Source organism: Pseudonaja textilis, chromosome 3, assembly GCF_049901715.1.
Source record: "Pseudonaja textilis isolate UNSWEBS1 chromosome 3, rPseTex1.2, whole genome shotgun sequence".
Classification (NCBI taxonomy): Eukaryota; Metazoa; Chordata; class Lepidosauria; order Squamata; family Elapidae; genus Pseudonaja; species Pseudonaja textilis.
In genome coordinates, this window is record NC_141992.1 from 70,337,996 (window position 1) to 70,410,084 (window position 72,089).

Here is a 72,089-nt window from a genome sequence, read left to right on the forward strand (position 1 = left end):
AAGAAAATAAAACAAACAAAAACTATATAAATATTCAGATCTGCTCATATCATCATCATCATCATCATCGTCATTGTCATTGTCATCGTTGTGGTCATTGTCATTATCTTTCTAATGTTATTACTGCAGGTGCAGGGTCCACTTTTTGGATTGATGAATGCCATCTTCCATAATCAAACACAGCATCTAGATCACATCTGCATTTTGACAGAAGTGGCTGTAGATCCATGGGTTGCGACAAAAAGCTGCCTGATTGACTTGTCTCCTGGGACTCATGTGAATTTGGTCTGTGTTCAACTCAGCACTGCCCTGTAGTGGCACCACTAGGAGGAGAAGACCTCACCAAGAGATCTGCTCATTCCATGAAGAAAAATTACAGAATTAGTTGTTCTCCTATCTAGAAAAGAGTCATCTTCAAGAATACTTGATAGAGGCTGATAAAACTACAGTATTACTTGTTTGAACTCACAGCACAACCAGATCTGTAGTCTGTTGGAAATCTGGTTCTCATAGAAACAGATGCTGCTTTTCCTTTCAGTATGGAATATGTGTAGACTCATATTATCAACTCAACTAAATACTGGAGAAATTCCAGCAACAAGGAACCTTGAAATCAGATGACTTTCCACCTGGCTCTGATTTACTTGATAAACTGTGGGTTATGTTTTTACCTCAACAGTTCATGCCACAGGCTGCTAGAAAGGAAGTGTCTTACATTGCGGAACGATCATTCTTCTCAAAACTTAGTAACAACTGAACAGATTCCAAAACATTAACAAGTATGAATTTGCTTTAGGCCAAGGATTAAGTGGAATATGCTTTCAGACAAAAAGGATTGAACCTGTGAAAATAGCTGCCCTTGCAAATAACTATGTAACTTGCTTAGGAGAGAAATTGTGGTCTAAAATCCAATATAATGTTCCTTTCGAAAAAGTGCTGTATTTTAAAGTGCCATAGCAAATAGAAGGGGATGCTAGGTTTATTAGAGTGTTGCATTAGGCTATTTTATTTCATTAATGGTGAAAAAAATGGACTTGGCCAGGTTTGCCCTATTGTTTGGGGGGCGGGAATTAAGGTGTCCCATATGTTAAAATAATTTACTGTATTATTTTATACACTTTTTATATGTATCAGAGCCAGTCTGGCATAGTGGTTAAGGCATCAGAGTGGAAACTGGGAGACCAGGAGTTCTAATTCTATCTTAGGCACAAAGGAAGCAGTGGTAAACCACTTCAGAAAAACCCTGCCAAGAAAACTGCAGGGACTTTTAGAATATAATATAATAGAATAGAATAGAATAGAATAGAATAGAATAGAATAGAATAGAATTGTTTATTGGCCAAGTGTGATTGGACACACAAGGAATTTGTCTTGGTGCATATTTCAGCGTACATAAAAGAAAAGATAGTTCATCAAGAGTTAAAAATCATAAGATATTTCTCTAAGAACTGGACACGATTCTCTCTTGCAGTGGAAGCCCCTTAAAAATAAGAGGAAAGGATTTACTACAAACCTTAAAGAATGCTTAGTGTGATGTGATTTAAAGATAAATATTGTGAATCTAATCTAACTATATAACTTTGAGTTTATGGAGTGGATCTTAAATGTCCCTGCTTATTACTTGGGCAGCACATGACTGAAATTCTCTGATGTCCAATACAACTGTAACTGAAATAGTTTAAAAACACAATAAGCCACAAACTGATCAGAAATAGTAATACTTTTATTTGTGGAAATAACTATAACTATGGAATTTAGTCTGGTTATATGGCCTGGGCGCCTCCTTGTGGCAACCACTGGATAGAATACACAGTCTTAGGTCTGGGTTTTTTGAATTACACCTGAACTAAGATTCCCACCCTCCTTCTGTTGGGCTAACCACCCTGTAGGGAGTTCTTTCTGTTCATTTCCAAGAAAACAAAGACTGAAATGTGTTGGACCTCCTGGAATCCAAGACTACAGCAGAGATGGAAAAAAGCATGAATGACTTGTCTCCTAGGTATGAAACTACTTTCTAGTCAACTTATCTGCATTAGTGGTGTACAATTCCCATCTAAGTGGAGTTCTAGTGTACATAAATTTTACCTCTATCCTGAGGAACTGGATGCTGAATGAGTCATGGCTCTTGTATCAAAAAGATAGAACTGGTCTAAAGAAGATGAGGAAGCACTAATGAGACACGCAAATCAACTCTGGCATGAAGGGATGCTTAAAACAGCTTTTCCAATGGATGTGTTCCCTAGACTCTCTACAGAAGCCATCAAGAAATGTATTTAATATTTCAAATGGGCTCCTTCAGTACAAGCTTTGCAAATCTCAGAACTGCCTTCCAATGGACTCTGACTACCCATACCTGGCCCACACATATATCTGGAGGAATACTGTATTACATCATTCTATTAAACATCTTCAAAAGCCCATATTGGGAACAAAAACTCTGTATCAGAAATATCTTGTCAAACGATTTCCCCATAAATGGGGAAACTGACCATTATGTGACATCATACTGTCTGATTAGACCTTGGTCTAATAAACTAATTTAAAAGGCAAATTATGCAACCATACAGCATCTGAATAAACTCCAGTAAAACGTTGCCTGCAGTATATTATCCATTCTAATGCAGAAATTGAAAAATTCATTTTGGATTTCTGCATGTCTTGGACTTGGGAACATCGCACACTGTTCAAATTGACACTGCTTGGTGTGTCTGTTTTAGCATTCCAAAACACTCAGACCTATTCTACTTTTTATGTTTTGTGTTACTTCCCAACAGTTAATAGTTTAAGTTTATATTGCAAGATTTATGGCAAGCTATGTGTTATAAAATTCATGTACTAAAGGGTGAGAAATTGAGAAGGAGAGAGGAAAAGGGAGTGAGAGGGAGATTTTTCTCTGGAAAGAAAGGAATTGGTGGACTTTGGGATCTTCCACCTACCACTTGCTTTGTTTTGATCAGTTACTAACACTCAATACAGCCCCCAAACAGATAAATCATACAGAAATTCACGTGAAGAAAGACAGTTCACTTCTGATCTTATGCTGTGGAAAAATAGGAACCACGAAGCAATCTCTAAAGTATAGAGAAGAGAACAGCAAGTATAGACTAAATTTGCGAGTTTTTAATGTGGGATCTTGAAAATCTTCATTTCTTTTCCCAAAACAACTCTATTCCTCATTACAGTAGAAAGTAAGCTATATCCTACTAAAGTCATCTGGTTAAGGAATACCTTTCTCTATGTGACCTAGTGAGTTGGCAAAACATCACGGTTCAAAATGTAGCGTTCCTGAACTGAAAAGCATTGGAGAAAATATGCTTCAGATTGCCTGAAATGCTTATAAATCTGTTTCTCAACTATCAAAGGTTGAACTAAAAAATTAGGCCACTAGATGGCATGAGGGTCTCATGATTTAATATTAAGAAAAAAAATTGCCTAACTTCCCCTGATTTTGTTCAATGCACTGGTGCTTTGAAAAGTGATAGCAAGTTGGATATTGCAAAATATCCTTGTCAACCAGTTCCCTGAGAGGTATATTTGTGAAAAGGCTAGACAGCCATCTGCATGGGATACTTTAATTAGGATTCTCACACTGAGCAAGGGATTTGACTCGATAGCTGCAACGAACACTTTCAACTCTATAATTCTGTGACATTCCTCTTTCACATAGCCAGCCAAATACTGCACATGACTGTGTTACAACATCAAACTCAGTTCATAGTGAAGGTAGCTGAATTGTTTATATTTAATTTTTAAAGAAACTGGTGTTATATTTTGTAAGCTGCCCAGACTCCACTGGAATAGACAGGTATATTAAATTTAAACTATTACGGCTACTAATAATAATGTGTGTTATACATTTTCCTTGGATGTAAATATGGCTACATATTTTAAAACCCTCAGCCTTTCTCAATATGAGTGACATTTAACATTAACCCAGTCAAATATTTTATCAACTCTGCCACTTCAAGGAAGATTTCAGTGTATCCCTTTTGCCTGACATCCATGATGCCATAAGATGAGCGAGTCTGTTTAAACAGACCTTATATTATCCTGCATATTTTGTTTAAATGTCAGATTGAAATCTTTGGTAGCTGCAAGGTAATCATTCTTAGTTAATTGACTATGGAGTCTTGTAAAAAGTTTGAGAAACTATTGTTTATTCAATGTGTTTGGAATCTAGAGCTAAAACTAAAACAGGTTGTCCTTTATCTTCTCAAAGAACCCAAGATTTCAAAAAAGCCATTTAGGCCATCACATCCAAGCAGATGCAGGAATTTAAATTAAGGCAACTCAACAAATAATAGTCTTCCTTCACTAAAATGTTTTTAATGAAAGTGAGCATATACTTGCCCACATTCTGGAAAATTCATCCCACCCCTCACCTGATTTTAAAAATTCAACTGTTGGATTAATTTTAGGTATGCTAGAATGCCCCCAATCCCATGTTTTATTTATTTGCTTTAGTTATATACTGAAAAATTCCTTATGGGTTCATAGCAGTGCCTTTTAGCACTTCAATTGTCACTCGGTTTTGGGTACATGCAGAATTTATAAGCATTCTCTGTATCATTACAATTACATATTTTGAATAAATAAGGTTGTCCCAAAGGTGCTTTTTTCAAGAGGTAATTGGACTTTCTGGAAGAAACCCTAACCTTAATGAAGAGTCATCAATGGGCACACTTTGAGTCTGATGTCCCAACTTGGACTTGTAAGCAGGTGCAGACGTCTGAGGCCTAGGAGGCCTTGGATGAGGGGCCTGTGTATGATGCAGGGATGGGGCATGGACTATCAGAGAGTGGAATGCTGCATTCGGAGATTGTGGAGGCTGGCAGCAGTGATGCAGAGGACTCCGAGGAGCCTGTGTACAATGTGTGTGCACACAGGGATGCTCAAAGGAAAGAGCAACTGCAGTAGCATGGGCAATTTAGGAGTAAGGCTGCAAGGTAAGAGCCTCTCCCTTAAGAGATAAAAGCCAGCCTGAGGGACCGGGATTCTTTGCAGGAAAAAAAGAAGTTCTTGCACTTCAAGCCTTGTGGATGTTCGGACTATCCTGGTTTGTGTTTGGAGACATTTTGTTTTGAATAGTTCTTGGCAACTTAATCTAGTGTTCTTGGCAGCCTTGTATAACCTTGGCAAGGATCGTTCTTATCAGAGACAATTAGTTTTCATAGCCTTTTAACTGTGAATGAACGGAATTCGGAGAGAAGCATTAAAAGGTTTTGCTTTTACCTCTGTTGGGTGTTTGTTTCCTTGGAACAAGGTTTGGGTCGGAACTGCACCTGAAGGCAGGACAAGAAGCCACGAGTGGAAGTTTATCAAGGAGAAAGCCAACCCAGAACTAATGAGAAATTTCCTGATAGTTTAATCAGTGAAATGACTTGCCTTTAGACATTGTAGGTGCTCCAACACTGGAGGATTTTAAGAAGAGATTGGACAACCATATGCCTGAAATGGTATAGGGCTTCCTGCTTGAGCAAGGCTTTTGACTAGAAGAATAACTCTGCCATTCTTTTACTCGGTTGTTTTGCAATGATCTACCTAATTGTCATGACCTCCAACCTTCATTAGTTTTTAGTAGTAAAGTTCAGTTATTCAGATGTAAAGCAGAAAAAGTGTTTTGGATCTGATGATCACATTCAATTCATTTCACCTGTTGATCCCTCTTAAAGAAGCTTTTTCTAGAGTTGCACAATAGCTTCATTGTCTCATGGAGTTTGAGATAAGGAAGTCCAATATCCTTTCTCCACTTCTTGAAGACAACGTTTGCCTCATCAATTCTCTAAGACTTCCCAACATGAATGCATCAGCATTTGGCCAGTAAATCACCAAGTTCTTTCAGCATCCTAAGATGCAACTCCTCTGGCCTGGAAGGTGCAAATTAATTCAAAATAAACAGATATAGCTTAGAAACATTTCGGTCAGTCCCAAGCTTAAACCTTCTTTCCTTATCCTGCATTTTACAGTTCTCCACAAGACACCTATCTTCTTGTTGAGAGAAATTGAGCCAAACAGGAGCAGCTTTGCTTTTCTTCCTTCTATTAGCTATTTGTCATTTTCCTATTTGTCATTTCCAGTTGGTTCTTTTCTGCTTTCATTTTGAACATATTTAAAGATGCCTTTTGTTGTTGTTCTTAGCAACCATCATCAATATCAGCTTTTGCTATTCTGACATTATCTCCACAGTTATGGACTAGTTAACAGTGTTTTCTCTTAGTGTCTTTGCTTCTTCCACTTCCCGTATGTGTTCTGTTTTGTTTTCAAATCTTCACTGAAATCCTCACTAACTTTCTGTGTTTCTGTTGCTTCCAGTTTTTGGACTCAGGCATTCCAAATGAACCACAGCTGGAGCTCTCTGCCAACCTCTGAAGGAGAAAGTTGCTAGCAACACAAAATGGGAACTTATAATTTTAACAAGGATTGGATACTACTAAATGCTGTCACAGTGTAAAATCTACTTTTTAAAAAAGTGTCTTGTTTGATGGATGGATATTAGCATACAACTGAAATATTTTTGTTTTGTCATGTATTTTTTTCCAAATTGATGCTGTCTACAAGCTTACAGGACCCAGCCATTTTGATTCCTGGCCACACCCACGCCCAAGTGGCAGTTGGAACAGAGTTCTTTTCAGGTGGGGAGGGGGAGTAGAACGTCTAACTCCTTAGCATCACAGCGTGTTAATAATAATATAAGAAATACTAATGATCTGATAGTCATTTCAAAAAATCCTTTCTTAGTGAGCACCTAGAAGCCAAGAGGAACATATGTGCCAAATTTCAAATTTGTAGGCTTTATGGTTCTGGAGATTTTGTGATGATGCATTAGTGGTATTTCACACACACACACACACACACACAGACACACACACACGATTTTTCAAATTTATTTTTAGACTTTTTTTATCCCAACTTTATTACTTTATAAGTAACTCAAGGTGGAGAACATATATAGTTCTCCTTCCTCTCCTTATTTTCCCCACAACAAGAACCCTGTGAGGTGAGTTGGGCTGAGAGAGCTGAGAGAAATTTAAAGTTTGAATGTTAGCCATGTGATTCAAGATATATTTGTATAGTATATTAAGAAAAAAATGAATTTCAATGTATTGATTCCAACTATCCAGTGTAAATTATAACTTTGGGGAAAGATATGTTTTCTATATTCCATGTGTGTGTGTCTTTTGTTCCTTGTGTAGATCAAGGTGTAGCTTTTACAATGTCTGCTTTCCTAGCCAGTAGCCTTGGTAGGATGTTTTCTGTCTCTGAATAGAGGCTCTTATGACTGGACTGTAAATGAATACAAATTGTGTCTTTAATAGCCAAGAGAGAGATGGGGAGGGAGGGGAAAGAGGAAGGAAGGAAGGAAGGAAGGAAGGAGATTCTCTTTAAAAATGGAAGTAATACAGTATACAACATCCCTAATCTCTGTCATTAATTAAATAAAAGAAAGTGAATTGTCTTACTCTTTCCCCTTCTTCCCTGAAGGGAGTCTTATTATATTTGAAGCCGCTTTGGGAGCAAAACTTTGCTTGACTTGGAATGAATCATAGCTATTCTCTGTGCTATTAAAGATAAAAAGCAAGCAACTGCTCTATCCTTCTTATTTCTTTTCAACATGTTGGATGTCAGTTTTCTTCTGGAACTAGTGGGCTGCAGCTGAGAGTACCAGATTACATTCAATTCAAATGTACCGGTTTAGTCTTTGAATGCACTATATAGCTGGATACAGGTTCCTCTTGATGTTGGGAAAAAAAAAGAATTGACTTGTTTTCTCTCTCTTTTTTTATGGTAACTGGGGAAAAAATAAAGTCAAACAGAGAATATTTTTCTACCTCATGATCACATTTCACTTGCCTTTTGTTATGCTGTTTGGTGGGAGATGAAGAAACTTGTGGCCTATTTCTAAATTACAGAGAAAGAATGCTTTGAAAGTTACAGCACTGGGTAAAAGAAAAAAAAGCAGGAAAAAAGAATTAGAGACCTTCAGCTGATGGGAAACAGGGCATGTCATCAATTGAACATGAGCCTTAGGTAAGGGAGAAGATACACACTTTCATTAAAAGATCTGTGTTCCAGGAGGAACTGAACTTTTCAGGTTGAAACTGAAGATGCTCAGTATACTTTTGCTGTTATAGTTGGGGTCAACGTGCGTTACCATGGCATAACTCCAGGCAGTCTGAAAATTGCCTAAAAATATACCTGGTTTAATTAGATCTATCCTTTCTATGACTGGATTCCTCTGAGGAGAATAGCAAGGCATGGAAGATGTTACAATGATCAAATGACATACGCATTTGCAATTTTAACAAGAAGCTGTGTTTGAGAAGCTGGTACTCCAGAAATATTGAAATAGGGATATTTCTGGTGTTCTCTGCTGTTCAATTTAATCAAAGCCTGGTATCGAGTATCCAATGAGCCACAGGACTCTAAGAAGTAATTCTTCTCTCTTCTTTTGTAAATTCAATTAAAAGAAAATAAAACCTTTAACTGTGAACAAATAAAATAGCTTTACTACTTGCATTAGAGAAATGCAAGAGAGATAGATGAGCAGTATCACACAGGTACAAGGATAAATTTAACAGCGCTGAGCTCTTGAATGCATTGGGATGAATCCTCATTTTCTGGTAAAGATGATTTATTGAAAACCTAGCAGTCTGTATTTACTGCCCATTTTAAATGTACAGTAAATATCTAACCATAACCATAAGGGCATGCGGTGGCCTAGCGGTTAAGATCCAGCTTGAGACCCAAATACTGCATGATGGACTGATGGACTGTTCTTACCCCAGTTCCTACCAACCTAGTAGTTTGAAAGCATGCAAATGTGAGTAGATAAATAGGTACAACTTTCAACCTAGTAGTTTGAAAGCTTGCAAATGTGAGTAGATAAATAGGTACAACTTTGATGGAAAGGTAACATTGTTCTGGGCGCCTCAGTGTTTAGTCATGCTGGCCACATGACTATAGAAGCATCTTCAGATAACGCTGGCTCCCTCAGCTAGGAAACAGAGATCAACACCACTCCCTAGAGTCAGACACTACTGGACAGCGAAAACCTTTACTTTTACCACACAAGTTCTCCTCTTCTTTCTTTGCAAGAGCATTAGCAAAAGTCTCATGAAGCCATTTTTTAAACTCTATTCTACCTTATATCTTTCTTCTGGGCTGATCCAATCTGCTTCTCTTCCTGGCTCTTCAAACCTGGTTCCTTTCTTGCTGATTCACTGGGCAACTTCCCCACATGAGAAATTGCCAGTATTTCTCTCCTGTTTTTGGGGGGTGGTAGGGTGGGGTGGGGTGGGCAAAGCTCTATAAACCTAGTCTCCCCAATTTCTCTTTCTTTCTTATGGCTTCAGGAAGTGGGACCTCTGGTTCAGAGGTAGTATTCAGCAGGTTCTGACCAGTTCTGGAGAACCGGTAGCAGAAATTTTGAGTAGTTCAGAGAATCAGAAAATACCACCTCTGATTGGAGATTTTACAGCATCCTTCCCCTGGCACACCTACCAAGCCATGCCCACAGAACCAGTAGTAAAAAAAATCTGAATCCCACCACTGCATCTGGTTGGTCAAATGAGTAAAGCTTCCTTGCTTTCTGCCTTTTACCTCTTGGCTTAGCATAAGTAGCCTTTATTTCTTTAAAACTTCATCTCTTATTTTCTTATTTCTCAATCCACCTCTCTCTAGGCCAGGGGTATCCAACCTTTCACCTACCCTGGGCCACATTAGAAGATGAAAATTTGGTTTGGGCCGCACATAAAATAAAATAACAATAACGATACCTGATCATCCAAAAAACCCATGGAAAACATAGTTAACATTAAATTTATTTGGAAATGAAGTTAGTGAGATGTTTTTATTATTTATTATTTATTAAAAATTATTTATTTTTTATCACGGTTTTTTTATCACGATTTTTTTATCACGTTTTTTTTATCACGGTTTATTTTCCGGCCAAATATTGTGGGGGGAGAAAGCTCGCCTGCCTCGCGCCTACCTCTCCTCCTGCAAATGGCCCAGCTGGATGAGGCAGAACTGGAAGGCAGAAGCAGCAGCGGCGGTGGGGGCAGAAGCAGCGGCGGCAGTAGGGGCAGAAGCGGTGGTGGGGGCAACGGCGGCGGGGGCAGAAGCAGCAGCGGTGGCGGGGAAGAAGTGGTGGTGGTGGTGGCAGAAGCGGTGGTGGTGGCAACGGTGGTGGTGGCAGAAGCAGCAGCGGTGGCAGGGAAAGAAGCGGCGGCGGTGGGGGCAGAAGCGGTGGCGGCAGCGGGGCAGAAGTGGCAGCGGGGCAGAAGCAGCAGCGGGGCGGGGGCAGAAGCAGCAGCGGTGGCGGGGCAGAAGTGGCAGCGGGGGCAGAAGCGGAGGTGTGGGCAGCGGTGGCAGGGGCAAAAGCGGTTGGGGTGGGCACTGGGCCGCATTACGAGGTGACCTGGGCTGCATGTGGCCCACGGGCTGCGGGTTGGACAAGCCTGCTCTAGGCTAACCCTTTTCTTCTTTTTCCTAGTTTTGTTCTAGGCTAAACTTACTCTTTTTCTTCTCTTTCTCCCTGTTATGGCTCTCTATCACCACAGCACCGCAATTTTTAATACATTTTATAACTCTCCCAAGTGTTGTTTCTGGCTCCCTGCTCCTTGAAACCACATATATTATTTCCACAAGTCCCTACTTCTAATTTCTTTCACTGGCCCCAAGCCATTTAGCTGCAGTCATTTTATCCCCCTCTTAATCGTCTCCTAATTACTTTTTCTCTCAAGGTTCTTATTCCTCTGATTCTGACTTATTTCAGTTTCCTGACTTATTTTGGCCAACTTCTACCAGCTTGCACCAAACTTTTACTCCAGTAATTAATTATCTAACTTATGGCAAGCAACTGGGTTGCATATATCATCATGTTCTCAGTATAATTATTACACAAAATTGGAGGAAGAATATTTCTGCAGCATTTCCTTTTTGATTTGTATTCTCAGTTCATTAAAACCCTCTCTGAGGTTGCAGTCCCACATCTGCTTATGGACAAAATCTTCTTCAAGTCAAACCCGCCTCCTAGTGACTTCCTGGCAACATGGACAAGTAGTTTAGTGCTGTATTTGTTGAAAAAAAAATCCTTATATTCCTAGATTATAGACTGGTATTGTCTGAAGGTTACCCATCAATACACTGTTGAGGCCTGACCTGCTTACCTTCTGAACAAGATAAGTTGGATGCTACAGATTTTCTATCTGTATGTTTATATGTGGTTAAATGCAATGGAACTATTTCATAAATAGTTATGAAATAGGTTCATTGGCTATATAATCACAACTGGTCATTGGAAGACAATCTAGATTAATCCAGTTTTAAATGTGGCAGCACTGATATTAAGGTGTGGTACTCTTTGCCCCAATCAGCCCCTAAACAGCCATTTTGTAAGGCTTAGTCTCCATTCTCCATTCCTCATTCCGTAAGGCTAAGTCTCCATAAGTTGCTCTCCCCCATAGAAAAGGCTGATGGGAACATGACTAATAATTTTCATTGTTGAGGTGTTTGCTTTCATCTGGTATAGGCTTGGCATGATACATGATTTCTTCATAGAACTCTTCAACACATTATGGACTTCTGCTATGATGTATAGTACTTCAAATGTTAACTTACTTCAAAACTTAAAGTTTTGACAATCTGTTTTAATAATTGAACTGGCTTCTCACTAATAAATAATGGTAGTATTACTTTATTTTGACTTTTATGTTTTCTGGGGATAAGAAAGAATAAGAAAGGCCATGCAAATTTATTTAATATGACATGCATTTATTGAGACCTTCATCTAATGATTAGCACATTTGATATTTTTAATTTATTTTCAGTTAGCATAAAATATGCACATTACATAGGGCTTCCACATCCCTAAAATTATTTAGTTCATCTATGGGTCAAAGTATTTGTCTGAAAGAGGTTATCTGGGAAAGGTCTTTCCTATCTTCAGTCAGATCTTGCCGACAAGATCTTTTGGGTCTTCTTGCATCATCTTGGGTCTTCTTGGATTAAATCAAGTCCATTGAAGTTTCTGCCACAAAAACACAATCAATATTAATAAATAATAGAATTCAAAGCAAATACATTGGAAGAAAATTTTGTAGGTCTTTTGATTATATAATAAAGTATCATTCTCCATTTGAGTTAGGAATGAACATCAAAACAATGGTTGAACTGGTGTGGGATTACAAAAAGCTAGGCATTTCATTTTTATGATTTTATCCATAAATACAATTTTCAAACAATCACATTATTATTTTAAGGCTGTTTTTTTAAAAAACCAGATACATATGGCGTCTGTCCACAAATACCAAATCCCCTGAAGTAAAACAATTCATCCAAATATTTCAAGCTCCTAATTGCTAAATTAAGGAGCAGAGCATTTCAGGGAAATAGTTGATTTTTCTGATTTGAACTAGAATGTAACAGAAAAAAAAATCCTGGTCAGAAAAGGGATAAATCTTGGTTTGAAGAAAATAAAATCATAGCGTATAAGGGACCTTGGATGTCTTCTAATCAAACCCCCAGGACCCTGCTCATCTTTCTTGGAAACTTCTAGCAACGGTGCACCAACAACTCCAGGAAGTAAGCTGTTCCATTGATTAATTATTCTTACTGTCATGAAGTTTCTCCTTAGTTCCAGGTTGAATCTCTCTTTAACAACCTTCCACCTATTGCTTCTTGTCCCACCCCCAGGACTTTGGAAAATAATTTCACCCCTACCTTTCTGTGGTAGTCTCTCAGGTACTAGAAGACAACTAATATGGCACCCCTAATTTTTCTCTTCAGTAACCCCAGGATGTGCAGAATGATCCGTTTAAGAAAATGTGTTTATGAGCTAGATGCTGGCATGGTATTTCATTCCTCTCTTCCTCTTCCTGTGACCAAAAGTTGTGATTACTAGTAAACTGGTATGGGGGCATATGGTCAGAGGTTATTCAATCATAGTATGCATTCTGTAGATGGATACAACTGCTAGAATTAATTAGGAACTTCTGAAGGATGCACTATTTCCAACTATGGATGTCTACCATCACAATCTTAATTTATTTTCATGTTTGGGGGAAGAAACTATTGAATGACAAAGATTATGTGCCAGTTCTTTCTTGAGTTCTCTAACTAGATTTTTGTATGTATTCTTATGAAACCAGGAGGCAGAAATAGAACAGTTTCTTTCGATTCAGTATTATGTGGACATTTTAAAATTGAAAGCACACTTATTTTAACCAATACATGCTGCTTCAAACATTTATAATTAAATTTCTATCTCTAAAATGTTCATGCTTTACAAACCTGAAATTCATACCTGAATCCTGCTGAAGTTCGGGAATTAAAAATCAGTATTGTTCTCTGCCAGCTTGATATGGGATCAGGTCTTCATGTTTCATTTCTCCATTGTAGTCTCCGCAAAGTCCACAGGTTTTGCCTTGTGTTTTTGCAGAAGTTTTTATCTACATGAAACAAATGAGATGTTGCCATAGAAGCTCAACTTATTTTTTTTCCAATACCATTTTTTAAAAAGTAAAAACAAGGAATTCTTGCACAAAAACAGCAGTCTGACTTACTCTCAGTACTTCACCATCATATTCCACGCTTTCCAAGCCAAATTCAGGAGCCTTGATAATAACATTATTGGTTGTTCTCAAAATTTCAACGTTTTCTATGAAGAAAAAGAATAGCTTTAAAAGGCTGGCTATTTACTGCAAGAGTTTTCAAACATGCATACAAACCCCTGGAGATAGCCATTGCATAATTCGAAATGATTCTTGCTTCAGGATGTGATTCTTCCCATGCAATCATATTTTCTATTAGATCTTTCAAATTCTGGGATGCCAATTTGCCCCAAGTACAAATATACACATCCAATTTATGAGTGGGATATTCAGCCAACCCAAAGAGGTTGCCCCATTATTGATAAATGTTCCCTTCTTTTCAAATGCATTGTACTACATTCTTATGGTACGTAGAAATTACTAAGTAATTCAACTTTATTTTTAAAAATAATTATTGAAAAAAATAAAGTAACCAAACCAGACAACATGGAGTATTTGAACTGATTTCTGTTAAAGATATAAAATATGGTATCAGGCGCAGTACCTCTGTTGTATTCATACCCTTCTCTATTTGTTGGTATTGGTAATTTATTATGTAATACAGTCAGCTCCCCTAAGGAATCTTGGATTGTGATTTCTCTGCCATTGGGGAAAAAAAAACCCAGAAAAATGCATTTTACTAGAAAGTTAAACAAAGGGAAAAAGCATAATAAGTAACAGAAAAGAGTCAGCCTTTCTCTGAAGAAATGCTTTTGCTATACACCCTATGGCTTGAATAGATGAAATTTGGTTCAAAGTACTAAAGTTGCAGTGGACTTGTAGATCTGGTAACATGGAAGCAGATGCAATTTTTTCTTCTTTTTATGACCTTCTAATCGCTTTTATCGGATGGGGTTGGGGTAACTGAATGGAGCTGAGTGTTTACTGGCTGGATGCCCTTCCTGATGCCTAGGTGGAATTTGCAGCAGATATTTTTTCTTACCATCCTGATAGAGGAACATCTGTTGCTGCCTAGGATTGAAAAGATGCCATGTTCTTATATAATTCAGATTGGCCTGAAAATATTTCCCACTGATGATCTAGCTAGAGGAATAAAAGGCTGTTTCATTGTCACCAACAACCAACACTGTGGGGAGTGGGGGCTGGTGCTTTCTGAGCTTTCGTTCTGACCCAAACCCTTGTCCAATAAAACGAACCAAAGGGAACAGAAACCTTTTAATGATTCTTACGAATCCCCAGTTAAAAGGCTGCTGCAAACTAATTAACTTTGATAAGCATGAGCTTCACCAAAACTGTGCGAGGTTGCCAAAAATAACAGATAAACTTACCTAGAAATATTTTACAACACAAGAGTTTTCAAATACCAACTAAGATACTGCAATGTCCACGAGGCTGGAGTTTCAAAATGTCTTTGCTTCCTACAAAGAATGTTCGCTTCACAGCTGCCTTTTATCTTCTTGAAGGAGGGGTCATTACCTTGCAGCCTTACTCCCGAGTCGCCTGTGCTGCTGCAGCTGCTATTTCCTGTGAGCAAGCCTGCATGCATGTGCACTTGGCACAGGATCCTTGGGAACCTCGTCATAGCTGCTGCCAGCCCCCACAATCTCTGAAGGCAGCAGTCCACTCCCCAATGGTCCTGGCCCCTCATCTGAGTCCTCGCACTCCTCAGCTGTCCGCACCTGCTGCCAGCTAACCACAACAGCTTGGTTGTTTTCTTGTAGATATTATGGGACTAAACCAGGTGACATCATCAGTGCACAAATATTCTCTTTCATTGGAACTCACACTAAGTTACTTCAAATTATCTAAACAGGGATCTCCAACCTTAGCAACTTTAAGACTTGTGGGCTTCAATTCCCAGAATTCCTCAGCCAGCTTTTTACTATTTACTTTTTACTATTCATACATTTTACTCTTCACCATGACCCCCTCAAAGACCCAGAGATTCCTCATCACAGGTTTAAGGCTTGCTAAGATTTCTATGAATGGGCTGAGTTTTGAATGATCATGTTGAAATTCATTCTTGTAAATCCCTGTAGTTGAGATGTTCAAACTTAATGGGATTCTAAGGTCTTCACTGTTCATAAAACCTGGCCCTCTTTGCATGATTTTACAAAATTGAAAAAATAAAAAGCCAAATTATAAGAAACCTCTCATCAAGAATGACAGAATAATTTCCAAGAAAAAAATAAGCCATTTAAAAAAGAATATTGAAAAAGAAGCTATTGGAAAGAAACTTGAAATAACTCTCCATTTGTTTAAACTTACGCTAAATTAATGGATATGTGAATTTCTTTTGGGAAACCAGGTTTGGGATTGTGGATCCATATTTGGAATTGTGACTTATAACTGCCAGATGTGGTGCAATCCTTAACTACCAGAAGGTCGCATTCTCTGTTGGCAATACTCGTGTTGAATGTCTTGTTGTCAAAGGTTGTAATCCTTTCATCCCATACTTCACACACAGCTGATAAGAAAATAAATAGTAGGGTCAGAGTTAAACTTCAGTCCTACCTATTAGAAAGTGAAAAACCTAAACAAACCCTCAACATTTGCCAAATAATTAATTACATTAAGCATGGCAACAGATATTTATAAGGTTATCCTGCTACATAAACAAGTAAGATAACAATTTCAAACCATATTGCAAATGAAGTTAGCTAATATATTTATCTTGGAATAAGGCTTACTTAAGAATTCCTAATTGATTTGAATGGGACTAGATGTTAAGAAGCAAAACACAAAACAATGGATTGGATCATTACTGATTATATTATTATAATAACTATTATATTATTAAATCATATTTAATCATTGTTATGATTAAAGTGGATACATTGAAATCAACCAGACTTAAATAATATAATAATTACCTTAAGTCTCACTAAAACTGAATGAATTGAAACAGCAATAAGCCTAGATTCAGTTCTACTGTATGCTAACCCAAAAATTGCCACAAAAAGATAAACATGACTAATACTAGTCAGCCTATTAGGTACTGGCTTGGTGTAAAAGCAGCATTAATTTACCTTCAACTTCTTTGGACAGCCATAAACCCACATTCAATTTGCTTAATTTTGGATTCTGAAAATGCGGAGTTGGGATGCCAGTGGGAAAAAATTCAGGATAGAAATCTTCCTTGTAAAAGGTTACCTGGAAAGAAAATAATGAAGACACAAAGATCAATGCTGCTACAAATGCATTTTGATTTAACATTTCACTAAGAGAAATGTTTATCACCTAAAACCATTATTTTATTTATTGAACCATAAACAATGGATTGAAACAAAAGAAAAGAAAGGGAAACATATTTTCTTCCATTCACCCAGCTCGATTTGGTCACAATAATTTTGTATGGATTGTAAAGGGCTTAAGAATGCATGCATAAAACAGTCCCTAATATGCAGATATAAAAACCAGATTATGGAGAATTGATCTGTAACCATCATGAATGCGTAAGAATTACCAAGCACCTGTTTCCCAATTACTTGACTGCAGAGACACTGCAGTGGTTGTAAGTGGAAAGGACTGGTCTTCACATTTTTTTCAGGGCCATCATGGATTCCGTTGCTAAATGAATAGTCATTAGTCAAGGACTATGTTATCTGTGCATGTCCACAATGCATCTGTAACTCAGTATTGTTCTGAGTTCTTCTTGTATTTTTTTGCTACAACACCTGAGAGAAAATTTGGTCTTTCCATTGAGATGTCTCCATTGAAAGAGTGTGTGTTTCTTATCAGGCTTTCCCCCTTGCTGACTTGGGTTATGTACCAAAAAACCTCAGCCTCATCTATCCTGTTCATGCACTATGTAGGAAGCAAAGGAGGTAGGGTTTCATATGTGTAAGCTGAGTGACTGTAAGCAGCGATCCACTTTCTAACACATTTTTCATAGCATAAATATTCTCAGTAGTAATAAGGATGCCTATTTTTTTTAGAAAGTCTACCTCAAACTGTGAAGACTCAGGTATTTATTTCTCTGATCCAGTTTTCTCACTCCATAAAAATGTTTCCAAGTCAAGTAATAGTATTAGGATTTCCAAGAATAATTAAAAAATGTTTAATGGATAAACCTGCTCAGATAGATGACCAACAGCAGAGAAAATCTTCTTCACAGGTTAAAATGAATGAGAAATGGCCTATATTTAGGTCTCTTAGTCTAGAAAATCATACACACAAAATAATTAAGGACAGGAACTGATACCATCTACATCTTGAACTTTAAATTATCTCAGTATCATGTCCTTTGAAATATCAGCCTCTGGCTGATATCCATTTTACTATACCATTCCATTAATTATCCACATCCAAAAGTGGAACTGTATTAGTAAGCTGAGAAAATGGAAAATGATCACCTACATCAGGAATTTTAATGATGGCAACATGAGCTTCTGGAGATTTTTCAATAATTCTGACTATAATCTCATGTGCAGAATTCCTCTCATACATTGTGGAAAAGCCTAAATGATATGCAATTCCAAGAAGTAAATACAACCTAGGGAAAAAGCAAGTTATAGGTGTGAATTATTTCAGAGAAAGGCAACAATCTTCCCACCCTTGGGACCTCCCTCCCCCCAATAATTCAGCAGTGTTCTCTCCCTCCCAAAATTAAGGGTGGGGTTAGGAAGCCTTAATTCCCTTTCCATCACCCCAAATGGCCAGAAATTGCTGCTTGGGTGTATTTGTGTGTATGTGTGTATGTCTGTGTGCATGTGTGTGTATTATGGGGATAAAGGATAGAGATTGTGTAGGCATTTTTTGCCCACCTCTAACCATGAAATCCTTCCCACATTTCAATCACATTTCTTCCCATAAAGGCACTCGTCAGCTTACAACAGTTCATTGTTTGAAGTTTCAAAAGCCCTGGAAAAAGTGACTTAGAATCAGTTTTCACAGTTATGATTGTTGTAGCATCTCCATGGTCACATGATCAAAATTCAGATATTTAGAACTGACTCATATTTATGATGGTTGCTGTGTCCCAGGGTCATAGGATCACCTTTTTGTGACCTTCTGACAAGCAAAATCAATGGTGAAGCCAGGTTCACTAAACAACGATGTTACTAACTTAGCAGCTGTGGCAAGACAGGTTGTAAAATGGGGCAAAATTCACTGAACAGTAGAAATTTGGGGCTCTGTTGTGTTTGTAAGGCGAGGACATCCTGTATTTCCTGCTAGGAAATTTGGCTCACATCTATTGAAAGAAACACTTTAAAAACCTCCAATTGGAAGAATGAGAAGTTATAGAGATCTTACTTGAAAGAATATCTGGATCGGAGGGAAGGAAGCCCGGTCCATTTCATTTTCAGTTGGATAGCTTTATAAATTGCAACTTTGCCCATGGACACCTTGAGTTCTACTTTGTAATCCTTGCATTCATTTCCCCAGCCCAAAGAATACTAAAAGAGGAAGTAAACACACAAATGTGATAGGAATTAAAAGAAAAACGGCATGTAGGGATGATTATGGGGTTGCATCCCTTCATTAATGGACTTGGTGTCATGATTTTGGGTCACCTAAAGCTGTTATCCATGCCAAACTGTTCCAAAGGATTTGGACAAATATTTTCTGCTCCATCATAATTCAAGCCCTCTGAGTGCTACCAAAATGGATAGGGGTATGGTGAATGATTAAATCAAAAGAATATTGGCAGTTTTCGCACTTTGATTCTAAAATTTCCTCCTGCTAAAGATTTGATTACAATTCCCCCCCTGGCTCCCCCCCTTTTTGTTACTCTAGAACCGTGATGGTGAACCGAGGGCATACGTGCCAGAGTTGGCATGCAGAGCCTTCTCTGTGGGCACATGCACCATTACCAGTTGCTCTTCTGGTTTCTGGCCAACTGGTTTTCATGGTCATCAGAGCACCAAAAATGAACCAAAAAATGGCCTGAAACTGGCCCCCCCAAACGGCCTGAAAACAGCCTGAAAAATGACCTGAAAATGCCCCCCAAAACCTGAAAACAGCCCCCCAAATGCCCCCCAAACAGGCATGCATGTACCAGCCAGCTGGTCTTCAGGTTTCTGGCACTCTGACATGCACACATGCACATGCATGCATGCATGTTCTGGTTTGGGCACTTGGTCCCAAAAAGGTTCACCATCACTGCTCTAGAATATTAATCAGGGACTGGAGTCCTTTCAAGAGCCCGTGAGAATCCTATTTGAAAATACTATTGATTTAAAAATGACTTTGATTTAATATAAAAATCTGCATTAACTTTAGGCTACAAATGTAGCCCAAAGTTTTGGAATACATTGGTTTCTGTAATGGAACCTAATCATTTAGGTTAAAAAAAGGCAAAAGAGAAATAGTAAAATAATCACTAGAAAGACTTATGATTAATAATGGAGATTCTCAGTGATCCAGGTCATGGTTGTTCCAAAGGTGCTTTTTCAAGAGGCAACTGGACTTTCTGGGTTTATCTTTGAAGATGTTAATTTCTCACGTGAGAAGTGAAACGTCTTCAAAGAAAAACCAGAAAGTCCAGTTGCTTCTTGAAAAAGCACCTTTGGGATTAATAGTGGAACAATTCAAATTCTTCAGTATTCTAATAGGCACCCATTTACCAATGAACATTGAAAATTGGAGCTCATTCTCCTAGATGTACAGTTTGACTGACCAGCTAAGATATTATGCAAAACTCTGAAATTCCCAGGCTGCTGTAAAGGCCTGAGGTTGAGGAAGACATAGATCACAGAGGTGAGAGGGTTTCTATAAAATATGTTGTTGTATAAGACAATGCAATTTAGTTACAAAGCAACTTTCACATTGGAAATAAAAAAAAAAATACCTGGGATTTGAAAGGTATCATAAGGCCATCAAAGCATGTTCTCCATTTAGTTTGGTTGAGTTCACCTGCAACTACTTTGAAATGGGTTTTGTAGTGGTCACACTTTTCATACAAGGAAAACCTGTAGCCCTGTTCTTTGCTGTCGCTCCTAACTGCTTCAAGCACAGCAGTGAGATATGGCAGGAGATCAGGAGTTTTTGCCTAAGGAGACAAACAAAAAGATGTGATGTTAATCCATGTTTCGATTAGGTAAGTTTCCAAAATTATTTCTTTGGTGAATTGTGTAAACAGCAGAAGAGGAAGAGGGATTTCGAGCCTTCTTTAGTTTTTATTAAAAAGGGCTTCTATAACAGTTCATGTGATATTCCAACCAGGAGATGATACTGGAGTAGGAGCTTGGATAAATGGTTACTAATAGTAGCAAAAGAAGGGACCTTGGTTCTTCATCTACCTATATAATTTCACTCATTGGTATCTTAATTCAATTATGTTTTTTAAAGAACTCTGCACATTTACAGTTTCCCCTGGCTAATTTTCGATTTATATCTTTACACTGTAACCTAACACAGAAAGTTTTGGAATACATTGGCTTCCGTAATAGAACCAAATCATCTAGTCAAAACATTTTAAAAAAGCAAACAGAAAGCAAAAGAGAAATATTTTAAACTGAGCTAAAAATTAAATAGCTATTATTTGTATATACACAAGCAAAACTTTCAAGCTATGTTTGTTCTTACAATTGGATGGATCTGGACATGCCTGGTTATGTAGGTATGTATGTATGTACATATGCACGTGTGTGTGTGTTTGTGTATGTTTCTCTGTATTATATATTTTTTTTCAGGGATGATTTTACACACACACATACACACACACACACACACACACACACACACACCTGTGACCCATTGCTGAGGGGAAGGGGGGACCAAATAATCTGTGGATTGTGAGGGAGGAATTTAACAACAGCCGCCCAATCTCACCAGCAGGTATCTGAGTCACTCCCTCATTTGTCCCTCACTGGGCACTGCCATTAAGAGCTTTAAAATTTCAGCCTTGGTTCCAAAGCAGTCAATGGCTATTTGTTGATCAGGCCTTGCTGCCTGCTGATTGGATGAAGGAGCCAGAGGAGAAGGGAAAGAGGATGGAGATGTGTCCTTCCCATCTTTTCTTGCACCATGCAATCTGCATGTTTTTGGGACATATACCTGGAAGGTGGGGTGGTGCTGAAGAGGCCACAATTCCCCCAAATTTTATTCTCATGGCATGCATCCCAGCATGGTGTAAGTTAGTTTATTTGAGTTATCTTGGTTCTATAGTTGTTGCCCTATACTTTCCACTTTTGTCTAATTGGAAATTACAAAGGAAACAGGGATTAGAGTTTTAGTAGTTTATATGTGCCTATCTATTCTCTTTCTCTCTCTCTGCGTGTGTCTGTCTCTTTCTCTCTCTCCTATCTCTCAATCATCTATCTATCATCTATTTGTTTATCATCTATCTCTCAATCTATCATTTCTTTGTCTATCATCTTTCTCTCACTCATCTATCTATCCCAGGCTAGAAACCAGGAGAGTGTGAGTTCTAGCCCTATTTTAGTCACAAAAGATGACTGGGTGACTTTGGGCAGTTATTTTCTCTTAGACCACAAAATTAGGTGTGGATGACAATCCAGTTGGCAAATTCCTTTGGTAGCCAGTAGATCAACATTCAGTCTATCTGAAAAGTGGACCCCACACCTAGAGAAAGTGTTGAAGTGTTAAAGTACTTTCCTAAACCAAAATTGGTTTTGTGCAGCCCTCTACCAGAAGAAAGCCTGAAGCAAGATGTAGGTTGGCTATTTGAGCCAATATTTTAAAAAACATTGGATGAACAAGAGGCTGAAATACTGATTCAATTCAGTTCAATCCATTTCATTAAAAAAAAAATCAGAAACTTGTAAAAAGGAACCAACAATCATAATTGTTGCTATGTTGCCTTTCCTTCCAAAGTAATAGCCAGTTTATTAGGGAGTTTCATGCCAGAGAGAACATCTTAACTTTGGTCAGCCAGTCTTAATTAACCTCTCTAACCTAATGAGTTATCAGCATAATGGCCTAATAATCCTTATTCAACTGGTACCTTATTCCTTATCCTTTTTCTGAAAATACACATACCATTTGATAAATGGATTCAAACAACGATTCTTTTTAGAAGCATACCAACTTATTTACTTTCCTATTAATTCTTTAAAAACATACCTCTTTCCTCCAGCTGGACTCATTTCTGCTCCTTTTATCAGAATAAGACAATGGACTGCTTGACTGCACCATGTAATACAATATTTAAACAGAATTAGAGGTACTGAGTGACAGAGGACAAAGGTATAAGAATGAAAGGGAGTGATGAAGGTCTATCAAAACACAAGAGTAAATATTTTTCTGTTTCAATGTCCTAAACAGTAATTGTTGAAAACCGTTTTCAATTATGTTAGAAGGTTGTAATATCTATGCAAACAGCAGCAGTCTACATTTGTATGTTTTGGGGGAGGGGATAGCAACAAAAAGTTAAAGCAGTCATATCTACATGCAATAGCAGATATTGTGTTGATGTAACAATTAGTTTGTCTTTTCCAAAGTACCATCTAAAATAGTATAGGCTTAATCTTAGGGATTGAATTCCGAGATTCCAGTCTTGTACTTTTTGGAAGTTCCCTCAAGAAGCTAAAAGAAAGAACTGTACTTTCAAAAGCTAGGGATATTTTAAGATACAATTCTGAAAGTCCTATGAAGCTATACTAGACTGATTTTATTTACCTCAGAGGAGCATGCATGGTGGCGTGGTGGCACAGTTGTTAGAATGCAGTATTGCAGGTCTAACTCACTGCTCACTAGAGGAATTCAATTTTAAGTGGCTGAAGATTGACTCAGCCTTCCATCCTTCCCAGGTTGGTAAAATGAGGACCCAGATTGTTGGGGGCAATATGCTGACTCTGTAAAACTGCTTAGAGAAGTCTGTAAATACTCTGAAGCAGTATATAAGTGCCATTGCTATTGCTATGCACAGTTTGAGGTATTACTATTCTGTGGACTGATTGTATCAGCCAGGATACTCGGTACTGCTTGTCTCACACAAATCAGGTGAGAAACCTACAGAGACTCTAAAGTGGAAGACTTGGTGTAATATATGAAGTAGGATAAAACAGTTGTATTTTTGGAGTAGAGATTAAAATCTATAAACAAATGCATATATTCACTACAGGCCAACTTACACAAGGAAGCCTGGCTGGTGTATTCATTGGCTGAAACTACAATGAGATGGCGCCTGACCACTCAATCACCATTTCAGTTAGATTTGGTGGTGGGTTTTTTTTTTTATGGATTGGATTGAAGGGAGGTCATAACTTATTCCAGCATTTAGAAACAGGTCTCTCTTTGCTTCCAAGCAGCACTTCTCTGGAAGCTCCTCTGCAGCCGCTTCAGAGCACTGCCCAGCCTTGCAGTTTGATTGACTGGCTTATTTATTTATTTAGACAACTTATATGCTTGCTTAAATATAAAAGCAGTTATATGAAATACCTTGCTAGTAAGTCATAAGAAACAGTCTCTGCTGGTTAATTTATGAGTGTGAACTGGGAAATATTGTCTTCATTCTCTAGCTGACAGATCAGCTTGAGTTAAATCATTTTCATATCAACTTTCGCATTCCACCATCATGTCTTATTTGGATTTCTTTTCTCCAAAGGAGTGTGGAAGTATCAAGCATTGGAATCTATCCACGTTAATATAAAGAAAGGTCAGTTGAAAATCATAATAATATTGAAACTCACTTGTTCAAACTGTCTTTCCCTGAAGTGAAGCTTTGCCAGGTCTTGGCCTTGCAGTTCCTGCAAAATGTCAAAGAAGAAAAAGCAAAGCAAAGGTTGCCCAAATGCACATGGCTGCATGCATGCATTTACGTTGGAAGCACTGAAGTCCTTCTGGGTTGAAAGGATTAGTGGGTGACATCACTATTGCCCAGGGACACCAGTTGGGGGCTCCTTTCATGCACCCATTGAAGTGGTTTATCTACATGTCATTACTCGCTTTCAAACTGCTAGGTCATCAGGAACTGGAGAGAATGACAGCAGCTCCGCCTGTCTCACAGCAGCTCATGGGTCTTGAACACGGGCTTGTTGATTATCAATCCAGCATCCTAACCATGTAAGCCACTATGCCCTTAGATGCACCTAACTAATAAAAGAGATAAGCCACATCCCAGCCAACAGAGATTTTGAGCTAACGCACCCTGCAGGAAAAGATTCCTCCTAAGTTAGAATTGATGGGTACCTTCTTATCATCCTCGGCAGCTAGCCTCTTGGTGTGCTTCTTTTTATCCTCATCTTTTTCACCAGTTAGATAACCCTTGCCCTCTTGTTGTCTTCCATAAATACGTGTATCATTTTGGATGCTGTCACTGCTATCACTGCTGCTGCTGCTGCTGCTGCTGCTGCTAGTATCATCAAGTTCTCGCTTTTCATTCAAAGGATGATACTGTTGGTGCTGGCTGGTAGGAACTTGTTTTAGACCTATAATTCTCTTCATACCACTCTCACTGCTTGATGAACTTCCAGTGCTCTCATCAGTGTCACCTGAATAGATCTAGCACAGGATATACCCAGAGAGAAGAATATCCGTCATCTCATGTAATCTGAAGTCTTAGGCAAATTGACACGTGGAATTAATGTTGCAAGAGCAATACCATAAATGTTAAAAAAGCACAGATTTTTCTGCACAGTTGGAATGCATATTAAAGAAGTGAGGGCGCACATTCAGGTCCCATAGTTAACTTTCCTAAAGAGCAAGATTCTTCTGAAGACACTGATGTGTTGAGTAGAAGATAATATAATTGCATTTGGCTTAATGTTAAATGGTCATGCTAAGATCTCCAATCATATATTTCTGACTTGAGTAGTTAATACTCAAGTTAATACTAATCTGCCAGTGAGACTGTGGCAGATTTCCTCATATATGTACATTCACTTCTTCCAGGTTTGAACTTGTCTGTGCAAATGGACCTCTTGCAGAAGGTTGCTCTCGTGGAAACTTATAGGTAACATTCCATGAACTGTAAGCATTGCTCTTTCATTTAATGGCACTCAACCATATTCATAGTCCTAACTATGCTGTTCACATTAGTTTGCAACTTGTCTACACTATAATTTATTGGACTAAATGCATAGTTCACAATGGGAGTGAATTTTGGAGCTGGCAATATGAAATTTGGGAGTATATTAATTTAGGGCTTAATTATTATTGTTAATCATTAATCATTTGAACCTAATAGCCTCTCTCTTCCTAGGGGATAAAATCTGTCTTTGTGGAATAAGGCCATGATTTTTCTGCATCCTCACATATATGTGTTAAAACAAATCTGTCTCAGGACCATGTACATTTTGTTTACTACTCTGCAGAGCAAAGCATTTGATGGATTTCTTTCTGAAGAAATTAGAGGAAAGAATACAGTTAACCAATGCAGTTACTTGTACAGTAAAGCCCTAACAATCCATACAGTATTATCAAGTCAGAATAACTTGATATCTATAAAGAAAAAACATCATCCCAACAGTATATAACTAGTTATTTATGTAGTTTTCTACTTTACTTCAAGATATTGGTGTAACACATAATGTTTAAAACAACACCAGCAGAACATCAAACGTTTGTGTATAGGCCATGTATGATGTTGGGAGGAGAACTTGGATGATTGCTATTTACCCTCCCCAAAAAAGTAAATACCGTTGTCAGTTTATTAATCACTAGATCCTCTTCTTCATTTTTAAACAAATGCACCATCTGATTGGCAACACAAGCATCTCCTCGAATGGTGAATCGTAGCTTCTCAATTGGAACATTTGGATCAGCTGAAATTATTTGAATTATTATTAGTGGAACTATTAATATAATCATTGTATGTATGTATGTATGTATGTGAGTGTGTATACACGCACACACATACACACACTCACTCATTTTTTATATATATATATATATATACATACATACATACATACATACATACATACATGGAACTTTGGTTACCTGAATAACCAAAGATCCACATACAAATACCCGCGAAAACCTCAGAAAACACACACACACACACACACACACACACACACACATGTCTGTCTATCTATCTATCTATCTATCTATCTATCTATCTATCTATCTATCTATCTATCTATCTATCTATCTATATGGTATTCAGCTTTGTTCGGGTATTTTCCCATGTCATTGTAGTTGTGCTTTTAAAGTTTTAAAGCACAACTACAATGACGTGGGAAAATACCCGAACAAAGCTGAATACCATACATGTAAATACCCGCGTCAGCTCTGTTCGGTTATTTTCCACGTCATTATAGTTGTGCTTTACAACTTTAAAAGCATACACTCTCTCTCACACACACACACAGACACAAATATACACACATATATATGACACACACACATACTGTGCTGTAGTGACATAGTAACACATAGAACTATTTGAAGTTTGATATTAATTTGAATTTAGCAATAGCAGATAGAGGCACTACCTGACTGGCTATTCTTAAAGTAGTGATAGAATTGGGGCTGCTTAATGAAACCACCAAGGATTCTAGGACTTTAGGCAAGAGTGTGGAGTCAAAATTGCATAGTGAAGGATGTATTGGCTAACCACTACCATATTGTTGTCAAGAATAATGGATATGCCATTATCAGAGTCAAAGTTGATTTGAGGGTGCCTTTATCTTTGTCTAAAGATCCTACTAAGAACTAATGTAGTTCTAAGATATTATCGGTTTACTCGACCAATTACTATTGTTCTCTCCTAATTTTATCTGTTTGTGAAAAATAACACACATATAATACATTATGCTGCATTATTAAATGTTTAAAAGAGTTCTGGGTTGAGGATCGGCAATAGAGAACAGTAGATAATTTAAATTAGCAAGTGCTAAAAGAATTATTGATAGGTTAACCAGTAGAATTTCACCATCTTTTTGAAATACACTGCTGAATTTATGTCATTCCTATATCATTTACTTAACCTAATTACTATGAGTGTCATGTATTCTACACTGCCCTATGTGTCACAGTGAGATTTTCATAGATTAGAACACAACACTTAAAAGCTCCATTTATATTGCTTTTTTTCCTGTAGCTTTTAAGTTTTTGGCGTGAGCTACAAATCTAAACAAAATATATATATAAATATGACTCACATTCCTTGAGGGAGAATTTGAGAACATGTTCTCCAACGACGTTGTGTATAGATTTTTGTGCAATACGTGCAGTACTCATATTTGCCCAGTGAAAGCAAGCCTTACAACCAAATGTACAGGTTTCAAAGCACTTTGTTTTGTGAACTGATTCCATATACTTTTTCAATGGTTCATTGAGATTTTCAGCTGATTTTTTTTCTGATGGAAGTATGTCCTGATTGGATAATGAACATATTCAGACACATTTTCTCCCAGTTTATTTATTTCCCTGAAGGTGGCCATGTTACTTTTTTAAAGCAAAACCAGCATAATTATCACATGACATGATATTACAATTGGTTAGTCTTTAAGGTACTGTTAGATTCTTTCATATTTCACTGCTTTTGGTAAAGATGAATAATTCAACCATGCCACAATATTTTAACTTGATCAAATAAATTTCTGGATGTTCATATAGAAGAAATGCAGCTATTATATCAACAATATAAACAATATCTAATTTTCTGTTCTTGTAGCTGGTAATGGTAATGGTCAATTCACTGCAATCAATACTGATTAATTATCATTAATTTCTTAACTCTGAATCAAATTTTGTAGGCTTTAATCACAATTAACCTTAACTGGATCAGAATGTATTCAATTTATTTGTCATTAGGTACTAGATACCTGAATTCTTGACATAAGAGAATAAAAAAACTGGGTGTTCTTAGAAGTCTCTAGGTTAATATTATATTATGCATAATACAGGTTTAGTCCTTAACTTACAACAGGTTATTTAGTGACCATTCAAGTTGCAACAGCACTGAAAAAACTGACTTGTCCATTTTTCAACTTACAACCTTTGAAGCATCCCCATGATCATGTATTCAGAATTCAGATGTCCATCTGAACTGGTTCATATTTATGACCATTGCTGTGTCCCAAGGTCACATGATCACCTTTTGCAACATTTTGACAGGCAAAATCAATGGGGAAGCCAGACTCACAACAACTGTGGTAAGAAAAGTGGTTGAAACTCACTTAACAAATGTTTCACTTAACAACTGGAATTTGGGGGTTAATTGTAGTTGTAGGCAGTAGTGGGATTCAGCCAGTTTGCACCAGTTCACAAGAACTGGGTGTTAACTTTCTGACCAGTTTGGTGAAGTTGTTTTTGGAAGAAATCATTAGGACAGAGAACTGGTTGTTAAATTATTTGAATCCCATCACTGGTTGTAGGTTGAGGACTACCTGTATAATGCAATGCCTGCTTTAATTATTGCTAGTATCTTGGTGGGAGAGGGGTACAGGGCACAATAAAAATAAATTATTTCATGCCATTTCTATTGCGTATAAGATCAGCAAACAAATAAACAACATTGGGAAATCTAGGGTTACCTTCCGTTCATCCCCTTTTATTGATGACTTTTCAAAGGACTCAATTGTTCTAGACTGATTTGCAGGGAAGAAAACAGGAGCAGCAGGTGCCTCTTCTATATTGCTTGTGATAGCAGATGTCTTCAATCTGCAAGAGAAACATAAGGAATGTTGCTTTAGAAACACAAGCATATGAAAATGAATAGAGATACAGCTTATAAGACTGAACTGATGACCCTTATAAGACCCTTATAAGACCCTTCCTTCCATTTTGCTTCCCCAACTTTTAACATGACCAGGTTAAGATGGTGTTGCTTGAAGTTGTTTTTAAATTTAGGAATAGAAATGGTTTCGTGTAACAAGCTTCTAAGAGATTCAATCGTAGCACTGGGATTTGCTTTTGTAATTATAAATCAGAGACTGTACAATCCAGGCAGAAAGAAAAAGTATGATGAGATGAAATTATTTTTGCTTGGTTAAAAAAAGTAGGCATTAACTCATCACAGAATTCCCCACGATAATTCTCTGAGAATTTCCATTATTGCGAATTAGCTAATCTGGTTGCTTGGTCTACAGGATCCCATACTGTAGATCAAGTTCTTTATTCTGCTGTAGTGAATGACTCATTGTTAATTATTTAAATAGCCTTAAATAATTAATTCTGATGTTGCCTGTATTATATTACAACTCTCAGAACTTTTAGCCAGAAATGCTCAATTCTTCAGCCATTACTGTATATGGTTTATACTCTTCATATGCAGATATAGTTGATTTCAAAAATATAGGGCAAAAACTCATATTATTTTCTGCCCCACCCGGCCCAAAAATAACTATAGATTTGAATATATACTGTTAAAGATTTGCAAGATCGATTTCAGTCCCACAAAGAAGAAATAAACTCTATAAGAAGTTTCTAACTACTTTTATTAATATTATCTATAATAAGAGAATCTTGTAAACCTGACTGTGATTTCCTCCTCCTCCAAGTATCCCCTCCATATGTATGTGAATTAGGGAGATATTTGTCTGATTCATGTACATATGGCGGTAGGTGGGACACTGCTTGCCTGAGTCAGTAGTCATTCCTTCATCTTGTTTTGAATTTATGCTATGTTTTTCCTCCCTCACTGCTTTGGTAATGAATGTAGCCTATCTCTGTCATCTTCCTTACTTAGTACATACATGGACATATTCTCTTTGTCTCTCTCTCTCTCTCTCTCTCTCTCTCTCCACTTATGGTGTATCTTGAAAGCTGCTGATGCCATTGCCTTGGGCTTGTTTTAGGAACAGAGACTGATGTTACCTGTCTGGCTGTGAACCGAGAGGCAATCCTTGTTCCCATGTTGAATGTGAAGCATTTCACATTCAGGGAAGAAAACTCCAAACACCTCATCCTTTCTACCTGAAAAGTGGATTTCCATTCCTTTCATCTCTTTTTTTCCCCTGTGTCATGCTGCTGAATTAATAAGGAGTGCCACTATTGCAATAAATAAATAACAGAGAACAAATAAGCTTTATTATTCCCACCTCCAAGTTCTCTCTTATTCATAATGGATATGATAACCACACCCTGCAGTAAGCTAGAATGTTTAGGAACTTTAGAAAAAAACCCTTAACTAAGATACACGTGAGAACAAGTTGAAGGGATCAAAGAAGCTACAAATCAACTTGCATTATATGATGGCTCATCCAGGCAAAATAGATTAAAAGGAAGTGGCTTTCACATTGTTCACATTCAATAATTTAAACTTCCAAATCACAGGCTGTATATCTCCAGGCACAAATAATTGGCATTCTCACCTTCCTACTCCTACTGCTTTTTTTCCTTAGTCCTTTCTAATTTTTTTTAAGCCAATAGCCTAGCTTTATCACTTAAAAAAACTTAATGATCAATTCTTCCTCACTGAGAATGGGAAGCCAGCAAATCGAGTTGCATCACAGGGGACGCTTCTCACTGTAAGTAAGAAGGAGATGCCTGAGAGCCAGGTATTATTGTTTCTTTGTGCTTTAGCAGAAAGAAAAAAGTTACAAAGAAGGCCTAAAGGTAGAGTATGAAAATGGATCTGTGATCTGTGATCCCGAGGGAGATATAAAAGGGGAACAATTATACAATTCCTGACTACAAGAGGTGCTTCTTTAAAAAAAATAGCAGCATTTTGGATAGATACAATGCTGTGATTTGCTTATTTTGTATTTATTCAAATGACCTGGTGGACTTCCAAACATTTAAATAATCAGTTCAAACTAGCATGGATGTTATGGCTGCACTGGATTACTTTTGCTTGATGTGCAAATGACAGTCTGTACCTCAAAGAAGAGGTAGGATGAATAAATCTAAAAGAATAGTCCCTGAATTTTGATGAGCCTTTAATGCACTCCATATTTTTGACTATGACTTGAAACCTACACCTGGCAACGTTATGGACTTTACAGTCCCTTTGGGGGTTACCAGAAAGCTTTCAGGGCCAATTCCTAGTGTTGGTTGTTAGTTTTAAACCTCTCTCTTTATATATGAGCTGTGGTGTCACAGTGGTTAAAGTGCAGTATTGCAGGCTAACTTTGCTATTGCCAGGAGTTCGATCCTGACCAACTCAAGGGTGATTCAGCCTTTCATCCTTCCAAGGATGGTAAAACCGAGGACCCAGATTGTTGGGAGCAATATGTTGACTCTGTTTACTGCTTAGCGAGTGCTGTAAAGCACTATGAAGCACTATATAAGTCTAAGTGCTATTGCTATAGTGCTCAGATATATAAAGGACTGCTTAATCCAAATAAAATCAGTCTGCTTTGTGAGAATGCCTAGAAAGAGCTTGCTCAAAGTTGTACCCTGGCCTGAAGTGAGAAAAGAAATTATGCTGCCAGAAATTTAGTTGGCTTCCTCTTTAGTGGCATTCAAGATGACCTTGAACGTTTGCCTTAGAAAGGATTTTGGTGCTAGTTGTATTTAGGAGTCACCATGTATTATTGTAGCTGTATTTTAATTGGTATTCAAACTGGAATTCCAAACAAAGTATGTTAGTTGCTTAAATTACATTTCTTGCGATACCTGACATTATGCTTCAAATGCCTAGGAGATGATTGGTTGTAAGAATCTTTCATGTATTTCATGAATAAGAATATATATAAATATTAAGTTTCTAATGGCTGGGATCCAGCTGAGATCTCCCATTTCTCCCAATGACATCAAAGACACAGTTTAGTCAAAACTAACTGAAAGGATAACTGATTTGATTTGGTTTCCATTCGGTGAATATTCACTATGAGTGAATAAGAGATACTTTTCTAAAATTAAAAGAAATTTAAACTCCATGACCAGGTCTTGGAGGTAGTCAGAGGCAGAGATGAGGGGGAGATAGGTGAGTAAGGAGAGCTGGAAGAAGCCCCTAACCTTACTGAGTGCTCAAGCTAGGAGGACCAAAACTGATATGACTGGAGTATACAGTCACAAAATAACATGAAATTCTCAGTCAATGACTGTAATTCAGAGTGCCAATATTGCTGTTGTAAGTCATTCTGGTCATGTGACATTTTATTTTATGATTGCAACAATATACAATGGTAATCTTGGTCCCAATTACGGTCATAAGTCAAGGACTACTAGCATGTTATCGTACCATCACACCATATATCATCCTACGATACCATTTAGTCTCATTTGCTTCTTACAGAAATGAAGGAAGGTATGTGTTTTTCAGAAGTAGCCTTTCATGATGATCCATTTAGGAAGAATGGATTGGATTGAAAACAACTCTAGTCCTTCTTTCTGCTACAATATATGAATAGTCCTTCTTTCTGCTACAACTCTAGTCCTTCTTTCTGCTACAATATATTCTGAAGAAGCAGGAAACATTCCAGAGCATCATCAGTCTTATAACATGTAGGGAAAGAAAGAGAATACAGTGGAACTTGTCTCTCAGTCTTTCCTCTAATGGGAATTGCTGGCTTTGCAGGGGCTGGTTTGGGGAGTGGGGCGGGGGGGGGCACCAGGGAGAGAAGAAGAGGCAGCAGAGCTTGGCTACGCTTAGAAGGGAGATTGGGTGGGCTCCTGAAAGGAGACACGGGAGCGGTCCTCATAGGAATCTGGCAGGGAAGCAGGGTGAGTGTGAAAGAGTCACTGCCATGACACAGGGGGGCAGGAGGGAGCTGGAACAAAGAAGGGCAGGAGAGAAGCTAAACTGTCCTTTCTATTGCTCTGGTGAGGGCCGAATATTTGCAGGGGCTGGTTGGAAAGATCTACTTTTAGTATGAACCTTCAGTCGTGGTGGGGGAGCTGAACGGCGAAGGCACTCTGCACATGATCCGAGGCAATCCTGCCACAGCTCACGGGTGGCGTTGCTAACAGTTGGGGGGAGTCTGATAACTTCAGCGACACCTCCTTTTCTCTCTCTCTCTCTCTCTCTCTCTCTCTCTCTCTCTCTAAGAGCCTGAAAGAGTGCCCATTATTAACCAATTAACCAACGCTAGCCTCGGAATCCCTTATTTCGGCATAATTCGGGATGAGAGAGGAGCCGTAAAACCAGGGACTTGGTGATGAGGTGCAGGTTCTTTTTTTTTTTGATTGAGTTCAATCACGAGACATTTCTTGAACCCCCAACCAATGAGAACACACCCCACCCAATCAGAACACAGCCAAGCCCCCACCCAATCAAGTCACACCCCCACTAGCAGTTAAAAGAAAGAAGCAAGCTCACATTACTCCAAGAAGCACAAAGCCGAAGACATAAGCCTGAAGATGATGAATGAGACTTCATCGAGATGTTGCCTAGATACTTCCAATTTTACGCGGGAGAAAACCCGAATAACCAAATATATATTGCTCCGGTATTTTCCCACGCCATTGTAGTTGTGCTTTCAAAGTTGTAGCAACGTTTCGGCAGAATCTCATCTGCCATCATCAGGCTTCTGTATTGTGTTCATCTGTGAGTCAGACTTTTACAGTGGTTCAGATTTAAATTTGGGGCTAGCCTATTGCTGTGCCAGAATGGTTTTTTCTTCATCCTGATTCATTGGGAGTCTAGGTCTGTGTTTATTGGTCTTGGAGTTTGCTGTGTTCTGCTTGATTGGTGTTTCTAATATCTTCTGTCTGTTTTGTGGATCTTTTTGTATCTTGATCCACAAAACAGCCATATATATATATATATATATCATATATATCATATATTTTGCATATATACTGCTTTCAACACCCTGATCTTTTTCTTTATAAACAAACATTCTTAACTCTAGAGGATTTAAGTGATCCCGGAAAGCATATTTAATCATATTTGTGATCAATAACATAAACAAGACTAAGATGTAAACTGATACCATTTTAATGGCCTTGCAAACAATATTTTAAAAACTAAAATAAAAGCACTGCTTAAGGTGTATTTTTCAACAGCCTAAAAACTGCACTTATTTTGGATAAATCTACCTTATTAAAACTGATTTAATCTTTCACTACAGCTACATCTAAATCTGCACATAAAAACTAGAAAAGGCAACAAAAAGTTTATTCATTTTTATATGTAAAATAACAAGAACCTACCTTAGAGAAATTATGTCTGTTTCTTCCTTGCATGGTGGAAGTTCAAATTTGAAGGTGTTTTCTTTAATATTTATAGCAGCATCCATATTTATGGGGACGTTTGCCGTCACTGTGGCCTTGCTTTCTAGAATGTCATAAATTTCAGGTGTAATAATTCCTATGTTTAAGATCATGTCCTTCTTCATCCTGCAACAGAAAAGAAAACAACAGATTTTTCCAACACATTGTTAACAGTGAGGAATAAATGATACCAGGAATTTTGCATGGTGTTCTTTTTAATGATGACTTTAGGTAACATTGATTGTACTTACCAAAGGCTCAGTCTAGTTTTCAGTTTCATATCACTGTTAATTATGTCAGGCCATGTGATTTGGGATGGTAGTTCTGGGGTTACTGTTAACTGAACTGTTTAAATGAAAGAAAATAAATCAATACATGCATTAATTTTTTTTAATATAAAAAAAACTAAGAAGTAGTAGAAAGGAATGGATTTCCTTTCATATCCCTGCTCATAATCTAGCAAAACCAACTGGCTGCATCAAGTGATTGAGATCTGAATTTTTCTTCGGTTTTCTGCAGGTTTTTTCTTTTCTTTATTTCTTATCTTTCTTCTATGTTTTCTCTGCAATGTTATTGCTCAAAATCTTTAAAAAAAATGGTAAAGTATGTATATGTACATGTACATGTTTGTATGTGCATTTAATAATGAATAAAACATATTGCCTTACCATCTCCAGCAATTTTTGTGTGAGCAATATGGACCAAACCTATTTGCCAAGGTAACCCAGTACATGTTGGCACAACACGCTGGATTTCTGCAGACATGAAATATTTCTCCCACTGAATAGTTGGAAGATTTTTAAGGACATCTATAGCATATTTTACCCAAGGAAGAGGGACATTTTTTTGATATGCCTGCAAAAGTAGATTTGATTCATGTAAGACAAATCTGATAACCAGATACAAGTGTTATGAGAATAATTGCTTCCCAAAAGAAAAGCTTGCCAATAAGTAGTACATCATAAGTCAATAATATTTAGATATAATTAAAATAGGAATGATAGATAATGTTTAAAATAGGAATGTTCAAGACCTTAAAAAGTAGATAATAATTTAATAGTAAATGTGAAAACAGTATGTAAAACAGGTACCTGTAACATTTGTTGAATACTATCCCACTTTATATGCGCAGTTCCAATTTCCTGTCCAAGTATTTTGACATATACTTCTAAATCAGACAATTTATCTGTTGTGATTTTCTGGTCAGAAGGCTATATGATAAGAAGTAGAAATTATAATGTTTATTATTCACTTGACTCTGTATCCTGATTCTGCATTTATGTATACAGAGCATCATACAATTGTCTTTAAAAAAATGAAATCCAGTTGAAATTAAATAAAAATAAGTATTACAATAACCATAGATATTTATGAAAGGACCTCTATGGAAAAGCAAGCTGAAAAAACTTCCCCTGCAAACATCAGTGCTGGCTTTCTTGCCTCCTATTTGAGCCCTCTCCTCAGTGTCAACACTATAGAATTGCTTATAAAAGGTGCAACCTTGAAAGAGGTGGGACGACAAATAGAAGACACATGTGTATTTTGGTAGCTCTGCCGTGGTGGAATTAACAAGAAATAGAAAATAGCAAATAAACTGAGTTTTTTTGACAGAGGTAAAAGCATCCATAAATGTATGTATGTATGTATGTATGTATGTATGTATGTACGTACGAGCACTGCTAAGTGAAGTCCAACATTAGGAAGATGCCAATACTTTACCTGCTGTTCATTAATAAGGGAAAAAAAACAAGTTGGGTGGGTGGGAATATAAAGACAGATCAGGGTCTGCAAAAGTTAAAACACTTTTGTATACAGTAATAGTAGAGTAGAGTTGAGATGAATAGTAGATTAAAGAGCTAGTTTGATCTAGTGGTTAAGGAACCAGGCTGGAAAGCAGGAGACCATGAGTTCTAGTCCCACCTTAGCCAGGAAAGCCGATTTGGTGTTCGTCTCTTTCATGCAGCCCAACTTGCCTCTTAAAGTTGTTGTTGTGGGGACAATAGTAAGAGGAAGGTGTGTGGAACATGTCCGCTGCCTTGCATTGTTTGTAAAAATAATAAGGGTGGGATACAATTAAATAAAGTGTAGCAATAGTAGTGATGTTATACTTGCAGTAGGGATAGTATAATATAGCATGGAAGTGTAAGTAATATAACAGAATGCAGTATGATAGAAGTAATATATAGTATAGAAAGCATTGTATTGCATAAGTAGAAGAAAAATAGAGTATAGTATAATGCAGAAGATATAGAAACTGTTTGTACATATATGTTTGTATCTTTCAGTTTTGTACCTTGGCTATTTTTCAAAACAAAGCAATTCCCCAATCCTTATCAGGAGATATAAGAATCCAATTGTCTACAGTCTAGTCTTTTGATGAATTTTTGAGTTTGGGTCAATTAAACAGGGTATATAGTTTAAAAAGAACCCACGGCACTCCCTTACTAAAGAACTGCAGAAGGCAAATCTTACAAGATTTTTTTTAAAAAAAGAGGTGACAAAAACTGGTTTTGGAAGTACTGACTAGTGTTGAAAATTCAATTGATGGAAAAACAGTAGATTCCCCCTACACAGTTTAAATAGATTAACATGGTATTATCCTCTGGGGAAATAAAAAGCCATTGGGCAACATTCATAGCATAATTAACTGCTGCTCATTTACCTCTTTCTGATGTTGCTGTGAATCATGACGTTTGCTAATTTGGTGCAGGATCTCTTTGATTTCCTTTATTCTTTGCATTTGAACTCCCACCTAAATTGGAAAGAAAAATACAACCGGGACAATAAATCTACAAAAAATTGAACAGTATATAGTTTTAAATAAAATATTAATATTAAAAATATTAAATAAAAATATTGTTCATTTGCACTTCTGAAAGTGTCTGGTTTGGCACAGCAACCAAACAAGACGGACACAGACTCCAATGGACAGTTAGGGCTGCGGAAAAAATAATTGCAACCAGCCTGCCTTCTATTGAGGGCCTATGTAATGCACAAGCCCGAAAAAGGGCTGTGAAAATATCTACAACCCCTGACATCCTGGACATAAATTGTTTCAACTTCTTCCCTCAAGATGAGTGCACCAAAACAACCAGACCCAAAAACAATTCCACCCCCCACATGCTATCACTCTATTAAACAACTAATTCCCACAACACTGTGCCCTGAGATGTCAAACCATCTACTAGGGCTCTATTCTTATTCTCACATGTCCTATTACCTATTTCCTTAGATTCTTATGACTGTAACTTTGTTGCATCTCATGATTTATGTTGATTGATTTTATTTTGTATCCTATTATGATTTATGTTGATTGCTTTGGTATTCTATGACTGTTGCTGATTGTTGTATCTATGATTTATGATTATTGTATTTTATGACTATGATTATCACTTGTTGTTTGTATGGAGACAAATTCCTTGTGTGTGTCCAATCACACTTGGCCAATAAAGAATTCTATTCTATTCTATTCTATTCTATTCTATTCTATTCTATTCTATTCTATTCTATTCTATTCTATTCCATTCCACTCCACTCCACTCCACTCCACTCCACTCCACTCCATTCTATAAATTGATCCATAACCTGCAGTATATTTAAAGACTCTACAATGTTTCTGCATTTATGAAAATCCCACAAAGTGAGCCATTTTTAATTAAGAATGGCTTAACAGAAAATATAATAAAGAAAAGCTGTCATGTATAGGTTTTGAAGTCCATACATCTCCCTGCCTATTTTTTAAAACATCAAATAATGCACAGATGAAATTCATGCTAAAGGGATTTTTTTTAAAAAAAGAATAAATACATGAAAGATTCATTGGTAATATAGAGGTCACGTAATATTGACTTCAGATGAGTACAATAATGAGTATCAGTTTCAAAATAAGGTACAGCTAAATAAAAATAACTGTATTTTTAGTATGAATTTCAGTATCAGAAATGAAGATTAAGAAGTATGGCTTACACTTTTATGCTTGTTGTCAGTATTCCCAATGCATTAGAAAGAAGTGTGGATAGGAAACAAAAAAAAGCAAGAACTTTAACTTATAATTCTGTTCAACAGATAATTATTGTTCTATATTTAAATACCTCCAAAGGATAAAATATGCTGCCCATGAAGATTGCCTTGAAATTGGCCATTATAAATGTTGGTTGCGTATTCTCATCTTCATGAAGAAACATTGAATTCATTCCCAGACGAGCCTTATAAATTTCTGACAAGATAGATAATCCAGTAAGTCCAATTATGCGAAAACAGAAAACAAATACATAACTTTGGTTTTTAATTGCTCAGTGCAACTTATAAAATAGCCACAAAGTCTACAGCATGTATAAAACAGCCTGTTATAACAATGTTGAACAACTGGAACTTCTACACATATTCCAAATTACTCTGCCCGGGTTAGCCACCATTGGCAATATTATTGTTCAAAAAGGTTTGGGACAAATCAGAACAAATTCAGAATAGGACTCCCAAGATGGTGAAAGGCTTAGGCCAAGCATTATGAGAAATAGTTAGAGGATCTGAGTATGGTTAGAAAAAGCAGAGGAGATATTATACCAGTTGTCAAATAACAGAATAACAGAATTAAAAGGGACCTTGGAGGTCTTCTAGTCCAACCCCCTGCTCAAGCAGGAAACCCATACCATTTCAAACAAATGTCCAATCTTTTCATAAAACCGTCCAGTGTTGGATCACCCACAACTTCTGGATGCCAGTCGTTCCACTGATTAAATGTTCTAACTGTAAGGAAATTTTTCCGTAGTTCTTGGTTGCTTCTCTCCTTGATTAATTTCCACTCATTGATTCTAATTCTGCCTTCAGTGAATAGGTTGACCCCCTTTTCTTTGTGGCAGCCACTTAGATATTGGAACATTGCTATCATATCACCACAAAGTCCTTTCCCCCCCATTAAACTGCAACCTAACTCCTGCAACTGTTCTTTGTATGTTTTAGCCTCCAGTCCCCTAATCATCTTTGTTGCTCTTCTCTGCACATATTTGAAGCATTGTCACCTGAAAGAGGAAATGAAGTTATTTTTTCTTTTTCCAGCGGTGAGAAAACAAAGGATTATTAAAACCACAAGGAAATGGGATTAGGTTAGATGTCAGGAAGAATTAGCATTCTGTAACATTCTGTAAATCAGTAAAACAGGCTGCCCAGAGGGCTTCAGATGGAGGCTGGATGGTAATCTGTCAAGTATGCTTTAGTTGATGTTGTCCTGAATGGAGTATTGGACTAGATTACCTATAAGGTCTCCTCTGACTGTATGATTTTATGATTTGGGTTTGGCATTCTCCACTAATGAAGGAGGTTATATTCAAATCTATAGTTATTCTGGATGAAAGATGTTATAAGAGAATGATAATGAGACATTTTCTCTATTTCTAGAATGGCGTAGGTTTCCTGATGTCTACATTCCAAAATGCCTTGGGATTATTAATTTTTGCAAGACTTGGAAGAGTTGTTACCAACTGACGTGTAATATGGTATAATATTCTCTGAATCCATACATTTATATGTACTAGTGGGAAAAAAAATCTATCCATTATTCTTATATTATACATATATATGCTGTTGATCATATTTATATTGCCTACTAAGCATAGTTTTGTGAACATTAATAGAAGGGATGAGAAAACCATGATAGATTTACCATTTTTGCTAATGCTTTTAAAACCATAATACAAATGTTCTGGTAAAGATAAATGGCATTGCTGAGCCAAATGATTCTTAAGAATTTATGTTTCTAGTAATAAAGAATGTGCAGTCAAAGACATTGGTGTTAATAATTTAATCACCATTATCAAGCAAAAGCTCATGATTATGAAATGGGTTTATGTGTGTGTCTGTGTGTCACAAAAAATCCAGTATTCCCAATTTCTAGGTCTTCATTTTTCTGTTTCCTTTCACAGTCTTTGGTCAGATAATATTAGGAAGGTCTCACTTTTTTAAGAAGAAAGATAACAGTAATATCTACATAACCCCTTCCTATATTAAAAAAATAAAAAATCTTTTGGAGGGTTGTATGAAAAAAAAAAATCATTAGGAACTGCAGGTAGAAAGAGGGGACCAATCACATTTTTTTCTCTTGTAGCAGCTCTGCTGGATTCCATAAAAGAAAAGAATCCTTCTACCAATAGAACAGCCAACCTGGATCCAAACCATACTTTGTTAAAGGAATGATAATAGAACTGATAAAGTTACATCTAAAACACAATGTTATTTCATGAATATGAGCATTCTTTAGAGGGCACAAAATTCATCTGGTAAGTAAGTGCTTTTAGCATTCCTGAAAATATAGCTGGGAGACAGCAGGTCTGAATAATATATATAACTTTGGTCTCAGCTTTGTGTGCGCTATTACTCATGAAATGAATGCAATGTAATGTCACTCCAGAAAATCTGTAATGTTGCTTGAAATGGTGCTAATTGAACTACTTGAATTGTATTAAATAATTCCACTTCTTGAAAAAAACAAAAGGCAGAGAGAAGGTTTTGTTAAGCTGCATGGGCGAAGTTTTCAGGTATGCTTTGAACTCTTTCTTTTTCTGGGTGTAGGTAAAGTTCTGTGATTTTCCCAGCAACTTAGTGCTATGAAAATTCTTTATATGCAGCCTAATACAGCCTTCTTTTCTATCATTGGATTGTGTCCATATTGTGAAGTGCACTGGTCTGAGACTGGTACCATTCCTGGTGTCAAAATATTGTTATGACTTTGGGTGTAGCTTGAGAAGCTAAACTGTTAACTGTTATGACTTTGGGTGTAGCTTGAGAAGCTAAACTGTTAACTAGGGGATTAGATTTGGTTCTAGACAAAAAGGCTGTTCACCTTTGATGCTCACTCTACTGCTGTAGCAAGAATTCATTCCTCATCTCAAAGCTTTCAAAACTCAAGCAATTCCTACCATGCCTGATCTCCACCAACCACTTGGAGATTTGCTAAACTCCTTTTTGCTGCTATTTCAAGTATTATTATTTTTTCTGGAGACAAAAAGCAGATGCAGCAAGAAAAGAGATTGGCCATTTATGTTCCACTCTTCCATTGAGTGGAAAACGTGCTGGGTAGTGATCCTGGAGGACTAAACAATGGCCATGGTCATGCAATGAGATAATACTGCAGAAAATGACAGTGATAGACCTGAGTGGTTATTGTGTGGAAGGGCTTGGTTGATTAACCAAGCTTTATCAATAAAGGAGAATATTTATAGATCAGGTTGAGGTGAGCTTGCTTGTTTTCTTGCAGATATTTCATTACCCTTACTAGACGAGGGTAATGAATTGTCTGCAAGAAAACAAGCAAGCACCATGAGCACCCAGGACCCCTAGTAGCTTTATGTCCAAGAAAATAATATAGAAGTAGAACTCCTTTATATTACCCTATGGTTAAAAGAAACAATTTTAGTAAATGTTGTCAGGACTGCTGCAGTACAGTGTGCTAATTGTAGACGGTACAAAGGTACTCAGGGGTGAGAGGCTGCCAGTTGCAAGTTAAAAACAAACTATCTCTCATTCAGCTCTAGGAAGCAGGCAATGGCAACCCATTTTTGAAATCTTGCCAAGAAGACTCCAGGGACCAGTCCAAGCAGCCCCCAGGAATCAAGATTAATTTCAAGGCAACAAAACCAAAATCTTCTAGAGAGGTATTTTAAGTCACCATTTGGTTATAAGTGATATATAATAGTAGAAGATGATATGTTGCTTACCATCAAAGTACTCAATGTGGGAATATCTGCTGGCCGAATAACCAGCCCATCTTTGATTTTTTTCATGTAGTACTTTGAGCACCATCCTGTAAGAAGAAGCCCTGAAAGAAAAAGGATAGATCCACCACAGTTCACATTGAAGTCTACTCTTTGTAACTTGTGGTTAAAGACATTTTTTTTATGAGACTTACATCACTCGGTATTCAGGAGATCTGCTATCGGCTATTGCACTGAGGTACATGAAGACAAAGTTTTCAACCTGTCTACTAGGCTCGTGTAACATTGCATTAGCTAAGGTCATCAAGACAGGGAAAGTAGGCTTTAATTCCAGAAGGACAAAGGCAGCACATGTGCGTACTAGAGGAGCAATTTTGTAATTTGTGATTATTGGAAGTAAAATTCCTTGTACCTGTGCAAAATAGATAGGAAATATTAGAGTTGTACAAAGATCATCTGATACATTCATGGCCCTTGTAAATAAATAGATTCATCTTATGTTAATCTGGAATTGGGAGCCTGTTCTTGATTGTTCCTGATTAAGAGCTTCAACTGGAAAAGCCATATCTGACTTCTCTTTATTTAGAATGGGGAAAAAGAGACACAGTGTTGCTGTACTGGAAAAAAAGACAACTAAGGGCACTAATATCTTTCTTTTCATTAGCATCAGGTTGAGATGTCTGATGCCACATGTTGAGATGGATGAGTGTAGAAATCAAACAAATAAAGAAGCAAACAATGAAATATTTTTTCCAGGAAAGTTGTCCACTTTGGAGTGTGTGTGTTAAATTTCATAGAAATCAGTGTTGAGAATTTATGTTATAACCTAAATTTTCTCCCCCCCTCCTTTTCTCCACCAGAAAGAGATGAAATTTACAGAGATATATAGTTATTACAAGAGGACAAAATATGTCCCAGGAAAATGTTGCAAGATTTCCATGTTGCAGCACTTTTGACCATAGCGTGGATCATTTTTACAGCAACAATGTAGCTTTTAAAATTTGATTCAGTCTCCATTGCCACCTGCCAAATGTGCAATTTTTACACTTAATAAGAAAAATAAACAAATGATTTGTGAAGGGGTTTAGCAAGCACGAGAGAATTCAGCAGCAATTAATGCCATGAAGTAAAAATGGACTTCAACCCACATAAAATAGTGGCATTTAATTGTGGTATTTAATGTAAGGGGAAGGCAGGAGGGGAAAGGATAGGAAATGAAACCAAGGGGTGAAGAAAGGATTAGACAAAAGGATTGTTAGTCCCTAAATTCAATATTTCCTCTTGTTGTCTTTGCCGAAGATTTATATAATCAAATACTTCTTGGCGACCAACTTTTGCCCATCTAAGGCATAAACAGAAATAGAATAAAAATCACCTGGTGTGACTCTTCCCACTAGACTGAGCTTTTTAACTCCTTATAGAAGTGAGGATTTTGAATGAGAGATGAATTAGGGAATATTTTCCTGTTGCAAATGAGTATGCAAAAAACACTCATTCCATGTTTGTCTTAAAGCAAGTATGTAGTTGGGGCACAATCCTCCTGGCAAGAAACATGGAGGTGTTTTGCATAAGAAACTTTCTGTGTTCAAAAATCATACCCAAGTAATATTTAGGTGCTATTCTCTCTCATTTACTGAGGAGAGAACCTTCTGGATATTTCTGGCCTTTGGGGAAAACGGTAGAATAATTCAAAGTGATTGTGTTGCCTTTCTCCATCACTATTTTTTTTTACGTGAAAGCAGGAATAACACTTAGATCTTGTACAAGAAATCCCAAAGGCGACTCCATCAGTGAATTTGCCCTTTTTTCCCCCCATTCAATTTTTTCAGGAAAAGTCCCTGGTAATGTGAAAAGAAGATTCTTAAATGTTTTGTTTCTCTCCACTGGAAAATATTTTGGCCTAATACAATAAACTACAATCAACTTATGTTCAACCACTTGTTCCATGTTATTGTTAATGTAATAATCAAGCAATAATAATCAAAACAAGCCAATTAACCATCCTCCCCACTTCCAAAAAACAAAAACAAAACCGCACACTTCTTACGCGCATAGGATCTTTTAAGCCAGGATTTCTTAGAGCCATGATAGCATTCTGTTGAATTCTAATATCGGAGGGAACAGCAGATTGCAGATACTTCATAATGGGTTTCAAGACCACTATGTGTCTCACATTTCCAAAGGTTTTCAAAGCCAAGACACTTGCATCTATGTCAGATGATCTTACGGCTTCAGTTGCAAAATCAATCAGAGGCTGTGAAAAATATTGTGTTATATTAAATGTGATACAGCGTTATGAATAGTTAGCAGTTCCAGTTAAGAATGCAAGTGCCCAAGGTACTCTTGTGAGTATCCCCACAAGTGGGAAAGGCATAGCCATTTCTTTATATGACGTTTGGATGGAGTGATATATAAAATAATAGGCATCAGAAGGATTGTTTAGTTTAGATGAGTTCATTTCGCTAAATGCAGATGCATAATTCTAGAAGTTGGCCAATATGGAATATCTTTTAAAAATGCAATATGGTTTTTAAAAAGTAAAGGATTTGGTGATATCAAATGTTAACAATCTAGTGAAAACTGGTATTGTAGCACCAGATAATAGATGCCCATAACTGCCTCTTCTAATAACTCTAGAAAATATTGTACATATCTTTACAAATTAGTGTATGTGTGTGTATGTACATATATATACAGTATATATGTCTGTCTGTCTGTCTGTCTGTCTGTGTGTATGTATGTATGTATATATATATATATATATTCATTCTTAAGTTTTCACGGGTACTTACATGTATGGTAGTCAGCTTTGTTCGGGTATACTCCCACGTCAGTGTAGTTGTGCTTTTAAAATTGTAGCAACGTTTCGGCAGAATCTCATCTGCCATCAACAGCAAACTCAAGACCAATAAACACAGACCAAGACTCCCAACCAAACAGGATGAAGAAAAAACCATTCTGGCACAGCAGTAGGCTAGCCCCAAATTTAAAACAGAAACGGCTGTGAAAGTCTGACTGACAGATGAACACAATACAGAAGCCTGATGATGGCAGATGAGATTCTACCAAAACGTTGATACAACTTTAAAAGCACAACTATAATGACGTGGGAAAATACCCGAACAAAGCTGAATACCATATATTTAAATATGTATGACAGGGAATGATAATTATTCTAGCTGCTAACAGTAATACAGATGCCCTACAAAAATGGTAAAATTCTTCTTTAGAGGCAACATTAAGGCATATATGGCACATTTACTATTGTTTCTAATTAAGACAAGGGATCTTTAATTTTTAAAAAAGAGACTTACAATAATAAGAGCTTCATAAAAATGCTTTATAAAAGAAAAAACACAAGTCATATAAAACTATCACAAGAACTTATTAGGCAAATATGCCATATAAATGTTAAATGTTTTCTGCTGTTCTGGTTGGCATTAAAAATTCTGATGCCAGTGAAGCAAAAATCTCATTTTAATGTTTATTGTAGTAACACCTAAAACTATTCAACAGAGCTGTTTTCATTTGAAAGTTCCTTCATCTGATTTCAGTTCGCACTCTGGAGCTTAAGGAATTTTAGGTGAAGAAATGGAATTGAAACTGGGCAATGTACCTTGAGATACTTGTCAGGGTTTGTGTTCGAGACAGCATAGAATCTGGAAAGTAATGACCCATAGGAGAGACAGATGGAAGTACGATAGAGACTCTTTGGACCTTTAAGAACGTCTATCATTATAGCCTGTGGAAAAAATATTCAGCGGTTGCTGTAACGGAATAGCAAAGGCAGTTGCAATTACAAAGCAAAAAGTTTGCTTCTTCTATTTAACATGTGGATCTGTAACATTGATACTAGTATACACAAGATCACAGTCAGCAATTAAAGATCCAAATATAAAGCTGCTTAGCATCTGTAAAATTGTCTATGGTGTTTGTATCTTACCATGTAAGATATCTTACACTGTATTATCCCAATATTTCCTGTAAGAACCAATCAGGATCACTTTTCCCCCATAGCAGATGAGTGGCTTGCCTAAAGCCCTGATTGATGAGTTTATGACAAGGCTTCATTTAAACAAACAAACAAACAAACAAACAAACAAACAAAAGATAATCTGTCTCAGTTTCCTGAGCTGACACAGATATAAGTCAGCAAAGTATTTCCAAGATCTGATAAAGAGACTTGAATACAGTAAAAACAATTTCAGGACAAATTATCTGCTATATTTGTAGCATTTTGAAGAACATTCCATTAGATGGTGTCAGTGCCCCAGGCAAGCATGTCAATAATTACAGACTTATACATGGAGAATCACCATAGTTTGTTTGCAGAGCGTATTATCATTTTAGAAGGATAGAATATGAGTTTCTTTAAAATGACAGCTTTCAGATATGTTAGAATTGCAGCTCCTATAGTTTCCAGTCAGCATAGTCAACAGAATGTGCTAAAGCCAATTTAAGAATAAAGCAGAATAAGCTCTAACCATATATCCCCCCCTCCATATATTGTATAGCACTCAGGTTTCTGCATTTCACCTTGCAGTCTGTCTTCGCAAGATAGAAATTCATAATTTGGTCTATGATGATGGAAGCGAAAATTCTAATTGAGTTATTAGGAAAGTTTTTGTTTTAGATGAGTTGGTTGACCCAATAGCCTTATAGATAATCCATTGCAAAGGCTGAGTAGGGAAGCTGGGAAATATGGTTCAGCAATATCTCCAATGCAACAGCTTTGACATCTGCAGAATTTCACACAGGCTAGTGTCACTCAAGATATGGAGAGTGAATTTAGAGGCTAGAAGTTATTTGTAAATCTGTGGGAAATGCATTGCCACATTTTAGAGTTCCCCTCAATTATTCTGTTCAATCTTCCATAAACAGAGGATCGGTTGTAAGTGTACTACTGCTTATAATAAACAGTGAACAACTTTAACACTATCAAAATAGCAACTGCAAGAACCACAGCAATATTTTACCATAGCTTCTTCAATGACTTCTTCAGATGCATTGGAGAAATGGAAGAAGACAAGCAATGTTTGGGCTGCTTCAATCATGGTGATCTGTTGTTGAACCATTTTGTGCCTCACATATTTTAGCCCTGTTGAACTACCTGTAGTAGAGATTAAATCCAAAATGATGGGTCTGTGGAAAAAGGAGACATCATGCTTGAACTGTGATTATTTGGATTTAAATATCCAAATTTGGTCTTCAAGAATAAAATAACTTCCTGTTTTATCTTACCTATATATTGCCTGGCCATAATAGCGGTCAAACACTTCAGAATAATTAATTTCATTTTCTGTGCGCAAAAGGTTGACCAGATGCAGAAATCTTGTATTGTCTTTTGGGACATTTTCATTTGCTAGGTAATGCAACCCATCCTCAATCTGTTGGATAAGAGGTTTATTTGGGGGAGGGTGTTTAAAAAAGCAATCACTAAACTCCAAAACATTTTCAGATATCATTTCAGCACTGAACCAAGAATATTTACATGGAAGCAAAAACCCATTTACATTCTAACTTTTAAGCTTACCTCTTTGTTTCTGTTCTTGATTTTTGGTAATAGAATAGGAAGTGGAAGACTATCTTTAAAAGTATATAAAAGTTGACTGCGTTTGTTCAAGTTAGAAGGTATTTGCGGCAAGTGGCTATGGGCTTCAATAAGTTCCAGTTTCTGCCTAAAAAATGAAGACACAGTGAAATTAAGAAAAAACAAATTATGAGCACTGGTTAGGGTTTTGCCCTTGGTTACCAGCTGGTTTTTGTTTTGATAAAAAAAAAATCTAGGCACTTTGATACTGGGCTCATCTTTTAATACAAATGGTGCTTGATCTCCAGATCATAAAATATTGCTGAAACTTCAAAACTATGCTATTATGACATTTAAAGTTGGTTGAAAAAATATTCTGTATAATATTATAAAGTTTTCAGGCTGATACTGAAGAACGTTAACTTGCTGTCTTTGAATCTGGACAGATGGTTTCAACATGACCCTTCTCATTTTATTGAGAATATTTGTTTTTGGATAGATAATGATCAAATAAATAAAACAAAATATTTCATTTTTATAGCTAACCATAATATTCTATGATAATTTGGAATTTAACAAATGAAATTCCAGAAATACAATGGAATAGATGTTAAGAGTTATGGGTAGGTAACCAGATACTATAATAAAATAAAGACATTCATAATTTTGGAGCAATTATAATATAGTTGTAAGACCTGGCCTCCATTATGACACTTTCTTCTGTTCCTTCTCTGAATGGTGAGAATTGCTGAATTTCTTGAGTAGTGACTTGTAAGATTATTTTCTCATCCCTTTCCTTCAAATTCTTTATTCTGTAGTTGTATGTACTTGTGCCTTGAAAATTCTTATTTTTCTTTACAAAAAAATATATGAAAACGTTATTAGAAAGCAATTTATGCAATAAAAATGATAGAATGACTACTCATACAATAAAATACAGCAAGTTTGTTTGGATACAGTTAACAATAAGAGTTGGAAGCAGGCAAACTGCATTCCCTCCAGAACAAGGGAATCTGCATTTTATATGACAAACAAATTTAATTTTTATATTGTCACTTCCTTGAACAGGTGAAGAATAGGAAAATGGCTTTTATCTGATCTCTTTTTGTGTTATCTACTCTGATGACCAGTAGAAACTGGTGAACAAGATGAATATGGAAAATCAATAAGTAGGAATCAATGGAACATTTTAAAAAAGAAATAAATTTAGAGTATCTAAAGAAAAAAGAAGTATGTGAAAAAGAGAGTCTGCTTGATTAAAATGTGCTGGTATCTTGAATATGAATATCAGTTTACTATTTTCGCATAAAATTGTTCAAGTTTCTACATGTTTACTTAATTATAATGATGTGCTATCAAGTGAATTTCATCTCTTGGCACCCAGAAGAATAGACCTTCTTAAGGATGATAAATCCTAAACTGGCCTTCAAGTCTTCCAATGAGATAAATAGTATAGGTAATTTTTGACCATTCATTTAATGACTGTTCAAAGTTTCAGTGGCATTGTCTTCCATAGCAACAGTCAGCTAAATTTGAGACAACTTTCCTGTGTTTTTAAAAGTAGTTTCATATGGTGGCATGACTGAACTGTGTCAAATTACCTTAACCAAACTTATAATTTAACAAAGTTTGAATTGTACATGGAGCGTATGGGAATTTATTCCCTTTACATTGTATCTCCAGTTGCACTGATAACAAGCAATCCATTTTTTGTAATATACCTTGCAGGTGCAAAGTGGAAATCAAAGGAGAATTGCTAGAACTATCTTTTGACTTTAGCGAATCATATAATCATATAATCATGCCTATGTAATTTAATGCACACAATATAGTTATCTATATAGGCTTCCAATTTAACGAATATGTTTCCCATAAAAATAGCTGAATGAATAACTCTTTCAAGATGCCAGTAATGTTCCTGTTCGATTAGACAAAAGACAATATCTATGTTTACTGCTGACTGGAAACCCCTTATGAACTTTTTGCATAAAAGAGAAAAAAACAAGAATTTATGATCTAAAGTTTTGATGATTAGGCAAAATAGATTATAGAAAGAAGAATGGTGTAACTTTAAAGAAAGAGGTAAGTTGTATTTATAACTGCTGTAAAGAAGATTGGGAGCTATTTCTTTATACATTTTTTTATTTCTTTTCTACTTTTTTTCTTTTTCCCCTTAAGTTTGCTTTGCTATTTCTTCCTTACTCTTGTTTTTAAATCTTTCATTAAATTTATATTAAAAAAAGGATGTCAGGGACTTCCAGTTTGAGCCTCTTTGTGGACAGATCGAAACCGTGATCATGCATGGTTTCGATCTGTACTTGCCACTGGAGTGCCCCGAGCCAGCTGGTTTTGGGGTTAAACCACCCCATAGAGGTGGTGAAGAGGAGGGAGACTGCCAGCAGGGTTATAGTATTGTTATATTAGAAATAGAAATAATTTTAGAAAATATGAAACAATATATGATTAAAATGATGGATAAAATAGTTATTGTAATCTAGTGAAATGTTTGTTAATAAGTAAATGAAATAAAATGAATGAGAAGATTGAATTAGGAAAGGATGGGAACATTTTAATTATTTAATGTTTTATAAAATAAAAGGGAAGAGAAATACGGGAAAAAAATTAATTACAGAAAGCTGATAAGTGTTCCCAAGGAAGTATGATATTTAATTGAAAAGTATTGTTAAAGATGTTAAGACTTTAATGAATATAAATGATAGAATTGAATTGGAATGGAATGAGTGTTTTAATTACATATATTTATAATCACTTTTTAAGAATAATAGTGTGTATTTTAAGAATGTACCAAGCAGAATTCGATTGGAAGTTATGTATTGAATGTTATAACCTCAAGGTATATATTGAAGCTTAAATAAGAGTTGAATGGATAAAATTAAAAGATATAAAGGTGTCATACTCCAATTAGTAACTACAGGAGAAAATTTGTTTAATGAGAAAAGAAAATATGAAATTTAAACAAGACAGACAAAAGTATAAATATAATGATTTGAATTGATATGAGATAATTAAAATAAAATTGAGAAAATTAAGACAGGAGAAAAACTATGTAGAAAATGTAAAACAGTAATAAGATATGGAATAGAACATAAAAGTGAGCATGAAATTGAGTTTGTGCCTATATGAAGAAGTATAACCCGGGACCATGCCATTTTCAAAAAAGATGTTTTATTTGTATTATGTTTTTTTTTGTGAAAACCCAAATACAATTTTCAAAAAAAAAAAAAAAGGATGTCAGTAATGTTTAATTGACATAATTGATTTCTCTCTCTCTCTCTCTCTCTTTTGCAATTTGTGATTGCACATTAAAATGGGTCAAACCAAGTAATGAATTGTAATAACCATAGACTAGTAACACGACAGAATTGGATGCAGATAAATAGCAATGAATCTGCCTGCATACATAAAATGGCTTGTATGTTTTATATCTAAATATGTATAAACAAATTTACACAAATTTTCAGGACAGTTATCTATGTTAGCAATTAGAGAAATAGAATTAGAAATGAATTATGTAATATAAAAAACTGAGTTTGCATACAAGCCAGGGAAATGGTTGGCATTTGAATTATGAAAAGAAAAAGATACTCATGCAAGAGGGAGCAACTGTATTAATGAATAGTCTGGTCATGGAAAAAAAAACATTTCATCAATATTATTCTAAGTTGTATAAAGTAAGTGACACTTCTCTGGGGAAAATAGATGAATACCTAAAATTTTGGCAAGAGGAATACAAAATAAAATCAAAGGAAGAATGGATAGCAGAGGGAAATAGTTGCCAATGCTTTTCTTATTTACAGTTATTAGAAAGATTTAAAGCAGGCAAGTAGTTTATGGTTTTCAACATTGTAGGACTGAGTCTGAAATGTAATTAAATGCCAAAGTTTATCAATATCTATTGTAATATAAATCAGAAGAAGAATGAGTGAAATAATGTATGATGAATTTGCACCAAGGCAAATTCCTTGTGTGTCCAATCACACTTGGCCGATAAGGAATTCTATTCTATTCTATTCTATTCTATTCTATTCTATTCTATTCTATTCTATTCTATTCTATTCTAAAACGGGCTAAGCATTTTGGTTACAATACACAAATAGATGGGAAAATATATGGTTGAAAGAACTTACATTATTTTATAACCTTAAAGAGGATTTTTATAAAATGATTTATTGTTACCAGAAAAATTGTCTAATATATATAAAGGTCTTTCAAATTCTTGTTTGAAAGATGAAAAACAAGAAGGAATATTTTATCATGCTTGGTGGACATGTAAAAAAGTTAGGAAATGCTTGATTCAAATACTGTGCATACACTGATTTTCACGATTTTAAATATTAATGTACAAAAAAAACTTCTTTTGGGATGAACAGTTGGGAAAATCATGATTTTTTTTTTTGTGCAGGATTATTTTCTGCACAAAGATGGAAAGGTTCAGCAGTGATTTCCATTTCTTACTTCACATTAGTTTGTATTGGTTTTTATGTTCCTTTTTAAAACTTCTAATAAAATTATAAAATTATTTGTTAAAATTGTTTGTCGTCTTCTCTATATCACTACAGCTTTAACATGTCTTTAGCATCTCTCTCTCTCTTTCTGCATACACACACACACACACACACACACACACACGCACACACACATGCACGCACATGCACACGCACACACACACACACACACACACACTAATGGTACTGACCTGTCTGCAGAACTCACATGGAATAACATATGTAACACCCGCAACTTTTCTAGCCATGTTATCACAAGTAGTTAAATCTTTGGATTTGATCATCAAGAATTCATCTGGTTTTTCAGTGTTTTGAAGGAGGTATGTGGTGTCACACCTACCTTCAATGCCATTCTGCAAAATCAATAAATAATAAATGAATAAATAAATAAAATATTAGTATATACAATACAATACATACAATATAAAGAAAAGGTACCTATGAAATGTACCAATTCACTTGGGGAATTGCAGTCTCCTTTCTAATTCCTAATGCCTTTGATCAAGTCATCCTCCTCCTCTTCCTCCTCCTCCTTTTTCTCCTGCTCTTCTATTGTGCTAAACCTTTACAATAGTATAAACCTGGCAGTTTCCTTTGGAAAGTTCTTTATTCATTTTCAATTTGGCTTATTTTATATAAAGCATAATTTGGAAATTTTTAATAAAAAAAACCATGGCCAAATAATCTGATCAATGAGAATTAAACCTCAAAAGCAAGACATTTCAGAGTTAGAACTGGCATATTATCCTTAAAAACCCTAATCTACAATTCACACATTCCTCTGTTAGAAGCCTTGGAATTGTAGATGAGCAGATGGGCCATGAAAGCAGCAATAATTAGCTCACTTGCTAAAGAAATGCAATCTTTCTTTCCTATATTAGCAGAGTTCACTCAGATATCTAACAGTATATCAATTTTTTTGGTATTCATCAAAAATGAAACCTCAGTACGTACCTAGAATTTCTACTAAGTTTAAATTTGTTTTTTCCTTCCCCAAGGCAATTTCAACCTAGACATTTCCATGTGCTTTATACTCGCCATTAGCTTAATGAACTGCTATTCACCATTCCACATTGTAGCAATACCTTCACATAATTAGCCCGATATGAAATGAAAGAGGAAGAATTTTCATTGGGAGGCTGTTATTCAAAAAATCTACATTGGACCTTCCAATAATTCCCCCCCCCTTTCCCCCACTTCCTAAAAACAAAAGGCCTATGAATGAATTCTTATAAGCAGAAATGCCACAAAGCAATATGACATTTTATGTGGAGAAAAGCAAGGTTTTACACCTAGGCAGGACAAACCAAAGGTACAAGTACAGATTAGGTGAAACCTGACTCACAAACAGTAACTGTGAAAGGGATCTTGGAGTCCTAGTGGATGATCATGAGTGAATATGAGTGAGCAGCGTGTAGCAGCAACCAAAAAAGCTAATGTAATCCTTGATCGTATAAACAGAGGCATAGAATCAAAATCATATGAAGTATCAGTACCGCTTTATAAAACCTTAGTAAAGATCACATCTGGAATACAGTTTTAGTCACATTTCAAAAAAGGTGTTAATACTTTGAAAAAAAACATGCAGAGAATAGCAACTAAGATGATTAAAAGCCTGGAGACTAAAACATATCAAGAACAGTTGCAAGAACTGGGTATGGCTAGTCTAGAGAAAAGAAAGACTAGCGGTGACATGATAGCAGTATTCCAGCATTTGAGGGGCTGCCACAAAGAAGAGGGGGAGCTGTCAACTTATTTTCCAAAGCACCAGAAGGCAAGACAAGAAACAATGGATGGAAACTAATCAAGGAGAGAAGCAAACTGAAATTAAGGAGAAACTACCTAATAATAGATTAACAATTAACCAGTGCAATAGCTTGCCTTCAGAATTGTGGGTGCTTCCTCACTGGAGGTTTTTAAGAAGAGACTAGTTAGCTACTTGTCCGAAATTGTATAGGGTCTCCTGCTCGATCAGAGGGTTGAACTAGAAGAGCTCCAAGGTCCCTTCCAGCTCTATTCTGATTCTTAGTGATCAATATAATAGACTTTTTTTGAGCACTCTTTTATTTGTTCATTAGGTACTGTATATGGAATATATCCTAAATAATTTAGATATTGTGGAATATAGACATCAATAAAAACAATGGTCCTGATTTCAACTGATTTAGACTAATTTAACCAGAGGAAGATATGAGCTAAACAAATAGCATGGATAGTAAGTAAAAACAAATTATACATTTCGGAGATCAAATATAGTCAGGTACCAAATAAATTCCCAAAGTACAATATTCATGTATTCAGACAGTTATTTTATAAGGTAAATTAATTATATTCTGAATTTTCTACAAAAATAATTGTCACGATCAATATCAGGATACAGTTAAGATATTCAGTTTACATATATAAGTAAAATTAATTTAAGATTTTATTATGAGCAAAACTCAAATTTTTCAGATTTATTTTGTAGAAGTTGAAGAAGAACTGTCTTTTCTTTTAGCTCTACCAGCAAGTTATTTCAAATCTGTATGTATATATGTATGTGTATATACAGTATGCCTGGATACATACATACATACATACTTTGTGTGCAAATTCCATTGGATTTCATAAAACTTAATAATCCTTTATTTCTATCTATGCCTTAGATAGGCATAAGATTGCACCATTAAAATTTTAGTGGGATTTGAATACATATATTATGCTCTGGGCTGTGCTCTAAATATTGTTTTTCAAAACTTTTCAGGATGAGGAACTTGTACATTTCTGGAATCTTCAATCCAGAAGCCAAGCTGTAGTGATAAAAAATGGTCTGTCCTTCAGTGAGCATTTTCACTCCAAGTCTGTCATGGACACAATCAACTTTTTACAGCACCCTAGAGTAGAAAAACCTTGCTCTCTCTATATGATTTGAAGGTGCAATTTGGAAGGTCTCGTTGATGCTAACAACAATGATTACACAGTAACAGCTGTGGATCTTCATTTTGGGACAACCAATCCAAACACAGTGAACGTAAAGTTGGTTGCAGATAAAGACATCATGTTGATCTTCAAAATTCTTGCCTGGCCCAGTAATTTTGCTTACAACCTCAACAGAATTGTAACTGTGTTATTGGACAAAAAGGAAAGCAAAGGGTCATAATTGCATTTTGTATGCAATTAGGTCTTGCATAAAAATTGTACATAGCAATGTTTTATCTGTAAATGACTTCTTCTGTTTTAATTGCAATAATACTCACTCAAACAACTGTTTTAAACTTAATGTAAACCGTTCTAAACTTCAATGTAAAAAATACAATTTTAAAATAAGGTTGTCAAGTGTGGAATCCTGTACCTGATTCAGTTGTCTCAGCTATAAATGTTCACAGTTTTAGTCGCAAATTGACTTTACTTCATTATTGACCTTACTTCATATTTAAGAGGTCCATAAAGGGGGCATGTATAAGTGCACTAATGTGCTTATTGTCCTTGGCATTTTATTTTTATATTATCTGTGTTTTCATTTTTGTCTGACAAATTATAAATAAATAAAATAAATAAATAATACCATACCACAAATAAAACTGGAATTATGATTTACCTCTTTTATACTATATGTTTTTTGGTCATTCCTGATGGTATTTTCATATAAATTCAAAATTCCTTTGCAGAGGTTTAAAGCAAATTCTGAGACATGGTCTGGAACCATTATGTTATCGACATGCCCATTTCTGTGTTGAAATGTAATAATTAAATTCTTCAACTGTTTCTGAAACACTGCAGTTAATTTGGGTGATGAAGCAAACTTGATCCAGGGATATATGCCATTGTAATCCAGTCCTTCAAAACAATCAACCTGTCATACAAAGACATTAAAAAATTGTAATAGTAAAATTCTATTCTTCCTAAACCTCCCATCTATATTTAGGAAAAAACACCTTTGAAGAAAAGAAGCCATAAATTCTCTCTATGTGCATATTAAAAATAAAGTGATATAACACTACTTTAGCATTAAAATCTTAATATTTAAAGTAATATAAAATGGTGCAGAAGTTGTGTAAGTCAAGAGCCCATTGTTCCAAGACAGATATAAAACTTACGTTGGTGTAGATCAGATATCTCCAAGGTTCTCAGAAGAATGCACTGTTCCCTTACAAAGGCAAGGGAAAAGAATTTGGAGTTTAAATCCTGGAGTGTAGGCAGATCTATAGAAAGGCAGCTGTGTAGACAGGGCTAAATTTTTGCCTAAAATAGATTGTTGTAGCTGAATCATATGTGAATGCCTTCTTTTGAACAAGCCAATTTCTGAATAAAGGATGCATACTCTGGAAAGTCAGAATTTAGACTAAATCTGAGAACAACTACAGAAGGTAAAGTGTTACTTTTGTTGTTCAGTTGCTAAGTCTTGTCCAACTCTTTGTGATGCCATGGACCACAGCACTCCAGGCCCCCTCATCCTCCAGTGTCTCCCTGAGATTGCCCAACCTCATGGCCACTGCATTCTTGACACAATCTAACCATCTCATTCTCTGCTGTCCCCTTCTCTTTTTACCTTCCATCTTTTCCAACATTAGGGAAAGACACAATTAATAAACCCAATTAATGCTATTTCACAGGCAAGATTGTGAATCAGGGGGTTGGAAAGGATTTCCCTTCCTTGAACAAGTTAGCATAATTTCTAAACCAAATGTAGTCCCTCAACTCCCCCAAAATGCAGTAGATACCTTTTTTTGATATTGTCCATCTAACCACAGTGTCATGTTAAGACTGGAGCAACTGATATGACAGGGAAAATTAAGATGTATATGCTCCAGAGCTACCCAAGACTGTCAAATGTATTTGGATTGTAATTTCCAGGAATATTCAACCAACAATATGACTAGGAATGGAAAGACCTTCAATCTCTACATAACTGAAGTCTACTTCATGAATATGTTAGCCTTAGTACTAGGAAAAACATCCTTCTTGAAAGTAACCAAATGATAACTGAAGAAAATATGAACTCTTTATATAACTACTTATCTGGAAATGAGAATATCATTTTACACAAAACAGAAGCAAATAATTGTATAAAATCAAATCTTTTAATATAGCAGACAATATAACACTTGCAAAAAGGAGTACGTTTGGTCCGGCAGTTAAAATGTCAGGTTAGGAGATTGTGATTTCCAGTCCTGGCAGAGATACAACTATGTCTATGAAACCAGCTGGCTCACCTTGGTCCAGTCACTTTCTCTCTGTCCCAGGAAGCAGGAAAAGTAAAACCAATTCTGAAATATTGCCAAGAAAACTAGGGAGACTTATCTAGGCAATTTACTAAGAGTAACTCAGAAGCATAAAAAAAGGCTATGTAAAGCCTTTTAGTAGTAAATTTCATTCTGCAAGTAATGAAATAGTCAAATGAATTTAAATATTTTTGCTTGCCCAAAATGAAAATCATTTAAAGAAGTAACTAATGTTTTGGGAAAAAAATAGAATTAATCCAGTAGAAATAACTATGGATCTGAAATTATACTTTGCATCTTTTTAGTTTGATTTAACTATAATTATTTAATAAAGTGTGATAAGGCATCTGCTGTAGATCAGGAAATAAAGCAGAACATGTATTCTAAATTGGAAAAATTGATGTCTTTTTTTCCTCTTCCTGAACATGTAAACAGCACAAACTCACTTTCAAAGTGGTTTTCTTTCCTTACCTTTAGAAATTTCCGATCTTGCTCAACTTTTCCAATTTCTACTTTACACTTAGTTTTTAGTCCAGCACTTGAATAGCCATCTTCGGATATTCTGTTCTGAACTTCAAATTCATAATCATACAATAAAATTTTATCAGGACTCAAAAATGTTTCTGTGAAAATTCAAACACATGTTAAGATAATGTGTGGAGAACATACTGCTACATATCTATAGATTCATGAATTGGCTTTTAAAATTCTATATAATTAAATAATGCTAGGCAGGGAAGATACTTACGGTCAATTTTTGGTTGGCAACCTGAAAGATAAAAATAGAAGTAAAAATGCTTTTATTTCTGAGAGAAAAAGTATTTCCCATTGTTTAAAATATAGAGGTATAAGAAACATAAATGGGTTGCAGGGATTTTGGATTAATGTTGCTGTAGTCATACAGAACTTTTAATGTCTCCATTAACGTGCAAAAATGTTTCCCTTATTTGTTCTGATGAAAGTGGACTAGTTTCTTTAATGTTCTAATTCTGAAAGATTATAAATCAAAATGCTTACTTACCCGCAAGGGTTAATGCTAGTGCTAAAATTACAGCTTTCATTATGAGAAGGGAAAGTCAACCAGAAAGTGCAAGTACCTGCTTTATAGAGAATCATATTTAGTCACATGACCATCTTGGAAAAGTTTTTTGGATGAGTAAGCACATGTTTAGTTTAGTATTGATTGGCCAAACAAGAAATATTTCTTGATGAGAGATAAGAGATGCTGATGTCACACAATCATGCAATAGCTTTAGCCAAATCAATAGAACAGAATAGAATAGAATAGAATGGAATAGAATAGAATAGAATAGAATTCTTTATTGGCCAAGTGTGATTGGACACTCAAGGAATCTGTCTTGGTGCAAATACTCTCAGTATACATAAAAGAAAAAAATACATTCATCAAGAATCACAAGGTACAACACTTAATAATAGTCATAGGGTACAATAAGCAATCAAATATTTAAATACTCAGTAATTGTAGTAGGTAAATACTAATGCAAACCTGTAAGGCACAAGTGTTAAACTCAATTGTGTCATGTGATGAATCATGACATATCACAACTTTTTTGCCTTTGTGGAACTGGGGTGGGTGTAACCTGTGTGTGATGCATCCGGCCAGGTTGACAGGCCTGCTAAGGGTTCGACTGACATGTAATAAGCATTGGATTAACTATGGTCCTAAAATGGGTATTTTACAGTAAAATACAGACCTATACTGTAAGGATGAAAGAAATCCCAGTGGATTTCCAAAAATCTTATTCTGAACCACTTATTGGAAGACCCAACAAAACACTGCCTCTTCTCTACAACTATATTATGCCATTTCATTGGAATTGTGTCACCAAACTTCAAGAAAAAAAGAAAGTTATTTTGGGATTCTTGATGGTCTTTGAGCTTGACTTCTTCCAAGCACTGATTCTTGCTAATATGGGTGTTATGTTATAGATGTGTGATATGAATAGGAAGAATAATTACATTTATAGTGTCTTTAGCAATAGATTGACACATTCAAAAACAATTTTAATAGGAAAACTGTAGGTGTTTTGGACCAGAAGTCTTCAAACTTGGCAAGTTTAAAACTTGTGGACTTCAACTCACAGAATTCCTCCTCTAGCCACATTAGCTCAGGGAGCTTATGTGGGAGTTGAAGTTCACAAGTCTTAAACTTGCCAAGTTTGAAGGCCCAAACCAGACCCGAATTTGCAATAAAATTCCTTACAGGCTTGGCATTCTGACCAATTAGTCATGACAAACACATAAAGGTAAACTCGATCTACAAAATATTTCTTCTTCTTTTTTTTTTAAAGAGCAACGAAAGGCAAGAAAAAGTCCTAAGCATATTTTATTTCATTGTCCTATTCTCTTAATCAGTAGCTAGGTTGGTGTTTTCTGAGCTTGGTTGTTTGCTTGTAGAAGTTTCATTACCCAATGAGGTAATCTCATCAGTGACCTGATTAGGTCACTGATCAGACCATTTATCTCCCCCATAAACTGATCAGGGCAAAGTCATCTCCCTCATAAAGTGATGTTGGTACCCGCCTGGCCATGAAATGTCTGCAGGAAGAAAAGTACACTCACAGAGTTGACACTGACTTGGTGGCACATAATTAATCATTTGTAAAGCATTTCAAGTCTTCAAAAATAGGGCAGTATGTAAACACTTTTATCTATTGATACTTAGAATGCAATGCATTAAGCTGAGTAAAGGCCAAAAAAGAGAGAAGTTGGAATAATGAAAATGAGCTGTCATTTCTCTCTCTCATTGATCCATTAACTACTATTATAATGATATCATATCATAAATGTATAATAAAGGTTCCACATTAACATGATCTGCTGAGTGTTAGAAAAGTCAGCCCAAAATAAAATAAAATAAAAAAACCTCAACCCTTCTAAAGGAGATAATACTGAGAGCTGATTATGTTGGCCACCATAATATTGATGGGATTCAAAATGCCTAAATGTGGACTATTCTCCATTTCTCACTTGGATTATAACTGAGGTTTGAAACTGGATTTGCCTGCTCACTCTCCATTCTTCCCAGTAATGATTCAGTGCTGAGAATGTCCCATATGCCCCAGGGGCAGAATTGTTAGGATTTTCTGGATGGGTTCTTCATCCTGGTCCTCGACTTATGACCACAATTGAGCCCAAGATGAGACATTTCTTAAGTAAGTTTTGCCCCATTTTATGACCATTCTTGCCTCAGTTGTGAAGTGAATCACTGCAGCTGAAACGTTATTAACCTGGTTGTTAAGTGAATCTGATTTCCCCATTGACTTTTCTGGTCAGAAGATTGCAAAAGGTGATCACATGATCTTGGGACAGAGCAACGGTCATAAATATGAACCAGTTGCCAAGCATTTTGAATTTTGATCACATGACCATAGAGATGTTGCCATAACTATGAAAGATGGTCATAAATCACTTTTTTCAGTGCCATTGTAACTATGAATGTTCACTAAATGAACTGTTGTAAGTTGAGGACTACCTGAATTCCAAACTTAACTCCCTTCTATTACAGGAACTTGAGTTTTTGATCTCTTGTTTTCCAAACCTATAGAAAAGGTCCATAGAGGTATCCAAATACATTGTGTGAATTATGGATATATAGATGTTGATCATGATACGTGTGTGACTAATCTCTGACTATTTGGCAATGTTGATGCTTCCAAGAACATACTCTGGGCTTGTCCTTTTTATAACTTTTGGACAGATTTTTTTGGGTGGGTAAGTGAGATTTTCTATTTGCATAGGTTTTTTGCCACTTGGCATGACCATGTTTTTGTTTTTTAAATTTATTTATTTATTTGGTTTGATTTATTCATTTGGATTTACATATTGATTTGATTTAAAGGCTGCCCATCTCATCTAGAATGACTGTTCCTTTGCTGATCTTGCCTCTAATTCCATTGTCATAACACACAAGCTTTCCTTCCTGAAAGCGGGTCTGTAGCGGTGTTATCTATTTTATTTTAAAATGCCTGGAAAGCCAAAGAGAAGCTTATGAATTCATACAAGACCAAACTGAACATGGAACTTCCCGACCCTGGTGGCTGAGAGATAGCTTTGATGCTGTATGGTATTGCAAACCACAAAAGGCAGAGTGAGAGGAAAATTACCGCCTGAAAATGTTTAGTGGACTTTAGTGTTATTGAAGTGGATAGTTTGATTTTGCCGGATCTTTGCTGTATAAATGAAACATGGAAACAGCCTAATTAACTGTAGGAGAATGATTGTATTTGTATTCTCTCTCTCTCTCTCTCTCTCTCTCTCTCTCACACACACACACACACACACACACACCACACACACACATTCTTTCTGGGTAATAGGAAGCATCTGATGTATTGTTGGAGTGTTGCTGATAAACCCCGTCTTGTTCTATATTCATGTTGTTAAATTATTGTGCAATGAGACAATTTTCATACTGAGATATATGGCCAAACTGTAAAGCATGGTTTAGAGAAACAGTTCCAACAAATAACAATATCTTTACATAGTACATATAATAATCCAGTTCTTAAGAAGAGTTAAGGATTGGTTTTTTTAAAAAAACATACATCACTAGATCTTAGAAAGGTTTAATACCAATCCTTTAGCGGCAGAGAAATACTTTTAGAATTGTAAGGATTCTAAATTCTGGGTAATAGTTAGATTTCTTTAATTGTATTCATAAAGTTTGTATCTTTTCCCACACCAGACACTTGAGAATAAGAAATCTGATCTGTTGGATTTAAAGAGTGAATGGGAGCTGGATGTGCAACTTACATTCAAGAAAATGAATTCATTTATAGAAACTAATGAATATGTACATGATTCAAGCTAAAGTGATATTTTTTTCTGTCATAATATGGTTATTTGTATGCTATGTTTTTATGACAAACCATACTAAGGATAACTTATAAGAATATGGTGAGAGCTTTATATTTAAGGTTGATTCACTAAAAATTATAAGATGACAAAAATTTAAATCATGAGGATGGAACACATTTTAAATAATCCATGATACAGTACAAGACATACAAAAATAATAATGCAGCATGCGCTAAACAGTAAAACTAAAAAATAAAACCTGCTGGAGGCTCTAAAATGGTAATATTGAAAACTTAACTAAGGATACTATATGTGTAGTTGTGCTTTGATGTCAACCCTGTAAGTTAAGACTAAGAAATCAATGTCACTAGGTCAGGACTACTCTTACTATAACAGTTATAATAATAGAATCTTGCAAATCTGAATGTACTTCCTTCCTTCCTCACAATCTTAATGTGAATTAGGAGGAGTCTCTCTTAACCATTTATCCAAACAAGTTTCTTCAAGAAGACTCAAACCAGGCTTGCCTGATCATTGAGTTACTAGAATTTCTTTCTCCTATTCTTGAAAGTTCTCTTTATTTGATAAAACAAACATGTAGCCCAAGTTTATGTATTTTAATTGACATACATTTTTGTGATTTCAGAAAAAAATGTATTTTCTAAAATACAGTATATACGATTGCAATATTTTAAAGTTTAATAACCATTTTGTAAATCCAGCTGAATAATAATAATAATAATTCTGTATCATCTGTCTATCATCTACTGCAAGGGTGTCAAACTTGCGATAACATGCAGTCACATGATATATCGTAACTTTTTCCCCTTTGCTAAACTGGAGGTGGGTGTGGCCAGCACATGGCGCATCTGGTCCACCAGTGGTGGGATTCAATTTTTTTTACTACTGATACTATGAGCGTGGCTTGATGGGTGTGGCAAAGGAAGGATACTGTAAAATCTCCAGTCAGAAGTGGTATTTGTCAGTTTTCCAAAGTAGTCATTATTTCTGCTACCGGTTCTGCAGAACTGGTCAGAACCTGCCGAATACCACCTCTGCAGTCCACAGGCCGCGAGTTTGACACCCCTGATCTACTCTGTCTGTCTGTCTGTCTATCTGTCTGTCATCTATCTTTATAACATTTATCTATCATTTATGTATCTACATAAAGCTTTCTATTTAGGCAGCAAACATATTCTAATCTATGATGGAATTTGTCTCCTTAGTTACATTCCTGCACTTGCTTATAGTTCTGTGCAGTCTTACTTGGAACCATACATGTTCAAAAATCTATAAGATCAGTTGAAATGTATGGACATATTTCTTTTCACAAAAAATATAATCCTACTTGTAATTATTGTAACTAGAGAGGACTTCTGTTTGGCAGGATTCCAGCAAGCACATAATATATCACATGTTAAGATATAAGAAAGTACATCCAAATAATTTAGAAAACATTTGTTTCCAGTTAAATTCAATTTATTATTCAGTTGCTTGGTGGGCTTTACAATGATTGGTTTCAACCATTAAAAGAAACCATGGTTTCTTTAAACATGGTTTGATTCACAAGCTATGATTGGCTAGATTGATTTATGTTATTGTAACAAACTATGGTTTGCAAAGGATGGAAGAGCCAACTGTTTAATGAAAAGCTAAAAGAATTGTGGTGAAAATACCCTATAAGTAGAAAAGAACTCTAATCATAAATCTGTTACTTTACCTTTTAAAACTGAAAAGCTAATAAGACATCCCATCTGAAATAATCAGACACTCTGTTAACCAGGATGCTTGTCTGGCTGAATCTAACATGTAAAATTCTGATTATCTGCAAATAATTATTCCAGCAATAATTATTTCTGCTTCCATTCCCCCCCTCAATTTCTAATGGAATTAGAGTATCTCCATATAATCAATTACCTGTTCATTTTCTATTGAATTGTTCCAACCTCCATTAAGAACTTTGTAAAGTCTATTCAAGAAAAAAGCTTTAATCACATATTTACTGGAAGTTGCTTTTAGCTTGATGTTCTAGTCCCTACAGGCAGAATTCCTGTCAGCAGCAAATAACATTTGTGCTTACTAGCATTTTTGTTGCAGAGACGTTTAACTTTACACATTATCTGTTTTTATAATTGTTAATGTATGCTCAGTATGATTGTTTTGCCTAAAGGCACCATATGATAAATAAAACTTAGACATTAAAGTGAAGACAGTTAAGAACCAAACAATTATATGCATGTTTTTCAACCCCCCTCCCCCCGCCCAAGGAAATGTTAATACATCCTCTCAAATAATAAATGGATTATATATGATTTGGGGGAGTTTATTAAATAATAATCAAAAGCTCTGCAATTCAAGCTTTCTGTCTCTTTTAGAACCACTGTTACTTTTGTTAGTTTTATAAGAAGTGCTGGAAGTAGCACAAGTAAATAAAAGGTGATATGATTCCCTTTAACAAATGCTTCTTTTTTCACTGGGATGTCACTTCTATATCACTGGGATGCATTCCCTTCTCCAAAAAAACTTTTTAAAAAGTTTTCTTTCAATTATTAACAAATGGGTGCAATTCAAACATGACTTGGGTCAGAGTCTGCCCCAGATCAAGTCTGGATCAGGCCTTACCTAACCAAATTTTGAGTCCTTCTGTCATCTCATCTCTTTTTCCTTCTTCTCATTCCAATAGTTTAGCAAGCTTATTTTTAGTACACACCAACTCAAAGATAGCAAATATTCTTCCTTTCTGTTGAAAACAGGCTGGGATTACAAATCTCAGCAATGGGAATGGTACATTAGGTGCAGCTTACTCTGTCAGTGAAGGCAGTTTCCATTGGAGTCTTCTCCTTGCTGAAGAGAACCTTCTGTTGAAATATCCATTGTTTCCTTCACCCACCTTACATGCTTCTGGTAAGTTTGGTGAGATCTTGTTGGAGTAGAGGAAAAGGAGAACAATAAAAAAGGACAAAAAAAAAAGGCTGTGAATTCTGTTAATGTTCTGTTGTCTGGTCTATAACAGGGGTGTCAAAAAAGACCCGTGGCCTGGATCAGGCCTGTGATGTGGTTGGATCCAGCCCATAGAGCCGTCCTAGAAAATGTAAAGGGCCAGCCTGCATTACTTCAGCCCAGTCTACCTACGTCGCTTTGGTCTGGTCTACCCAATGCGAAGAGGAAACATTGGGCCAGTGTGGCTTCAGCCCAGTCTACCCAGTGCAAAAAGGAAACATGGCAGCAGTTTGGGGAATGGTGTCAAGCTGGCCACGCCTACGCAGTCGGCCATGCCCCCCCGAGGTCAACCACAGTTCTGATGTGGCCCTCAATGAAATTGAGTTTGACACACCAAAAATCTTCATCCAAAGAATCGGGTTAGGGTTAGGATCTCAGGAAAGTCACTGACATAAGGCAGAAATATCCCAAATTCAGCCACAATATACACAAATGTGAAATGATGAAAAACTTCTGATGATGGAAACCTTATGTTTTCTTCAGGAATATACCAGGAATAATTGCATCTGTCCCGCAAGATAAATTTAATCAGTTTAGGTCCTATAAACTAATATTAAACAAAATATTAAATTCCTCCCTTGATTTTAGTGAAATGAGGGGTACCCAAATGTCCATAGGGTCAATAATGTCCATAGGGTCAATAGACTTTGTCATGTGTAAACTGGCACTGATATGGAAAGAATGGATTTTCCACTGTTTTATTCACAGCATCTGTTTCCAAACCAAATCTGAATCTCTGTCCTTATTTTATGCTCTCTTCTAAAACCAGAATAACTAAGTACTGATCTGAATTGTTAAATCAATAAAATCTCCTTTAAGTCAAGCTCATTTTTTTTATTTCAGGGACACCCTGAAAGTGATTTTCTTATCAACAGTGTTGAATAGATTTTCTATTGTTTTCTTCTAAAATGTGGGATGCTCTTTGGTAGTCTATGTAGCTTCAAGGCACAGACACAGCCAGGTACTGTGTCCATGTTTATTTTATCTTTCAAGACTTTTCTTTTGAAAAGAAGGTCAAATACCAAAGTGATTTTACACCAGCAGGCTAAATGTTCCTTTTAAATTTACTTACAGACAAGATAGATTGTAAATAAACTTTTGATCAGGTCACAGTGATTCAGGGGATAAGAGAACCAGGTTATAACATCAAGAGAGAAACAAATATATCTCTGCCAATGTAAATAATGAGCACACTACTTGCAGGTGCCAAATCAGACAAGATGATCATGTATATTATAACAAAACACCCAAAACATTATACATCTTTACATGGCTGTGATATGTGTCATCAGGCTTATTGAAAAACAGTTAAAGGTTTACTACAGTGAAGGACTCATAGAGTTATAACTTGTGATGCCACGTATACCTGCAGGAGCATGGGGCAGACTTCTGACAATCCAGAGCTTTCCCAGAGAGAGGCTCAGATTCAGAGACTGTACAATCCTGAGTTGGATGGAAAGAAATTCAGGATAGTTCCATTCTAGAAACTCTCAGGATATATGTAGTTGGTTAGAAGGTTGTAACTTTAGTTTGGTAAGATTCTGTCCATTAGATGCAACAAATAAAAGATTGAATTCTACTGAATATCGCCGTGTCATCTCTGGGCTTGGGCCCAACATAATTTCACATAAAGGGATTTTATTAATAGTTATCTCTTGGTGGTTAATCCATGTTGATTATAATATATGCGAGGAGCAGCTTCTGAACATCATTATTATTTATTTCTTAGTTCTCACTGTGTTACCAACAACCAATATCACCCACACATTTCTAAATAATTCCAGACGTTACCTGTAAAAGTAGATCAGTGAAGGACTGGCCCGCAGTGCTTCTGCCAGTGAAAATAGAGTTGGCTGCAACAGCCCCCTGTGTGCAGCCTTCCCGAGCTCCATTTTCACTGGTAGATGGCTGCAGGATGCGGTCATTGCTGAAAATGGAGCCTGGGTGGGCCATCATGGCAGAAAATGGAGCCTCGATTGATATTGAGTTGGCCAAGGCTCCTGGCCATACGCCCCCCTCCCTGGATATCAAACACAACCCTATTGCGGCTCTCAATGAAATTGAGCTTGACACCCCTACTCTATAAAATCACTTGTCAAAACTTTTTTCCCTTCTGAGCAGTGAACTGAACTGAGAATGTAATTCTGCATTTGGCCATTTTATTTGTTTCAGAAGTTTTATCATGAAAACTAGTTTTGTCCAAATTTATTTTACATTTTGTTAGTGGGTAAATGAAACTTGGGAGATACGATACTCTGGATCTCACAGAAGGAGTCACAGATAAGAAAATGATTGGATAGAAATATTGTGCTTTTTTCAGATTGTGCAAATTACCAACACTGCTTTTAACTAAGGGGAAAAAATATCTTGCTGTGTTTCATCATGAGTGAGATTGGCAGAACTTGTTTCTTAATTTCATGGATGTTTGCTTAAAATAAACCTCAGTTACGTAAGATGCAAGTTCATAATACTGTAATTTCTCAGCATGATCCTAAATAGGCTCTGTTGATCGTTAATTCACTCAGGAAATAATTCAGATCTCATTTGTAAAGGGTTTATCAGAGTATAGGAGATATTGACTCTGAACCAAGTTGGATAAAATTTTTAATATTTAAGGGCCAGGTACATCCAAGAAAGGAAACAGGAAGATAAAGAGACTGGAATGTTACCCTTCTGATATGTCACTTATGACTTGATTTCCAAAGCTATTCCTGTCATTCATAAAATACAGCCTTCCCTTTCAAAATAGTTGGAATTCAATTCATAGAAGTCGAGATGGAAAAATAAATGTCAGTGAGAGGAAAAGAAAGAAGACAGGAAGGGAAACGATTAAACAGTATGTAAGAATATTGATTGAGAAAATAGAGAAGTAATGAAGCAATACCATTTCTGCAATCATTTATCAGCACTAGTGATAAATTATTCATCTTTTTTTTCTGGTTTCAAACAAGCAGGATGATTCCAACAAAACCCAGCACATAAAGTAGTTATGAGCGCTTTCATTCCAAAGATGAATTGTATTTCTATGCCTTGCACATGAAAAAAACTATCTCATTGAACAATCTGGATATAATGCAGGCATTGCTAATATTAAGATATCCATGCATCATAAGAAAACTGTACATAATGCAAAAATACAAATAAAATAAAAAATAATAATGATGAATATCCTTAGAACAAATGGCACAAACAACTATCAATTTTATTTAGATTTCCATTAGTTTCTTTACAACTCTCTGGGGTGAACCCTAGTGTTTCCCCCATTAGTCTAAGAACAAATTCTTCTCTAGTTATGTATATCATATAACTCAAAATTTGTTAAATTGTTTCAATCCAGGAGAAAAATATATCTGAAACAAGTAAACAGAGAGTCACATAGGGAGAGATACAGACATATACACATTCATGTGCACATACAAACACACACTCCTGCCTACACACACACTCCTACCTACCTACACACACACACACACACACACACACACACACACACACACACACACACACACAAACACAGCACTGAACACTACTATCAAACAACTGGAATTGTATTGGTTTAAGCTCTTCGGATGCACCGTTATATGGTTATAGCTTTCTGTTGCTGTTCAAAGTAAAAAAAAATGTTAGTATTGGAAACCTGTAAATATTTTTCAGATTTTGTTGTTGTTTTTACCTTTCTTGTGAGGTCTCACTGAATTATCCCATCCTGTTTATATCCTATGCAAATGAATGAAAGATGCTGATCTAGACTCAATTAATGACTAAATGTAGACTCAATTAATGACTAAATGTACTGTGTCATCTCTCTCTCTCTCTCTCTCTCTCCCTCTCCCTCTCCCTCTCTCTGCCCTCCTTCCCTCCCTCTCTCTCTGCCTTCCTTCCTTCCCTCCCTCTCCTCTCTCCCCATCTCACCCTCTCCCTCTCCCCTTCTTTCCCATCCCTCCCTCTCCCTCCCTTTCCCCATTCTTTCCTCCCTCCCTCTCCCTCCCTCTCTCTCCCCTTCACACACACACTAGGCAAAGGTTTTTCAAAACTATCCCTTGTTATTCTATAATGGCAGCCTTGTTTTTTAGAAAGGAATTCACAACCAGCTATTTTACTAAGGAGTTAGCACCATTTGTAATAATTAAATGCCATTAGAAGCTATTTACAGGACAACACTCTCTGGTCTTTTTAATCTTCAATGCCAATAAACTGTGCAACAATAATTTCCTAAATCCAGAAGTGCAATATGTTCAGTGTTTGCTTTGATCCATTTGTTACCACCGCATCATTCAGCATATAACTGGAAGCTACTTAGGCTATAATCTTTCATTCTTGCCTTGCTATGCAAAAAATAAAGAAATGTCACTTGAGAAAAATGCCCAGGGCATCTCATCTTCAAGCTGAGAAGTCACTGCAACTGACTGGGGAAAGAAAGCACTTCGATGGGAAATCTCTCAGTCTTAAACAAGATCTGCTTTACTTGAAAGCACATTGGTAACTCTTGCCATAAATTTCCATTCACTGTGGGATATATATAGGAAGAGATAAAAGGGAGTTATCATAGCACATATACAGGTACCTAGATGGCTTCTGTGCAAAGAAGAAGAAATGCTGTGTGTTAATGAAGCTTGGAAAATATAGTTATATTAAAAAATTATTTGTCAAGCCAGAATAATCTCTTGAGAAAAGAGATGTGGACAGACTGAAGTTTCAGATGAAGCCACAAGAACTAAATGACTAAATGTTGAGAGTGAGATGGTGGTACTGTGTCATCTCTCTCTCTCTCTCTCTCTCCCTCCCCCCACCTCTCTCCCCTTCACACAAGAATCCATGTATTTGCATGTTGGGACTTCAAAAGCCCAAAGCAGTACATGAGACAAAAGCTAAAATTCCAGGATAAAGTCAACTAAAGCTACAATAGATATTAAAGAAGCAGCAGCATTTTCCATGTTTTAGAGAAAGAAACTTTATTTTTGGTTTTGCAGTCTGCTACACTGTTAAAGTTTGGGCAGAATTGGTGCTGGTTTGGGGTGAATACATTCATTACAATGTATTCAGAAAACATGGTTCTCTCAAAGATAAACTCTGTTTAGACATTCTTTCTTTTTGAAATAAGAGATTTTGTATGAGGCCAAATCACAGCACATAACCACAACAACCATTCAACAACCACCCCCATGAAGAATGGTTCGTTCTTTCTTTCTTTCTTTCTTTCTTTCTTTCTTTCTTTCTTTCTTTCTTTCTTTCTTTCTTTCTTTCTTTCTTTCTTTCTTTCTTTCTTTCTTTCTTTCTTTCTTTCTTTCTTTCTTTCTTTTCTTTCTTTTTTCTTCTTTCTTACTTACTTTCCTTTTTCTTCTTTCTTTCTTCTTTCTTCCTTCCTTCCTTCCTTCCTTCCTTCCTTCCTTCCTTCCTTCCTTCCTTTCTTTCTTTCTTTCTTTCTTTCTTTCTTTCTTTCTTTCTTTCTTTCTTTCTTTCTTTCTTTCTTCCTCCTTCCTTCCTTCCCACCCCCTTCCCCTCCCTTCTTTACTTCCTTCCTATCCATCCATCCATCCATCCATCCATCTATCCATCCATCACAAATGCATTACCTCACAAGCAGGGACTCATGGCAGAATGTGTTCTCAAATTTGCTATTTAATGTTAAAAAGGTGATATTTATATTCATTTTTGGGAAAGCATAAAGAAAGAAAATTAAAGAAAGTTTGATATGTAAAGTAATAAACAAGGGGGCTGAGAAAGATTCTTAAGAGGATCAGTCTTTCCACATGTAACTGTTTTCTGGATAAAGTTTATATTAAAAGAACTTGTCATTACACTGGATAGTTTTCTTCTTATTTTCTCTGTGAGTCCCACCCTTCCTCCTCTTCCTCTTCCTGAAAAAGCATCACACTATTCCACATTTCTGGAACTTGGAACTCAGTTAAATTTCAGGATTGCTTTCCATGTAGGGTTGGATTTAGTAGTTCCTAAGCAATACTTTCTTTAGATCAGAATAACTTTCAGATAACAAGCTTTTATTCCCCAAGCAGCATCAGTTATATACATAAAAATATCAAGTTTTTGATACTATTTTTGTAGTATCAAATCCTATTTGATACTATTCCTGTGCTTCCTGGATTTCACTATCCATCAATTACCATATATTCCAAATTTCATCCCTCAGGTTCACATTAGACATACATGACACATGGCATATGATACACTGACTGCATGGCAATGTTCTCACAATGATGAAAAGGTATGATGGAAAACAAAGGAGCTAGGCAACTTTCAGAATTGGAAAACTAGCAAGAAATTTCTTGGGGATCAGCATCAAATGTCAGACTGTGCACTATTTCAATATGCTCTTCCTTAAACATGTGCTTCAGCATGTGCTCATTTTTAGAATGTCGGGAGTTAAAGGCCACACATCTGGGATATACTGATGAGAGAAGGCTTTGAGATCTTTTGTCTGGCAATGAGAATGAATTATCTGATTTTATTCCTCTGTTCTCTTTTCCTAGCCTTAGCGTATTAACAAGAAACTCCCTTTTTATGATATATATTAAACTTATTACAGAACAGGTAGGATTTCCCAGGGAGCCTCTCTTATTTCAGTTGTTCGTGACCAAGAAGGATGCAGCTCATCTTTCCTCTCATCTGATTTCATTCAATTTCATCAAAACCTGGCATTGAGTAATGAAGGATCACTTTCCATGAGCTCAATGAAGGAGAGCTAGATAGAAACTTTATAGTCTTTTACCTCTCACAAAATACAACTGGAACCTTTGGGGCACATTCCCCCCCCACCCCCCCACACCTTAAAATAG

General features: G+C 36.2%; 1 protein-coding gene across 3 annotated transcripts; it reads right to left on the reverse strand.

Moving 5' to 3' along the window:
- Positions 1-11,754: 11,754 nt before the first annotated feature.
- LOC113435962 (vitellogenin-1-like) lies at positions 11,755-58,580 on the reverse strand. Of its 3 annotated transcripts, none has more exons than XM_087930076.1 (34): positions 58,496-58,580; positions 58,223-58,243; positions 57,946-58,097; positions 55,851-56,105; positions 52,465-52,626; positions 48,443-48,600; positions 47,751-47,895; positions 47,459-47,604; positions 47,194-47,359; positions 45,834-45,959; positions 44,265-44,471; positions 42,412-42,629; positions 42,221-42,321; positions 38,603-38,727; positions 37,174-37,263; positions 35,603-35,722; positions 35,180-35,366; positions 34,763-34,856; positions 34,452-34,637; positions 28,946-29,072; positions 27,569-27,782; positions 26,121-26,224; positions 24,651-24,962; positions 24,152-24,208; positions 22,584-22,646; positions 20,347-20,547; positions 18,810-18,952; positions 17,913-18,048; positions 16,583-16,706; positions 15,822-16,020; positions 14,098-14,192; positions 13,566-13,660; positions 13,307-13,451; positions 11,755-12,031 (listed from the first exon to the last, which is right to left on the reverse strand). In XM_087930076.1, the coding sequence occupies exons 1-33, from the start codon at positions 58,533-58,535 to the stop codon at positions 13,338-13,340; spliced, it is 4,683 nt and encodes a 1,560-aa protein (XP_087786202.1). In that variant the 5' UTR covers positions 58,536-58,580; the 3' UTR covers positions 11,755-12,031; positions 13,307-13,337. The 3 variants fall into 3 exon arrangements, with proteins under 3 accessions (XP_087786202.1, XP_026555866.1, XP_087786203.1); XM_026700081.2 differs by having other exon boundaries at positions 26,100-26,224; XM_087930077.1 differs by lacking the exon at positions 22,584-22,646 and having other exon boundaries at positions 26,100-26,224.
- Positions 58,581-72,089: the final 13,509 nt, after the last annotated feature.

Excerpts from the sequence above, each read along its gene's own strand:
- LOC113435962 (XM_026700081.2), bottom strand. The coding sequence starts at position 58,535 with ATGAAAGCTGTAATTTTAGCACTAGCATTAACCCTTGCGG. Across the intron at positions 58,244-58,495 it reads ACTAGCATTAACCCTTGCGG|GTTGCCAACCAAAAATTGAC; the intron begins GTAAGTAAGCAT and ends TTTATCTTTCAG. Across the intron at positions 24,963-26,099 it reads TGATTAATAAACTGACAACG|ATCTATTCAGGTGACACTGA; the intron begins GTATTTACTTTT and ends ATCCTGTGCTAG.